Source organism: Lissotriton vulgaris, chromosome 3_1 (genome assembly GCF_964263255.1).
Source record: "Lissotriton vulgaris chromosome 3_1, aLisVul1.2, whole genome shotgun sequence".
In the NCBI taxonomy this organism is placed as follows: domain Eukaryota; kingdom Metazoa; phylum Chordata; class Amphibia; order Caudata; family Salamandridae; genus Lissotriton; species Lissotriton vulgaris.
Genome location: NC_141689.1, coordinates 1,702,905,309 through 1,702,977,397, shown reverse-complemented (window position 1 = coordinate 1,702,977,397; position 72,089 = coordinate 1,702,905,309).

The window sequence follows — 72,089 nt, the reverse complement described above, 5'->3', positions numbered from 1 at the left end:
CTCATTAGCGATAGTTGCGGGGTTACGCTGTGGCGATGTTTTTTGCGGCTGCTATCGCGGGAAAAGTGGTGCTGTGGGCTGTTAGCAGCAGCTTCTGAATAGTGGGCCAAATTTATCATGACTTAGGCTGTGATAAAGTGCAGTTAATTCCGCAATAGCTCCTTGTGAATATGCCCCTCATTGTTAACTCACCCGGCTTAAGGCAGAGACTGCAGGCCCACCTGAAAGGTGACGAGTACCCGGCATTATAGTGATTGTTGGGACACATATATGGCCCAATGCACACTAATCATTCTGGTGAGACTGCGGCTAATCAAGCACATTTACCTCCACCTAACTTATTTTACTCCCAAGCAACTGTGAAAGGTCAATAGGATCCCAGAACCCACATGCTTTTGCTGTCCCACTCACGCTGGAGATTTTTATCACATGGTCTATAAATGCTTGGTCACAGCAAGATATTGGTTGAGGTATCCAGGTTTTGAAAAGGCTGGTTGACCCCTCACCGCATATTACTCTGTTAGGTATTCTTGAAGATATGGGACGTGACTGGAGAGAACAAACTTTGGTGGGGATTTTAACAGTGCTTGCTAAAAGGGACATTGCTAAGCACTGAAACTCTGTAAACCCTCCCTCTTTGACTGAATGGCGAGCTGGTAGGACTTAGAGACAGAAAAAAGCTAGGGAATGCCCTGGAAAACATGCGAAAATATGGGGGAAATGGAAGGCCTATTATGGTCTGGGATGAGTTGCTTTGGACTTCATATGAAATATAAAATGTGCAAGCACGGCTTGTCATGTTAGCCGGTACCTAGTGCGTTTTTTTTTCTTCATGTTTTCTGAAAACAATATAATTTGATATCAAAATTTGCAAATTACTCAAAAGTGTAAGTATGTAAATCATGCCAAAAGTGTCTTCAAGCTCAGATTGAACTGATGGAAGGCATCAACAACTATTGAACACCTTCGGTGCTTTGATTCATATGCGCTCCAGAATGGTTTTTAACTCAGGATGCAACTTTCTGCTAGTAGCCCAATTAATTACACACAATAACCAGGTCCCTTTGTATATCTAGCTTGTGCCTGATCATAATGACACAAACAAATCACCTTTTCAGGCTTCATTTAGAGTGGACGGTAATGAAAGTTTTTTTTTATTTTGGATGAAGAATTACACCCTGCTTCCTTGATGAATTATGTACATGTTCTGCATAAAAAACATCACTACTTCTTCATTCCAGTCTACTTTCCACAAAAAAAGCATAGATTATCTGGCAATGGTGTTTGATAGTAATGCAGACAAAGTAAATATTAAATCAGAGACACGTTAGGGTTGGAGAACGACAACAACATTTAGTAAAATGTTATTGGCTTTAAGTCAGCAAAATGTAACTCTCCTAAATTACATGTTCAGTTGTCTTCAGTTTTTCTAATGTACAGAACTGTGCATTTAAGGGAACCAGCATTCATACTGTGTTCTCTAGTGCCTCTGTACTGCCAATCCTGTTCCCATCATACAAAGTTAGTTCCCGAAAACAAATGTTATTTTTAATGACCTGTGTAAGGGCTGTTTTTGTAAATGCACACATTTTGTGTAAAGAATTTGATCAAGAAAATGTAAAAAAAACTATTGATTAATGATAACATTTGCTCCATTTCGGGCAGGTAGGAGACAGAGCAGAATAGTCATGGGTTTGTTCCAAGGGAAATGTAATTATTAGACCAGGGCGAATTTCATTCCCACCGGGAGTAAAAGTGTAATTACTCCTGTTTGCGTAATATAAAGTAATTTGAGGGAAAAAAATCTTACTGCAAGAGCACTTTTCCTTTTCTGCTGCATTTAGCGCTATTAGTGCAAATGGATCCATGCTTCCATTTTGGATGTGAGGGTGCATTTTGCACTATGAAAATAGCGCTAAATGATGGGAAAATATTTGGTGAAAATCCTACCCAAGAACACATTTAGGACCTGATTATGAGTTTGGCAGTCCTTGGACTGCCAAACTCACATTGGTGCAGTAGTGGTGGTCCGACCACCACCACACTGGCGGCCCAACAGTCGTATTTCAACATTGGTGGTCAGACCGCCATTGGACTGCCGCAACTGCCAGGGAACTGTGTTCCATGGCGGTGGCACGGCTATAAAGGGCTCACAATATGCTGGTGGTACCACTGTCATGCATATTACGAGTTTTCTGAACACCAGGGGCCTCATTTATGAAAAGTGACGCATCGCTGCGTGAAAACAGCGATGCGTCACTTTTCACTGCACACTCCTTACGACATTCCTGATGCGTCATATTTAATGTATGACGCATCATGTCGCAAGTATTTCTGACGTATCTGTAAGCGCAAAAGTGACGCATTGCTGGAGTGTGTCACAAAAGTGACGCAACTCCAGCAATGCGTCCTTTCACATGGGGAAAGCCCCATGTGAAAGGGCTTGCGTCAGTCTTACGCCTGCTGTGAGGCAGGCGCAAGATTTTGACGCAACAGCGTCCTAAAAGTGACGCAGTGAAATCTCATAGAGTTCACTGCGTCACTATTTTGAGGCTTTATGCGGGGGAACGTCCCCTCTGCATACATTATACCTGACGCAGGTGTAATGTGGCGCAGGGGTTTAAAAAGTGACGCATCTACCTAGATGCGTCACTTTTTAAATATGGCGCAACAAGGCGCATTTTTTACACTGCTGGTGCGTCACAAAAAGTGACGCACCGGCGGCGCAAAAAGGTTGCAAGGCCTTCATTAATAAGGCCCCAGCAGTCTCATGGAGGTTCTTACTCCATGAAACTGCTGACAGTCAGGGAACAAAGCGGGCCCTACAGGGCCCCCCATGTATGTTGGTGCATTCAAAGGGGCACATGTTGTGACTCCTGTGTGCATTCACCCCGAGTTACAGCACAACATGACCTTCACAGTCAATGCCATGCTGGAACGTGCAGTGGCGGTCCCACGGCAATGCAGCATTAAGGCTCACATTTGAGCATTTTTACAGCACTGCCGCGGGACCACCACGCCGCCCGTTCACAAAACCACGATTTCACTTGTAATCTGGCAGGCAGGCAGTGGCCCTGTTTGGTGTGTGGTAGAGGGCCGGTGGCGTGGCGGCTCGCTCCCACACTGCAAAACTCGCAATTGGGCCCTTAGTGAGTGTGAGCAGCTGTTCGCACATCTGATTCAGGTTCAATTGCATTTAGCGCCAGTTCGTAGGGCAAAAAGCAATTTCCTGCCCATTTAAGATACGAAGATGCATTTTTCACCAATAAAATAGCGCTAAATACCGGGAGTACATTGGGGAAATTCTACCCCCAGAACACATTTAGCAAGCCCGAGAGGCTGTACATGCATGTTATTTGTGTTCTGCTGCATTTAGCACTATTTCCCAATGAAAAATGCATTCTTTCACCCATTTTAGATGCGAGGGGGAATTTTTGTGCTAAGAATTAGAGCTAAACACAAAATTACTCTTCCCACATACGTATACGTAATCTTCTTGGAATTCTTATGTGATTCCATTTTATTGTGCTACACTGCGTTACACATGTTATTCCCACCCCTAGTAATTATTATGTCAGTGGTATTAGTTTGTGGTATACTAACCAAGTCTTTGTAGCCTACATCACCTTGCATTCCAACATTTTCCTTCCAACACCTCCATTACTATATAACTACCAGTACCAGACCCTATAATGAACAAATGTAGACAACTTGCTAAATGTACAATATGTTTTCCCTTGTTGAAAGCTCAGATATCTAGGACGGCCTTACCCATTCACCAGCAACCACTGCTCCCTAAAGTGATTGGATTGCCAGCTAATTGCAGTTTAGCCATCATTCTAGCACACCCCATTAAAAGTTTTTCTGATGTTGTTGCCCTCACCATGTACGTTTTACTACACATGTGCTTCTATATAAAGGGACGAAGCACACTGTAATCAGTTACTCTGTTACAGAGTTTGATGTGGGAGCTATTGCACTAGGTAAATCTCTGTTATTGTATGAATGTTCATAAAATAGCCATGGCAAAAAAAATCAATTCGAATAACATTTCTCAAAATAAATTTAAAGGTGTAATATCATTACCTAATGGTTAGAAATATAGTAAATGAAAGAATGCGTTTGCTTGAATAAAAATAATTAATGTATAGTTGTAAATTCAGTTAATACCACATCATCATGGATTTATTCTTTTCCACTGTTCCACATTTAAACTATATATTGTAAACCAATTTACGATTGTATTTGTCTTTAAAATATATTTTCTTATTTGTTTTTAAATTCAATAAACCGTTAAACTTTTCCATGTAATCTAGCATATGGAGAGCTATACCCAGAGGTGGAGACTTCCACCTACCTGAGAAAAGTTACATATAATAACTTTCCACTCGTAAACGATGCTCATAACCCTGAATTCTAATGGGGAGGATATGTAAGTCTAAACATTTGAGTACCGTAATACTCATAAATGGTGAAGTTTCAAAAGTACTAAAATGACTGTGCTACATGAAAAGGAGAGAGGAGGAGAGGGCCCTTATTACTAAAATAAGGCACTCTCCTCCCCTCTCACTAGCGCTGGTGCTTACATCAGCTGCCGTGCGCCACAGAGACACCTTTGCGCCATGGTGCGAGTGTGTCTCCGTGAGTTTAGCATAGGTTTTGTACTAGAACACTTCTAGTAACAGAATACAATGCACAGACTCACGTTAACCATTTTCCCAATTTGTATAGGTGCTGTAGAGTGCAGCACACATGCAAAGTCGGAAAAGGAAGGAGAAATTAAAGCACTTCTCCATCCTTATGCCTTCTTGAAAAGGGATCAGTTTTCTCACACTAAATCCTATATACTTTATTTAGTAAATTGGGTTTACAATGAAAAACTGGCCGTTGCATGGGAATGCCCATGCACCACTCTTGGTATGCCCCCATTGCGCAAAGTAAGGCAAAGCATAGCTATGCGCTTCTTTGCGTTACTTGTCTTTTATTTACCCCACCAAACTTGAAATTGTTAAAAAAAGATTTTTCACCGATTTGCGTCACTTTTGTGCAACAAACACAAACAAAATCTTCATAAACCTCCCCCAAGATGTTGTATGTTCAAATATAAAAAACAAATAAAACACCTCTGCACAATTAGAGTTCCCTCTCCTGATGCCTACTATATGCTAATGTGTACCCCATGGTTGACAAGGCTCCCTTTGGAGCTTGTAAAAAGCGGCATGCCTCCAGCTACTGTTTTGAACTCTACCCTTGCCATCTAGGGAGTGGTGCTGATATTGTGCAAATATTAGTAGCTGGTAAGTTGTCCCTTACCAAGTATGACACTTTAACTTTTTAACTAGCATGTTACATTGCATTCAGGTTTAGGCTTGCATGCGTCCTGTGAAGGATAATTAATTGTGATCAGTAGCTCTTGTGAACCAGACACTCTGGCAAACAGTAGCAGAAAACACTACTGAAAGGTCGAGTGTGCCTCTATTTCCCTTAAAGGTTCCTAGCATAAAACACAAAGAAATTAAATGGTAAACGTCAGTCATATGCAATTCCATTGTGCCATTTTAATGAAGCGGTTTGATTTTGGACAAAACCCTCTCCATATGTTTGTGTTCATGGGTGTGCGAGCATGAGCAGATGCACACAAGTGTGAGACAATCAAAAAATTGAAGACCATATATTTTAAAGTGTTGCGTTGCTTTTGAATCACGTAACAGGCTGCTTGTGTGACATAACACTTAAGTGGGATTTTTCAAGCCATGCAAGTCCACCTTGTGTGGCCCTGAGTGGCTGGCTTGATACATCCAGAGAAATTCTCTGCTTTGCATTACTCTGCCCCAGTTAGTATTCCATGGGTGGTAAGAGGGTATTCCCACACAGCACCCATGGATTTTGACACATTACCAGATTTACGATAAGTGGTAAAGTCAAGTCAAGTCAAAAATTTATATAGCGCGCTACTCACCCAGAGGGTCTCAAGGCGCTTGAGGGAGAGGGGTTAGCTTTTGATCGAACAGCCAGGTCTTGAGTTGCTTTCTGAATGAGAGGTGGTTCTGTGTAAGACGGAGGTGGGTGGGGAGGGAGTTCCCAGTCTTGGCCACCAAGTAGGAGAAGGACCTTCCTCCCATGGTGGCTTTTCGGATGCGTGGAATCGCGGCGAGGCTTGGTTGGACGATCGTAGTTGGCGAGTGGGGGTGTAGAAGGATAGGCGAGTTTTGAGGTATCTGGGTCCTTGGTCGTGGAGGGCCTTGTGTGCGTGGGTGAGGAGACGGAATGTGATTCTTTTGTTGACGGGGAGCCAGTGTAGGTCTCTCAGGTGACCGGATATGTGGTTGTGGCGAGGATTGTCTAGGATGAGTCTAGCGGAGGCGTTCTGAATACGTTGAAGTCTTTTCTGTAGTTTGGCTGTGGTGCCGGCGTAGAGGGTGTTTCCGTAGTCCAGTCAGCTGGTGACGAGTGCTTGGGTGACCTTCTTCCTTGTTTTGGTGGGGATCCATCGGAAGATCTTTTGGAGCAAGCGTAGGATGTTAAAACATGATGATGAGACGACGTTGACTTGTCTGCTCATCGAGAGGGAGCAGTCTAGGATGAATCCCAGGTTGCAAGCATGATCCGTTGGTTTGGGTGCGCTGCCCAGGGCCGGAGGACACCATGAGTCATCCCAGGCGGAGGGGGATGATTCTAGGATGAGGACTTCCGTCTTGTCTGAGTTCAGTTTTAGACGGCTGTTCTTCATCCACTCGGCTACATCTTTCATCCCTTCGTTGGTTTTAGCTGTGGTTGGGTCCTTGGTGAGGGAGAGGATTAGTTGGGTGTCGTCTGCGTAGGAGATGATGTTGAGGTTGTGATGGCGTGCGATGGATGCGAGGGGACTCATGTAGACGTTGAAGAGGGTGGGGCTGAGCGATGATCCTTGTGGTATGCCGCTTATGACTTTGGTGGCCTCTGATCTGAAAGGGGGGAGGCAGACTCTCTGGGTTCTTCCGGTGAGGAACGAAATGATCCAATCTAAGGCCTTATCTTGTATCCTGACGTTCCTGAGGCGTTGTACTAGGGTGCGGTGGCAGACCGTATCGAACGCTGCGGAGAGGTCCAGGAGGATGAGGGCTACTGTTTCCCCGTTGTCGAGCAGTGCCCGGATGTCCTCTGTGGCTGCGATGAGGGCGGTCTCGGTGCTGTGATTGGCTCGGAAACTGGACTGTGAGGGGTCGAGGGAATTGTTGGATTCAAGGAAGGTGGCGAGCTGACTGTTGACGGTCTTTTCTATGACTTTGGCGGGGAATGGGAGGAGCGAGATGGGGCGGTAGTTCATAAAGTTGGCTGGAGTCTGCTGTAGGTTTTTTCAGGAGGGCGCTGAGTTCGGCATGTTTCCAACTCTCCGGGAAAGTAGCGGTGTTGAAGGAGCAATTGATGATGTCCCGTAGTTGGGGGGCGATGATGGAGTCGGCCTTGTTGAAGATGTGATGAGGGCAAGGGTCGGTTGGGGATCGAGAGTGGATGGAGTTCATCAAGCGGATGGTGTCTTCTGTGCTGATCGGGGACCAGGCGCGGAGGGTGGTGGTGGGGGGCTTCGGTTCAGTGGTGAGAGGAGTGGACTGGTCGCCGAAACTGTTATGAATGTCTGCGATCTTGCTGTGGAAGAACGAGGCTAGAGAGTCGCAGAGGTCTTGCGAGGGAGTGATGTTGTTGTTGCTGGCGTTGGGATTGGTGAGCTCTTTGACAATGCTGAAGAGTTCCTTGCTGTTGTGGGCGTTGTTCTCTAGTCGATCCTTGAATGCTGATTTTTTGGTGGTGCGGATCAGCTGGTGGTGTTTGCGGGTGGCGTCCTTGAGGGCGGTCATGTTGTCTGTCGTTGGGTTTCTTCTCCAGGCTTTCTCGAGGGTGCGGCAGTTCGTTTTAGAGTCCTTGAGGTCGTCGTTGAACCAAGAGGCTTTTTTGCTTCCTGGCTTGTTGGGAGGGTTTTTCAAGGGTGCTAGTTCGTCAGCGCAGTGGGTGATCCATTTTGCGAGATTGATGGCTGCTTGATTTGGGTCCGTTGGTCTGGCGGGAGGGTTTTGGTTCAGAGATGTGGTGAGCTGGTCGGTGGAGATTTTGTTCCAGCTTCTGCGAGAAACTTGTTTCGGGTGGTGGTGGGTCGTGTTCTTTCTGAAGTTGAAGTGGACGCAGCTGTGGTCTGTCCAGTGGAGACCTGTGGCGTGATTGAAGGAAATTTGCTTGCTTGAGGAGAAGATTGGGTCAAGTGTGTGTCCTGCATAGTGGGTGGGGGTGTTCACTAGTTGTTTGAGTCCGAGAGTGGCGGGGTTGTCCAGCAGGGTGGAGGTGTTGTTGTCGTTGTTATTCTCCAGGTGGAAGTTGAGGTCCCCAAGGAGAATGTAGTCATCGGAGGGGAGGGCGTGTGGGCTGATGAAGTCAGCGATGTCTTCACTGAATTGTGCGTGGGGTCCTGGGGGTCTGTAGATGAGGGTGCCTCTGAGTGTGGTTTTGGGATCGGTATGTATCTGGAAGTGAAGGTGTTCGGCGGCTGTGACGGTGTCGTCGGGGCTGGTCGTGATGCGAATGGTGTTCTTGTGAACGATGGCAATGCCTCCTCCTGTTTTGTTGGTGCGGTCTCTTCGAATGATTTTGTACCCATCCGGGATGGCTATGGCGAAGTCGGGTGCTGATGAGGTGTTCATCCAGGTTTCCGTGAGGAAGGCGACGTCCTGAGTTGTGGTGTCGAGTAGGGTCCATAGTTCAATGGCGTGTTTGTGGATCGAGCTGGTGTTGAGCAGGATGCATTTCAGGTGGTTGTTGTTTGAGCTCCGTTTGGTGTTATTGGTTGTAGTGTGGGTCCTGATGCAGCAGAACTTGCAGGATTGGCAGGTGAAGGGTCCATGGGTGCGTCTTGGGGCTGCTCGATAGCAGTCGGGGAGTCGGCCAGTGTCGAGTGCAGTGAGGGATGCGGCGTCGTATGATAGGCGGGTGGGTTGGTTTTTGCGGGGGCCAGGGGCTATGGCGCTGGGTGCGGTCCAGGCACAGACGGGCGTAGACGGGCTTACCTTTGGCGCGCCTTTGGCACGCATAGGGCGCGCCCGCTGCGCGTGAACGCAGCGCGCAAGTGCATCTGTCATAAATAGAGAGTGGAGGGGGGGCGGAGCGAGGGAGGAGCAGCTGGGAGGCGGGAGTGGGGTGGCGAGTGGGGACAGGTAGCGGTGAAGCTGGAGGGAGCGGGGGTAGGGCAGGAGGACGAGTCCAAAACAAAAGTATGCACAATGCTAACAGGGGCACGGAGGACGATGAGGCACAATAATAACAGGGGCACAGGCACAATCACTCGAGAGGCACGGAGGACGATGAGGCACAAAATAATTGCTAATGCAGGCACAATTAATATCAGCTCAAACAATGACTGGCACAATAATGCGGGCACAATAATTACAGGAGGACGATGGTCAATACTGGGCAATACTTATCAAAGGTAGCGGAGGCAGCGTCAGCGATGGGGCAGGAGGAGCGACCGACTCTGACCAGGTCAGGTCGTGTCACAGCTCCTCGCTACTAGGATCTCTCCTTTTGGTTCTAGTGGGAGGGAGGAGCAGCTGGGAGGCGGGAGCGGGGTGGCGAGTGGGGACCGGTAGCGGTGAACCTGGAGGGAGCGGGGGTGGGGCAAGAGGACGAGTCTAAAGCAAAAGTATGCACAATGCTACAGGGGCTCGGAGGACGATGAGGCACAATAATCACAGGAGCATAGGCACAATCACTCGAGGTGCACGGAGGACGATGAGGCACAAAATAATTACTAATGCAGGCACAATTAATATCAGCTCAAACAATGACTGGCACAATAATGCGGGCACAATAATTACAGGAGGACGATGGTCAATACTGGGCAATACTTATCAAAGGTAGCGGAGGCAGCGGCAGCGATGGGGCAGGAGGAGCGACCGACTCTGACCAGGTCAGGAATATGCCAAAACTGCTCTTCCTCCCCGGTAGAGGCGTAATGAGGAGAAATATATTTATTTCACCTAATTTCTTCCTATTTCTGCAGCACAAATAGAAAGAGGAAAATGCCTCAGGAGATTGTTTTTGTGCAGGAAGATGCCCCTTTCTGCTGAAAAACAATACTGCTTACAATGGAGGCACCTTCGCACATAATGCAAGAGTGCCTGCATTGGCACTAGGCAGCACATTGGGCACCAGCACGGGAAAACGGCAGAAATGTACCGTACTGTGTTAAACACTGTGCATTCCTGCTCTTTCCTTGTCACACAGCACAGCATAGCAAGGTGACTTGCTGCATGCCTTTTTGCTGAATAGGCCCCTAAGGATATTATCGTAACAAGAATAATAGAGTTTGCCTATGACTTCTTTCTCTCTTCAAGAAAACAAATTGCGTATTTGGTTGTACTATGGAACCAAGAATCTCTGCTTGACTACGAATGCTGTTTTTCTCTTTCCCTTTTTTTAATTTAATTGCGCCAAAAAACAAATTCTCAGCCAATGCCACGCGTATTGGCTTTGCCAGTGCTTGTCGGACTTTGGGTGAAAGGTGAAATCAAGAGCACAGACTCCTTTCCACTAAGCGGCTGCTATTGCTATGTAGTTATGTAAATAAGTCGTTATAGCTATGCGAGCAAGACAGCAAAGATTCAGCAAATTATTGAGAAATGCACTTTCAGGCTTTTACTGAAATTCCAATCCATCTCTGCCTTGATTACATGTAATATTCTGATGCTGTTCACTCGTATGAACCCACAAAAATAGCAAATATGTGTATTAACGATAGCTTTCTATTTGTCTGCGTCTGTGGCAAAACAAGTTAGTACAGAAACTTGAATGTCGAATCACTTAGAATGGGTTTGCATTCGAATCCATTTGTAACAAATTGTTGGGATGTGAAGCATTCAGCTTCTTCTCCTGCTTTAGCACAAGCACAAATCATTAAAGTACCCGAAGATGCTGCAGTTTAATAATGACATTGTTGAAATAAGCTGGAAAGGGTGGCTTGCATTGTGTGAATCACCTTGGTGAGAAGAAAAGCATGAGATGCGGTAAAGAATGCTATTGCTGTTGCATAGGGACACACACAATATCTGGAATATGTTAAGAAAATACCTCGCGGAAAAGGTAAACAGCAACCCCAGAAGTTCACAGGTGTACAGTCGGTTCGTTCCATTCTCCTCTCTGTACTCAGCTTGGACTTGGTTATTACATTTGTGGTGATATTTTTTTTGTTCATATGCGTTGATTCATCAAGGTTACCATGTTCAATGCCAGTGGTATGATGCGAATAGGCGCTTTCATGTTTCCGTATTGTTCTGTATTTCTAGTCACAACGTAACATATGCTTTAGTAGGCTTCGACTACAACGATAGTCCTCTATTAGATGTCTTCTCTTTACATAGGTTTTTAAAGGTGCACAGACATAATATTGATTCCAAAATATCGATTGGACATGATATCGAGTTGTAAATATAGACTGGACAAAATATCGACAAAATAGAATATTGATAACCAAAATATTGTTTTTAAGGTAAGTGATGTAATATCAACTGTTAAAAATATAGAAAGTTAAAATATCGAAGTATATAATATAGATAGTTAAAAATATCGATATTTTAATAATATCTAATTTTTTATAGTGTATTTTTATGTTATAATATGTGTGAAAAGTGTGTATTTATGTTATAATTAATTTTAATTAATGAATTTTGTTTTTATAATTATTGGGTAATTCAATTCTGTAGTGGGTTGTGGGTTTATAGGGGAATAGGGTGGGAAGTAATTAATTATAAATAATTAAATATGTAAATGTATTTATTGATAGTAATTTTTTAATAATTATTAATTCATTTATATTTGTTAATCAATTACATCTTAATTGGTAATTAATTTTTATTAATTGATTAATTGGTAAATATGTAATTTTTACAAATTTATTTTAAATTTATTTATTGGTATTTATTTAGAATTAATTATTAATTAAGTATTTATGGGTAATTTTAAACATTTTATTTGCCAATTATGTTAATTTTAATAATTTATTTTCTGTAGCGGGTTGTGGGTTTATAGGGGAATAGGGTGGGAAATAATTTATGAAACATTTATTACATAATAAAATGTGTTTACATTTATTTAATTAGAAATAATTGTTAAATAATTTTTAATTATTAAATAATGAATTGTTCATTTGTAATTAATTTGCATTAATAGGTGATCAATTGAAATAATTATTGTTAATTAGTAATTTTAATATATTAATTATTATATTATATACAGTTTTAAATTATTTTTAATTAATTATTAATCGATATTCATTTATACATTTTAAAATAATATATGAAGTATTAACTTTCACTAATGTTGTATTGTCTGGAGTGGGAATAGTAATTTTAACCCTTACGCTATCCAAAGCTTTCCCCACTGTTGCACTCTTTGGAATGGGAATAGTAATTTTAACCCCTACGCTATCCAACGCTTTCCCTACTGTTGCACACACTGGAGTGGGAATAGTAATTTTAACCCCAACGCGATCCAACGCTTTCCCTACTGTTGCACCCACTGGAGTGGGAATAGTAATTTTAACCCCTACGCTATCCAACGCTTTCCCTACTGTTGCATTCTTTGGAGTGGGAATAGTAATTTTAACCCTTACGCTATCCAACGCTTTCCCTAGTGTTGCACTCTTTGGAGTGGGAATAGTATTTTTAACCCCTACGCTATCCAACGCTTTCCCTACTGTTGCACCCACTCGAGTGGGAATAGTAAATTTTACCTCTACGCTATCCAACGCTTTCCCTACTGTTGCACCCACTGGAGTGGGAATAGTAATTTTAACCCCTACGCTATCCAACGCTTTCCCTACTGTTGCATCCACTGGAGTGGGAATAGTACATTTTTATCCCTACGCTATCCAACGCTTTCCCTACTGTTGCACCCACTGGAGTGGGAATAGTAAATTTTACCTCTATGCTATCCAACGTTTTCCCTACTGTTGCACCCACTGGAGTGTGAATAGTAATTTAACCCCTATGCTATCCAACGCTTTCCCTACTGTTGCACTCACTGGAGTGGGAATAGTAATTTTAACCCCTACGCTATCCAACGCTTTCCCTACTGTTGCACCCACTGGAGTGGGAATAGTAATTTTAACCCCTACGCTATCCAACGTTTCCCTACTGTTGCATTCTTTGGAGTGGGAATAGTAATTTTAACCCTTACGCTATCCAACGCTTTCCCTAGTGTTGCACTCTTTGGAGTGGGAATAGTAATTTTAACCCCTACGCTATCCAACGCTTTCCCTACTGTTGCACCCACTGGAGTGGGAATAGTAATTTTAACCCCTACGCTATCCAACGCTTTCCCTACTGTTGCATTCTTTGGAGTGGGAATAGTAATTTTAACCCTTACGCTATCCAACGCTTTCCCTAGTGTTGCACTCTTTGGAGTGGGAATAGTAATTTTAACCCCTACGCTATCCAACGCTTTCCCTACTGTTGCACACACTGGAGTGGGAATAGTAATTTTAACCCCTATGCTATCCAACGCTTTCCCTACTGTTGCATCCACTGGAGTGGGAATAGTAATTTTTACCCCTACGCTATCCAACGCTTTCCCTACTGTTGCACCCGCTGGAGTTGGAATAGCAAATTTTACCTCTACGCTATCCAACGTTTTCCCTACTGTTGCAACCACAGGAGTGGGAATAGTAAATTTTACCTCTATGCTATCCAACGTTTTCCCTACTGTTGCACCCACTGGAGTGTGAATAGCAATTTAACCCCTATGCTATCCAACGCTTTCCCTACTGTTGCACTCACTGGAGTGGGAATAGTAATTTTAACCCCTAAGCTATCCAACGCTTTCCCTACTGTTGCACCCACTGGAGTGGGAATAGTAATTTTAACCCCTACGCTATCCAACGCTTTCCCTACTGTTGCATTCTTTGGAGTGGGAATAGTAATTTTAACCCTTACGCTATCCAACGCTTTCCCTAGTGTTGCACTCTTTGGAGTGGGAATAGTAATTTTAACCCCTACGCTATCCAACGCTTTCCCTACTGTTGCACCCACTGGAGTGGGAATAGTAATTTTAACCCCTACGCTATCCAACGCTTTCCCTACTGTTGCATTCTTTGGAGTGGGAATAGTAATTTTAACCCTTACGCTATCCAACGCTTTCCCTAGTGTTGCACTCTTTGGAGTGGGAATAGTAATGTTAACCCCTACGCTATCCAACGCTTTCCCTACTGTTGCACACACTGGAGTGGGAATAGTAATTTTAACCCCTATGCTATCCAACGCTTTCCCTACTGTTGCATCCACTGGAGTGGGAATAGTAATTTTTACCCCTACGCTATCCAACGCTTTCCCTACTGTTGCACCCGCTGGAGTTGGAATAGTAAATTTTACCTCTACGCTATCCAACGTTTTCCCTACTGTTGCAACCACTGGAGTGGGAATAGTAATTTTAACCCCTACGCTATCCAACGCTTTCCCTATTGTTGCACCCACTGGAGTGGGAATAGTAAATTTTTTCCTCTACGCTATCCAACGTTTTCCCTACGCTTGCACTCTTTGGAGTGGGAATAGTAATTTTTACACTTTTGTTATTGTATGTTAATAATATTGGCTATTATTTAATTATATTTTGTTACTATATATATATATATATATGTTTTAACAAATATGAATTAAACAATTTTTCATTAATTATTATAAGTTAATTAAAGTATTTTTAAGTATATTTTAGTAATTAATTTTTATATTAATTTAACATTGTTTTTAGTAAAGTCGATTTTTTTGAAACCTATATTTTAGTAAACGATATTTTTAACTCAATATTTTTTTACTTACCTGTTTGTAGATAGAAACTCGATATTTTGTCTGTCGATATTTTTTCAACGATATTCTTGATGGTCGATATTCTGTCCCTCGATATTATGTCAGTGATCCGTTTTTAAAAGAGGCATGTTAATAAATATTTCATAGCATACCGCATCAACAACGTTTTATGGTAGATGTTTTCATGGTTTCTGACATTCGCTCTGTTGAGCTAGCACCCACAGGTGTCTTTGGGAAAGGCTTGTTTTGTCCTCTATTAAGCATGCTCCCTTCAGTCCTATTCTGTCCCTGGATGGAGATCTGAGCTTTGGCAAATAAAGGTGTTCAAGGCCTCAAAACCTACCAAATCGCGGGCTCGACCCTTTGAGACATCCCATTTGCTGGTCTACCATTAATGAGCATCTTCCTCCCAGAATTGACGTGCAGGCACAGGAGATCTTCCTGGGCTTTAATGCCAATGATACCGCCCTGGTAATACACTGCCTCTGACCTGCCTGTAAGTCGCAATACCACCATACCACCGATACATTATATAGACTATAAAAACCTCCATGCAAGTGGGAAAAGATATGTACCCTCAACTACCATATCCAGAATCAAGCAGGAGAAATAGGTTCATAACAAAAATCAAAGCCCTTCATATGGCAGGACAACTGAAGTCAACTAAGTTAGGAAACCCTTAGTATTTGTAGATATGTACCCATTTTGTGTTGCAACTCGTTAAGTGGCATAGGTTGAGAGAACCCACAGCCTTTGTGGTGCCTATCTGAGTATGGTACACAATATTGTTGCAGAATGCAATTAATAATGTGACAAAATATACCGCATTGAAATTAGTAAAATAAAACATCCAATGTGAAGATATGATATTTAAGACACAATAATTATGTCATGTCACATTTCTGTGATTTCTATTCACTCATACTGCTACCCATCCGGAAAGGTATGAGAACTAACACTTAGTATAGTACCAGATCAACGTGTAAGTGGCAGTGTACAGTAAAGAACAATTCATGTACCATATAACAACACTCCTGCAGATAGATTGTGGAAATCAAGGAGCAGAGATTGCCACATCAAGCCAATGGATGTTAGTACCGAAGGCATTGCGTTCATGCTTTTTTTACATCTCATCTAGAAAAGAATGTGATCTGAAACAGTTTGCAATACCTGATGGCAAACCGTTAATACATCTGGCCCTTAGTGCTGCACAACATGCAGGAAAGTACCCTTATTAACTGAGTTTTAGAAGAGGTGACATAAGGCAAGAGGTGTTCCTGAAAAATTGTTCAAGTTTGGAAGAAAAAAAAGAGTTTGAACGTCAATGTTTCAATGTCAATATTCCACATTCAGAATTATAAATGTGGGGATGCGTTTAATAATATCGAGAAAATAATATAGTTTATAATAAACGTGTGATCTTTAGTGAAATATAATTATGTGTTTAAATGCAAACATTGTAGTAGGCAGAGATATTTACTCATACTAGGCCTCCACTGGCTGAAGCAACATTGAGTGACAAGCTGACATAACTAAAAGCAAACTTAAGTAGTCTATTATTTATTTCTTTGAAAAGTTTTATATAGCGCTGGCTAGACCCGGAGGTATTAGAGTGCTTTACATGAGGATCAGCGAGTTGCGAGTTACAAGATACATAGTTATATCAGTTGAATCAGCGAGTTACAGGTACATATTTACATCAATTTGAATCAAAGAATCACAGGGGGAGGAGGAGGGGGAAGGAAGGAGACACGAACGGGGAGACAAGGAAAAACAATGTCAGATGACCAGCTGGGTAGGTGACGGCCAAGGGGCCAGACTCCTCGATAGCTGCATAGGTCAGCTCCACCGGGCATCGGCCAAGGATACAAATGGGGAGACGAAGGAGACACAAATGGGGAGACGAGGAAAAACAATGTCAGATGCCCGGCTGGGTAGGTGACGGCCAAGGAGCCAGACTCCTCTATAGCTGCATAGGACAGCTCCACCGGACATCGGCCAAGGTTGCTCGGGCTCCGCGGAAGGTAAAAACTGGTTTGGAGTCCGCCCAGGGGGCGTCGTCATAGTTCCATCGAAGGGGGAGGGAAAGAGGTCTTTCATAATGAATAATAGTTGCATAAATGATTTCATTTAATTCTGCAAATGTTTCTACATAGAAAATGTTCACGGCTAAAAAAATTACTAGGGCCCAAATGTACTAATGTTTTTTGCAGGCGCAAATAGGTTTTAGACCCATTTGCGACCACAAAAAACGTGTGGCCCATGTACTAATCCTATTTTGCGAGTCTCAAATCAATTTGCGAATTGCAAAATAGGATTCGCGACTCGCTATTAGGAAGGGGCGTTCGAAGGGCGTACCAAGGGCGTCCCTTCCTAATAGCGACTCCTGAAGCTATGTAGGACTGTTTTGCGACCGCAATTGTGGTCGCAAAACAGTCACAGTTTACCACCCTTCACAGAAGGGTGATGATCCATTTGTAAACAGGAAGGGGACCCCTTTCCCTCTGTGAGTGGCTCAGAAATATTTTTTAAGGGCAGACAGAGGTCCCAGGGACTCGCTGCTATGGGTTTAGATGTACAGGAAGAACAGGGCGCTCAAACAGTGCGGGTAAAGTATGATGATAGATGTTGATAATGTAAGACGGTGCAAACAGTGTAGAGGAAAACCCTATAACCTCTAACTAATGTTCAAGCAAAGGATGCTGAAACACTATAAACCGTACATACAAGAACTGTGCACACGTTAGATAAACAATTGTGTAAGTTTTGTATAACAGGACAAAAAGGAGATGAAGCTGTTTTCTTGAAGAAAGCTTTATATGGTTCTTTTTATAGAATGTAGACGCCAGCCGACACGTGTTTCATCAACAGGACAAAGCCTGTGACTCATCAGGGCTGAAAAATGGCGTGGCAGGTCATCAACTGAGGAATCAAGTGGTAAGATAAAACAGAAGCCGTGTTCTAGGCTTAATGCAGGATGAGATGTGGCGGGAGCAGTCGGGTACAACTGTCATCCGGATTCGCATGGACGTAGAGAACAGAGTCGTAACTGAAGTCGGGACTTCAGTTACGACTCTGTTCTCTACGTCCATGCGAATCCGGATGACAGTTGTACCCGACTGCTCCCGCCACATCTCATCCTGCATTAAGCCTAGAACACGGCTTCTGTTTTATCTTACCACTTGATTCCTCAGTTGATGACCTGCCACGCCATTTTTCAGCCCTGATGATTCACAGGCTTTGTCCTGTTGATGAAACACGTGTCGGCTGGCGTCTACATTCTATAAAAAGAACCATATAAAGCTTTCTTCAAGAAAACAGCTTCATCTCCTTTTTGTCCTGTTATACAAAACTTACACAATTGTTTATCTAACGTGTGCACAGTTCTTGTATGAGAGGTCCCAGGGACCCCTGCCTGCTCTTAAAAAATGAAACTGAAAAGTTTAATTTAGATTTTTTAAATACATCCCGCTTTCCATATAAGGAAAACCGGCTGCATTTAAAAAATTAAAAAATTCTCTAGTTAAAAGCAGTACCAGACATGGTGGTTTACTGACCCCAGCAGACCACCATCCATGGGAGTGCCAGCCATTCCCAAAAGAGGACGCAAATTGTGACAGACTCCTTAATATGCACGAGGCATGCAATTTGTGACCCCCGTGGGAATCGCAAACAGTGTCTCAGGCACTGTTGTGCATCCCAATTTGTGAGTCACAAACTGTGAGTCACAAATGTTACGCAATTTGCGACTCTCAAAATGGTGGGTCGTACATCTGGCCCTAGGTTTGTTGTTTAGAAAGATAGATATGACAATTCCCTTATGGGAAAGTAGTTTTGATCAAGAAATTGAATAACAAGTGGATTCGAAGAAACCGCTAAATGATAAGATACAGATGCAACATTGAAATTTGCCATGTAGAGTAATAATTTTACTGTGAGAAAACAAGTGGTGATCCTCTTCCTAAGAGCACATCAAAAGATAATTGACTAGCTGGAGAAAGAAGAAACTACAAGCTACAACAATTGATATTTTACCCATCTATATTAGTATGTCTTCCTTCAGCAAACTCAGCCAGAGACATATTCCATTTATTCACCGTCCCTACACTACAGTGCTTTGAGATTGTACGGAGATTCTTGAACTTCTTTTTATGAGTTCTGCTTTGATTGATACTTGATTTATTCAACAGTTTGTGGTGCTAAAGCTTCATGCTTGTACTCTAACTCTCTCTCTCGAACCAGAACTCTTTATGTCTTCTGACTGACACCTTGGGGCATATTTAAAAGGGGAATGCGCTACATGACCCTCACTTTGTTTGAGCTTCCAGTGGCACAATGCCCTGCACCATATTTGCAAAGTGGCGTTAAGCCAATTTTGTAGCTTAACCACACTTTGTAAATATGGGAACGTTTCACTCAGGTTTCTACATGAAAGCAGCATGCAATGGGTGCTACTTTGGGCATTCCATGCAACAGCCATTGCTTCTTTATGCTGCCCAAGATTTACAAGGAGGTGTAAACCTGAGGCCGCTCCAAAAATGGCATGCAAAAGCAGGCGTTAGAATGGTGCAACAAGGAGAAATCCTTTTATTTCTCCTCATTTTTGCTTTTTCTGTGTTCTTCTTTCTGAAGCACACATATAAAGAGCAAAATGCTAATTAATGATTGGTAATATGCAGGAAGGTGTTTCGTCTTGCACATAAACAGTTGTGAAATAATGGCAATTTGCTACGTCGGTGTGTGCTGCAGAATGCATCACACATAGCAGTAACAAATCACCATTATTGATTGTTTTTGCGCAGGAGGGGACACCTTCCTGCACATAAACAATCATTCCCTGCAACGCAGGCACCCTTGCACTATGGCTGGCACAAGGGTGTGAGTATTGATGCTAGGCAGCTATTTGAGACCATTGAGAACATGGACCCATATTGAGATATAAATGTTGATTGCGATAAATGTGCGAATAACAAACAATCCTAATACATAAGAAAGCGAGAGAAGAAAGAAAGGTAAGCAAATAAGCCAGAGAGAGAGGAAAATAAAGAGAAGAAGGGCAGAAAGAAAATAAGGAGGAAAGTGGCATGTTTTAAGAGGTAGTTTTTATCCCCCTGCCCTATTATATACTAGGGGCTTACAGAGGAGGTCATTCGAATCACAGGGGTACCCAAACGCATAGTGTTCCCTAGTGTATGTAGGTATTTTAACTGTATTCTACGTGTCCTTTAGCATAGCACTGGCTCTAGGACTGGTTATTCAGAGTCAGTTACCACCAATACCCATCTGAAAAAATTGCAAAAGCTGCACCAAAACCCAACGACTTATAAATTCACCCAGATACTCTTCTTGCAGTACTCTAATCATTCAGTCAGTACCAAAGTACTCATGCACTGAGCCAGGCCTTAGCACATGGACTGCTTCAAACACCTATCCACTACGCATGCAGTACTCTAACGACCTACACACTTGTCTTTCACACCTTCAGTTCCCTAATCAGTATCCATACACTCCAGCAAACGCCCTGTCACTCCTCTTGCACTCCTCTAGTGGCTCATTCAGCACCATGTACTAATCTATGCACTGCGCCGAAACCCAAACACTTATAAATTCACCCAGGTACTCTCCTTGCAGTACTCTAATCATTCAGTCAGTATCCAAGTAGTCATGCAGCGAGCCAGGCCTTAGCACATGGTCTGCTTCAAACCCATATCCACTGTGCATACAGTCCTCTAACCACCTACACACTTGTCTTTCACACCTTCAATTCCCTAGTCAGTATCCATACACTCCAGCAAATGCCCTGTCACTCCTCTAGTGGCCCGTTCAGCACCATGTACAAATCCATGCACTGCGCCAAAACCCAAAAACCTATAAATTCACTCAGGCACTCATCTTGCAGTACTCTATTCATTATGTCAGTATCCAAGTACTCATGCAGCGAGCTAGGCATTAGCACATGGACTGCTTCAAACCCCTATCCACTATGCATGCCGTCCTCTAACCAACTACACACTTGTCTTTCACACCTTCAATTCCCTAGTCAGTATCCATACACTTCCAGCAAACATCATGTCACTCCCCTTGCATTCCTCTAGTGACCCATTCAGCACCATGTACTAATCCTTTCACTGCGCGAAAAGGCAACCACTTATAATTTCACCCAGGCACTCTCCTTGCAGTACACTAATCATTCAGTCAGTACCCAGGTACTCATCCAGTGACCCAGGCCTTAGCACATGGACTGCTTCAAACCCCTATCCACTATGCATGCAGTCCTCTAACCACCTACACACTTATCTTTCACACCTGCAATGCAGATTTCTATATATATAATACATATTTAAATAACGAACCAAACCACATTCACTGGATTATGTCATCAGTGATGTCATCAGTGATGTCATTTGAGATGTCATCAGAGATGTCATCAGTGATGTCACTGACCATGTCATGAATGACGTAATATGTGACATCCTCAGCAGTGGATTGCTGGTGCGCGAGTTATAGTTAGAAGAACTAACTATAACGGAGGAATTTCAATGGTTTTGTACGAGTGAAATGTCCAGCTAACTATAAATGTCCAGCTAACTATGAATATATATATATATATATATATATATATATATATATATATATATACTAGCAGCCCGTCCCGACCTTGTCCGGGACCAATCAGGCTTCTCCAACCCCCGCCCGCCCCGACATTGTCCAGCAGCCCGGGACCCTGCCCGCCCCATTCCCCGCCTGCCCCGTCCCCCGCCTGCCCCGTCCCCTGCCTGCCCCGACTGCCGCCTGCCCCGACATTGTCCGTGGGTCCCCCGTAGCCTTACCTCAGCCGCCGCTCCTCTCCCCGCGCGCCTCAGTTCACCGCTCCGCCACTCCTTGCCACTCGTCGCCGCTCCTCCCGCCTGTCCGCCGGTCCTCACCGCCTGTCCGCCGCTGGTCACCGCTCCTCCCCCGCGCCATGTCCACTGCTCCTCCTCGGACTCCTGGATGCCGCTCCTCCCCGCCTGACGTCAGCACGCAGGTCGCGGCCGGCGCTACTTCAAAGGCACTACTTTTTTTAAGGTACATTTTTAAATAACGCATATTTTTAGAGTTTATATAGGCTATGCCCATCTGCACACCCTGACGATTACAATGATATATCGGGTGTGTGGATTGGCGCTGTGGTTCCCGAGTTTACCCGCCTCAAAGGTTCAAAGGTCTTGCTTTATAATAGTAGTATATATATATATATATATAGTGTCAGTGGGGACCTGACACTGCCACTGACCTGGGAGGTCACCACTTGGACTCCTGGACCACCGCAGCCCCAGCGCTGCGGCAGATCGGGGACTACATCCACCAGCACCGCTTGCGCCTAGGAAGGCGCGCATCCTGTCCCGCCCCCGGAGGTGCCCTTAAGGTCAGCGCGAGCCCCGGGGGAGCGGGGGACCTGATACTGCCACTGACCTGGGAGGTCACCACTTGGGCTCCTGGACCCCTGCAGCCCCAGCGCTGCTTTGCTGAAACAGACACCAGGCTCTCTGCTTCCCTGCTGCCTGCCGCTTCCCAACCATCGTGGCGAGGCGGCATATCGGGTACTACATCCCCCAGCACCGCCTGCGCCTAGGAAGGCGCGCATCCTATACCACCCCCGGAGGTGCGCTTAAGGTCAGTGCGAGCCCCGGGGGAGCGGGGGATCTGACACTGCCACTGACCTGGGAGGTCACCACTTGGGCTCCTGGACCCCTGCAGCCCCAGCGCTGCTTTGCTGAAACAGACACCAGGCTCTCTGCTTCCCTGCTGCCTGCCGCTTCCCAACCATCGCGGCGAGGCGGCAGATCGGGGACTACATCCCCCAGCACCGCTTGCGCCTAGGAAGGCGCGCATCCTGTCCCCGCCCCCAGAGGTACGCTTAAGGTCAGCGCAAGCCCCCGCGTTGTGGGATCGCGCGCGGGTCGGCGCCCGGGGCTAAGCCCGGGCACAGGGCGGGCCCTCTGTGGCCCTCAGAGGCCCAAGGAGGACGGGACGGGCCACACCCCGACATTTCCTTCTAAGAGGTACTGAGACTCCCATTATCATTTCTATTGACTAACTTTGGCGTACCGCATTATAATATGTCCATCTGGGAGGAGCTGAACGCCCTGTGTGGATACAAATATGTTCCGGACATATACCCACTATAAGCATGGCCACCAATCCAGATGATGTAAACGTCACCCTGCAGGATTCACCCCTTCACTCTAATAAACACAAATCCCTAGCCAATGCACCTCCGGGGGGGGGGGCCCAACATTAAGAGGAAGCACGATGGCGATATTGTAAACGAGAAGCAAGCCAAAATTCAAAAATTACGCACCAGTCCCTCTCATCCCCCCTCCAACTCAATCACATCGATGGGGGATATGGCGTATGGAAAATAGAAAACCATGCATTACCCCTCCAACCAACTTTATTGGCCCAGCTTGAGCATTTATTAACATCTCTCATATCACCACTGGTGACCAAAATTAACGATCTGGAGGACAGGTTATCCAGTATCGAATTAATAATCAAAACGCATATTCCATCAAGTATTAAACCGGTATTATCCAACTGTCCCATTCCCCTCACTATTCCGGAAAAACCTAAGCCCAATTCCCGCAAGAACGCCCATTCGCACACATTACCTTTTGCAACAGGCTTTAAACCGGCCATAAAGCACCCGTTAATAAACCATACTGAGGCCAAACCCGAACCTGTCAGAATGCCACAAATTAACTTGCCCCCTGAAGCCGCCCCTTATGTGTCTGTTGTTTCTGGGGTTCCACCATCAAAATCAGGAAAAATATGAAACACGTCAAGACCTGTTAAATAAGGTTATGTTCTGGTTACAGACCAATAGACCTCTGCCACCTGACTTAGATGGTGGAATTTTAAGCGTCAGGAGGGTGGGGTGGTTGGGTGCGCTGCCAAAAGCCATCCCTGGTAACTTGGTGCTAATTAAATTCAAGCACAGGAACATAGTCCCATTCTTACGATCCTGCAAGCACAAAGAGGGGGATGGCCCAATCCGCATCTGGGACTTACACGACTTCTATCCGAGCATCCCACCTATTCAGTCACCAAGAACAGCAGTAAAGAAATATAATGTCTGGGGTGGGGGACCCTGTGCACCTAGTGCCCCTAGTTTCCTAGCTCCTAACAGATTTGAACATCTGTTCAAAAACTGTGCTTCCTGAGCACTACTTACAAGAGCCCACCTATAATCATCCAATCTAATCAGAAAACTGCTGACAGAGCCCTGCTTGATGATTCTCCCTTGATCCCTATTCCACTAAATAGCACTGTATGTACGATCCTTCCTTATTTTTTTTAGAGGTGCTCCACCTGACAGGGAATTGTTTTATACTGTTTTATACCGATTAGCTGATCCGTTTTATCAATTTAATCGTGTTTTAACAATTGATATGTAATGAAATATTGTTGTATTTATCTATAATCTGTTGTTGCTTTTATGATTTTAAATCAAAAATCGAATAAAGCTAATTATTATTATTATTATTATCGATTTGTTGAGCGCGATTGCTGCCCAGAGGCGTCCAAGCGCTGATTCTGAATCTGATTCTGATTCTATATTACAAATCCTGCACAGCCGCCGTGTCTTGATTCACGCGATGCAGTAAAAGCAGGACACGGACCCAGGTTTCGTGCTCGTTAATTTTTTATTTGCCCAAGTGTCTGAGACGCGTTTCGCAGCGCGAACGCCGCTTGTTCACTCGACAGTTTGTGTTTACCCAGAAGGCATTTTTAATGTGACAGTGCATGAATTAGTGAATCACGTGAGTTCATCTCACTATAGAAATAGACAAAACACTCTGTATACATTTCTATACTACGTTTTGTGCAAGTTGGGCTATCAGTTGATATACAAATATTGGTAAAATACATTTTTGTATTTAAATCAACCATTTTTATAACAAAATAAATAATCATTATTTGTTTAAGAAAAATCCATGTAAAATACGTTAGCCCTGAAACAGTTGCATATATATAATATGATACTGTAAACGTTCTGTCTTATTTTCTAGTGAAAACATGTTTAAAGTGCTTAAATGTGCAAGTGCTTTTAAAATCATTGCAGTGGATCTCATTATGCTTTCCAAAACCAAATGGATCTTGATTCGCTACTGTTGTCTCTGTTATATATATAAACCAACTCATATTCCAACTGTTCATTATTATTGATTGTTCTAAATTGTTTCATTTCTTAAATCTCACATAGCAGCATTCAACATTGATATCATGAGATTAACCATCAACCTGTACCACATCAGTGACTGAATTTTCATCAAAATAGATGCTTATTATAAAAATACCAGTGTTGTTCTCTCCCTTTAATACAAAACATTATACTTAATCTGATCTATAAATAATACTAAAAAACATCCTAAGATATTTACAAATATTTAAAATTGTTAGTATAAAAGATTCTTCATATAAATATGTAAAATATTATCAACACAAACACATTTTTAAAATAGTATATGTATCTTTTATGTTTTGAAAAAAGTGCAAAATAGTGTATATATATTTGATTGTTAACTGGTTATCTTATTAATAAGTAAGGGCCAATTTCCTCAGTAATCCCTATTCTAGACAAGTATATAAGTCTTCCATTAGGTTCAATCCATTCGGAGGTTTCGAATCGAACAATAAAATGTATCTGGTCTCCAGCTTTCTTAAGTTGTTCTCCCTATCACCTCCTCGTCTGTTAGGAGGGATTGCATCAATGAGATAGTATGACAACCCTTTATTGTTCGATCCGTGGCATGCCTTGAAATGTCGGGCCATCGGATATGTATTGTCTGTATTCGTTAGGGCTCGGAGATGCTGGAGTATTCTGGCGTGTGCTTGTAGTTTAGTAGAGCCTACGTAGATTAATCCACATGGGCAAGTTAGCACATATACAGAATATTCACTTTACAATTCAACATTTTATTTATTGTATAAGATTTTGTCTTGAATGGACTGAGGTATGTTTTAGTGTTGGTCCCATGTGTACAGGCTTTGCATGATGTACATTTCTTAAAGCCTTTCAGATTTTGATACCAAACTGGTTTATTTATAATTTCAGGGTCAGATACAGCCAAGCAATCCCTCATTGAGGGAGCCCTTCTGTATGTAATGGACACCCTCTGCGGTAGCAGGGGTCTTAATACAGGGTCACTAAGCAGTACGGGCCATTCATCCTGAATGATTTTATGGATTGCTTTATGTTGTTTGCTGTATCCTAATATGAGGCGAAAGTTTTTGTCCTCTTCATTTGTTAGAAATGTATGCTGTTCCCTGTCTTTCTTACTGACCAATAAAGTATCCCTGGCTATTGATGTTGTTTTGGCAATGGCATTGTCAATCGTTTGTCTGGAGTAGCCTCTGGCTAAGAAGCGTTGTTTTCTCAGTGTTTGGGCCTTTTGTAATTCTCCCTGTGTGCTGCATACCCTTTTTATCCTAAGCATTTCTCCATAGGGAATGCTGTTCACTAAGTGGCAAGGATGTGAGCTAGAGGCATGCAACACTGAGTTTCCTGCAGTTGTTTTATGGTATAAAGTCGTTTGTAAGGTATTGTTGTCAATATACACTTCGGTATCTAGGAGATTAACCCTGGAGTTGCTAATATCTGCAGTAAATCTTAAATTGAGATCATTGTTATTAAGTTTGACCAAAAACATTTCTGCTTCCACTTTAGTTCCATGCCAAATTACAAACAGGTCATCTATAAACCTCAGCCACAACTTGACATTGGTCGACATTATATCCCCATGTGTTTCACCGAGGACCAGCTTCTCCCATTTGCCCATATGCAGGCAAGCATAACTCGGGAGAAGCTGGCCCCCATTGCTACTCCCTGTGTTTGACAATATAGAAGGTGATTGAACATGAATATGTTATTATGTAGACAAAATTGTATCATTGCCAACAGTATCTCATTATGTTGTTTATAAATTGGCTCTCTGTCCTTTAAGAAGTATTCCACCACTTGAATGCCATCCTCATGTACTATACTAGTGTATAACGAAGATACATCTATTGCCATCATAGTATATTCAGAGTTCCATTCAAAGTTCTTTATTTTGTTTAGGAAGTCGCTTGTATCCCTTACGTGAGATGGTAATGATTTTACGTAATCCTGGTGGAAAAAGTCCACATATACTGAAGTTTTTTCTAGGATGCTGTTCCTAGCACTGAATATAGGACGTCCTGGAGGTTTTTTTTGTCCTTATGTATTTTTGGTATGAAATATATTGTGGGTACAGTTGGATTATCATTTTTTAAGTACTGATACTCGTTCTCACTTATAAGTTGCTTTTTGCGCCAGCCTGATAGTTTTGTATATTAGGCTCGATACATTTCTTTCAGTTTACCAACATCAGTTTGTGTATAACATTGTCTATCGTTCAATTGGCTCATGGCCACCTTCATGTGTTCGTCATGTGCCCAAAGGACTATATTTCCTCCCTTGTCACTGTTTCGGATTACGTCTTCTTTATTGTTACTTAATTTTTTCATCAATTGGAAATACTTGTGATCCTGATTACGATGTTTTTGAATTCTTGTACTTGTTCCTATTTTTTTGTTCAAATTTTTAAATTTTTTCGGTAATGACTTTGTGAAAAGTGTCTATGGCATCATGAAGCATGATAGGGCAATATTTTGATTTGGGTTTGAAATATGTCAAACCTGCCCCTTTGTTTGAAGTGTTGGTAATTAAGGGATTTTGTGTTCCAGCCGGAGCATTGTCTTGATTTCAAAGTTCCTCTAGCTCGAGTTCCGTGTTGGATCCCGATATTGTTGCTGCCATGAGAGGGTCATCAGAGTCTTCACTTAACAGTTGTTTTTGTTTCATTGTGTACAATTTCTTGAGTTTTAAATTTCTCACTCCTTTATATATATCCATCCGGATATTGGGGTAATCAAAGTTGTTTGGTGGACAGTATGATAATCCAAGACTTAAAGTATTTTCTTCTTTGGTGGTTAATTTTAAGTTGGATAGGTTAATTACTGTTTGCATTACTTCTTTCTCCAGTAATTTCGTTTCCGTCTTGGTTGATTTGGATTTACGTTTTGCTGCGTTGCGTCTCTGTTTCCGCTTGTTGTTTGCCTGCTTCCGTGCGTTTGCGAACGGGTCATTGGCCTCAAAGTTGCCATTCTTTGGGCGGCTAATTTCTTCATTTCTTCCCCCGGCGATGGTCTAGACCCAGCTGGCCCACTCGGGGTGTTCCTTAGCTCAGAATCGTCTTCGCTGTTCGATGTAAACTGATCGCTAGATGTTGTGGCAGCATCCTCATCTGTTCTCCTTTGTCGACTGCCAATCTTGCTAGTATTACCGTGGCCTTGTTTTTGATGTGTTTTGCGTACTGCATGATATTTGCGAGCAAAGGTGAAAATCTGTCCTACTTCATAATCAACTTTGTCGCGTTGAAACTTGTGGGTCTTTCTATTCTTTATTTTATCTTCTTCTTTCTTTAACCCGTTTGTCATCTCTCTCCGTAATTTGGCAATTTCATCATCTTGACCCATGGAGGCCAACTCTTCATTGAGGGCATCTATTTCTGTTAACAAGCGTGCCCTATCTATGTCAGCGTACTTGCTTAATAGTAAGGTCAGTCTTCGTGATGAGTCTAAGTTGACTTTTGCCCACTCACGCATTAATTCAGAAAGTGGTTCTTCGTAATTGGGTGCGGTTAAAATCCGGAGCCCCCGTGGGATTCTACCCACCTCAATATAACTTTGTAGGGACCTTGACTCCCACCACTTAGATATTTCCATTTTCATTTTCTTTTCCAGTATTTTTATTTTGTATGCCACAGAGTCAGGTTTAGGTATTGTAGCAGCTTAGTTTGGTTTTGAAGTAGAGCTCACTGAAAGGACATCTTTAAATATCCCCGTGGCTGCTGCCTCCCTTTCCTTAACAATGTCGCTCGACATCTTGGGTTTGTTTAATTGGATATGGCTGTGTCTTAAGAAGCGGGTCTCTGATGTTCTGTTTCCCGTGTATCTTTAAACAGCCTCGCACACTCCTCCACCCTGCAATACCGATTAGCACAGTACCTGTTGCTTGAGCCCTCGAACTCCTTGCCTTGTATGCGAGCGGGAACACTCACCGCCAGCCGGTGTCTTCGTGCTGTAGCTATTCAGGTACACAATGGATATACTTCGGTGCTGGGGGACCGCGGTATCTCCTTCCAGGACTTGCAATTGTCCCCGAGTAAACCTGGAAGACTGTTCTGTTTTTCACCGCCGGCCCAGTATCAGAGGAGGGGTCCCGTGTTGGACGGGTTTCGGAACAGCCAGTCAATTATATTACAAATCCTGCACAGCCGCCACGTTTTGATTCACGCGATGCAGTAAAAGCAGGTCACGGACCCAGGTTTCGTGCTCGTTAATTTTTTATTTGCCCAAGTGTCTGAGACGCGTTTCGCAGCGCGAATGCCGCTTGTTCACTCAACAGTTTGTGTTTACCCAGAAGGCATTTTTAAAGTGGCAGTGCATGAATTAGGGAATCATGTGAGTTCATCTCACTATAGAAATAGACAAAACACTCTGCATACATTGCTATACTACGTTTTGTGCAAGTTGGGCTATCAGTTGATATACAAATATTGGTAAAATATATTTTTGTATTTAAATCAACCATTTTTATAACAATATAAATAATCAATATTTGTTTAAGAATATATATATATATATATATATATATATATATATATATATATATATATATATTCTTAAACAAATATATATATATATATATATATATATATATATATATATATATATATATATTCTTAAACAAATATTGATTATTTATTTTGTTATAAAAATGGTTGATTTAAATACAAAAATGTATTTTACCAATATGTCACTGACCATGTCATGAGTGTTGTAATATGTGATGTCATCAGCAGTGCATTTCACGCGCAAGTTATAGTGAGTCCAACTAACTATAACGTGGGAATTTTATTGGTTTTATGTCAGTAAAATTTCCAGCTAACCATAACTGGTGTGAAACCTATGGTTTTTTCAGTGAATTTAATAGGTTTTTTAAATGTTAATTCCTAACTATAACTGGTATGAAACCTATGGTTTTTTCAGTGAATTTCATAGGTTTTTTAACTGCTAATTCTTAACTTTTTATAGGGTTTCATACCTATGTGTTTTTTTGTGAATTTCTAAGGTTAATATTTCGCAAATATCTATAGCTTAAAAAGGTATGTTTTTCTAAAAATGAATCCTATGTTGTATAATAATATAATATTTTGTTTTTTAAAAGTATATTCTTTTTTTTATATTTCCCTCTTGAACGCTCCAGGTGCGCGTACCGGTGAGTGCCCCGGTGCACCTACCGGGGCGCGTCCCGTCAGCGCACCAACAAAAAAAAAAGAAAAAAAAAACAATGAAGGAGTGAGCATGAGGAATGGGGATAAAGAGAGTGGTGTAAAGAGAAAGAGAGCTAGAGGGAGGAACACAGAGGAACTGTGTAATAGATAGTAAAACAGAGAAAAGGTATAAGAGGAAGTAACTGAGAAAAAGAAAATGAATAAGGGAGCAAAAGAAGAGAAGAAAGAGGAAGAAGACTAAAGCAGATTTTCTGGGAGAATGTGAATGTGTGATGAGAGTAAAAGGAAGGAGAGTAAAGGATGAGGAATGAAAGGTAGTGACGGAACCAGAGAAAAGGAACAGTGGTGATGGAGGGAAAGAAAATAGCAGTGAGTGTAAGTAAAAAGGGTGGATAAAAGTGAATAAGGGTAAGACATGGGGAGTGACAGAGAGAAAGAACAGAGAGAGTAAAGGAAGGAGTGTCAGAAAGGGACTAAGTAAAGCAGAAAAAAAGAAAAGAGAGGGAGTGTGGGTGAGCAGGGGCACTGAAAGAAGTTGAATGTGGTAGGAAAGTAAGGAAAAGAGAAGTAAATATGGAGGATAAGAATAAGTGAGGGAAGCAGAGCAAGAAAACAGGTGAGTTAGGGTGAGAGAAAAGTAGTGAGGTTAAAACAAGGGGTGATGATAAACTACATTTTGTAGTCACACTTACCATATAATTAATGAAAACTTACTTACGTCTTTGAACTACACTTTGTATCTGTGAGTAGTCACACTTACCATATAATTAATGAAAACATACTTGCGTCTTTGAACTACACTTTGTATCTGTGAAAAAAAAAAAGAAAAAACAAGTTATAATTAGTAAAATATATTTTTTAAAATAGAAGAAACAGGTCAAGAGGTAAAAAATCAAAAAAAAGTGTACTAAGAAATAAAGCAATAGTGAAGGATACAAAAACAGAAATAAAGTAATGTAGAAAGAGAAAAAAGAGAGAAAAAGAAATAGAAAGAGAACAAATTACTGAAGATAATTAAGATACTAAAAGAATGCGAGATACCAAAACAAAATCAGGAAAGAGAAGAAAGTAAAAGGAAAATGAATGAAAAGGAGAGGAGTCTAAATGAGGAACTATTAATAAGAAAGTGGAATGGAAGATGACTGAGAGTGAGTGAAGGGGAGTCACAGAGTGAAGGAATGTAAGGAATGAGGTTAATATAGAACGATAGAGGAAAAAGGAGAGAGAGAGTAAGTACACAGAAAGACAAAGGGAAGGACTGAGTGAACTGCAGTACAATGAGTGAGAAAGGAAAAAGAGTAAAGGAGCAAAAGAAGGAAAGAGAGGGGAAGAGAACTAAAGCAGTGGTACTGAGAGAATGTGACAAAGATGAAAAGTGGTGGAAGGGAGAGAGGAAATGCAGACAGTTGAAATTGGATTGAGGAGTTGTGAATAAAGTGGAGTAAAGGAACAGCGATGAAACAAAGTGAAAAAAGGCAGTGTAAGTGAGTAAAGAGAGCTAAATGAGGGTGGAGAAAGGGAAATGAGTGTGAGACAATGGGAATACAACATAAATTACACAATGCAAACTATAGAATGATTTATACAATATGTTACATTGTTTATTTTTGCTGTTCTCTTAAATTAGTGAGTTCAAACTCTTCATTATATAACAGCGGGGAAAAAAAACACAATCTAAAAGATTGTGTTTAAAAAAAACCATAAAAACTTACAACTCATACATGTACACTAATCTTTGATTCACTTACTTTTCCTTGAGGCCAAATAGAAGATAGTGAAGGTCCTTTTGGTGGAAAAAAAGTCTGCTTCCATTTCATCGACTTCCTATGAAAAAAGATCTAAGAACATCATACCTTACACTTTCCTTACGGCCAAATCGTGTCAGATTGTCAGATATATGAGTATTTTTTACTATGAGATCCACTTACCACAAACATTGGACTAACTAACTAACTAACTTTTATTAACTACTCCCGTCTTCAAAGGCCAATTACCTTTACTAAAACTTTGGTTTTAAAAACACTAGGTAAGAATTTTTAAAGTCATAAGGCAAACGTTGTTTATAAGTCAAATGAGAATCATTGCAGTAACTCCAACCTTTTTCACATTTTAAATAGCATGTATAATGTCCTGATGTTGTCGAAGAACTGTCATGATAAATAATAGCTACAGTTATAAACGTTCCTCCTGAAATTGATAACTGAGAAGCCACAAAACTTTTGATACAAGTTGTCAATTTAGTTCCATCAGGTCTACATCGTTGAAAAACTAAAATGATATACTGACCATAACTTTGTATAAATAATGTGGATAGCATTGGACACTTACATTGGGTACACACCATATTATGATCTGCTGCTTTAATTAGATTTTTAAAGGACACTGATTTACAGTCTGGTAAAGTCAAATATATAAATCTTTCAGTGTCTATTCTAGTAGTACTTGATGAACTACAGTTGTGGCAGTGTAATGGCAGAGTTTTTGGCTTTATTTAGCAGTGATATAGATCATTAGTCTTGCTCGCATCTAGTATAGGTATTCTTAGCCTGTGTTGGCCCTTTTAAGCCCTTTTTCCAGACCTAGAAGAGGATAGCTGCTTAATATGCCTTTATTCTTGACTTTAACCTGTCTATTGCCTATTGGCTTTGACATATTAGACACATTGGTATGGTTTATGTAGGCATTCTGACAGAGCTAAGGAGCATTTCACCCCTTTCAGGCCTACAGGCCTAGAGCTAGAGGGACTCCATCTTGATGAAGCTGAGAGGCTTTTCAGGGCAAAGGCAATGTTTATAGTTAAGGCTGTTGTGTGCTAGAGGGAAATCCAGTTAGGACTGCTTCTTATCCGAGAAATGTGTTTTTCTCTTGGGCCCAGACGTAACAAGCAGATGGCCACTGCGGTTGCGTGGAAGCCTGGGAGCTGGCACAGGAGACAGCCCTCCGGTGGAAATTTCCATGAGGGGAGAGGAATCCATATTAGCGAGCTACAGGAGAGGAGGAGTGGTCAGTTCAGTTTGGAGTGCAGCTCAGCATGGTGTGCAGTTCAGCGTGGTGCTCAGAACAGCTTGGAGCTCAGAACAGCTTGCAGAGAGAGAGAGAATGTCTGCTGGAGCTGCAGAATAGAGTGCAGTTCTTGAATGGAGAAAGAAGGCAGACGATTGCTGAAGATGAGGAGAGAGAAAGCAGTGCAGAGAGCATCAAAGAAGGCTGTCAGCTGGAGCAACTGAACCAGAGGCGTGGTGATGTGGTGAAGGAGGGAGAGACAGAGAGAGCCCTAATCCCACCAGAGGCAGAGAGAGAGCCCTAATCCCACCAGAGGCAGAGAGAGAAATCTTCCTTCTAATAGGTGAGGTAGTCTGAATTAGTTACACTTAAACTTTATGTCTAATCTTTTCCCTTTCAGCGGAGTGTTCCTGTTATGTTTAATCCTTCTCTTTCAGCGGTGTGTTCTACTTATAGTCTTTGTCAGTTCTGTGTAAAGGTTTATATTGTACTAATAATAAATGACCCCATTAATTGGTGAATTAGTGTGCATGAGTTCTTTTATGATAAAGTTATCCTGGCTTCAAGCCAGTTGCTGTTGAGCCACTGATGGATCAAAAGGGAGTAGGAGCGCTTAAATCAAGAAATAACTCAATCACATAGTGTGTATATCTTTGTCCCTATACAGTGAGGGTAATCTTTCCTGGTAGGTATTGCTGTTTGAACAGATGCTACCCCTGATCAGGTAAGTAATAGTGAGGGAGAGAGGAGACTTGCAACCAAGGGACTAAGTTAGTACACATCCCATAATATTATTGTAGTAGCAGACCCTTAGTGAAGAGACTTCCCAATATATATATATATATATATATATATATATATGTATAGGTGTTCATAGGAATGTGGTCGTCGTTGATATGCGGCGTTAATGAGAGCACTGAGTAGGAGATCAGTGTGTATACCCACTAGATTGTGGCTTGAATAAATGAGAGCGCTAGGAGGTCGAACTAGCGTGTAGTTTTGCAGGATTGCAAACAGTTTGGAAAAGGGAGCATTGGGTTCTGCAGGCCCGTGTGTAGACGCACCGGATTGTGTGTCATATCTGCCCTAGGGTAGAACGGTCTGGGTCAGGGTGGCCGCGAGACCAACTGATGTGAATAAGTGTGGTGTAGGGTATGGATATCCCTAGTAATCAGTGAGTATTCTTAGTATCCCTATAGATTTAGTGGTGTTTTTAATAATATGAGCTTGTATATTGCGAGTTCCCCATCCTCAGGTAGGTACCAGGTGCCTGGATAGTTAGTCCTGAGGAGGGAAGGTGAGTACGTTCTGGCTGGGTTGGAGGGGCCCCTGGGGGCTGATCCCACCTACTCAGAAAATCCAGCCATTACATTTGGCGTAGTCGTCATCTTACGAATCCTGTGTGATCTGGCCATGTGCTTAGAGAGTTTCCCATGTGTTCTGAGGGAGTGCCCTGAACGCTGGTTCCATCTGGCGTAATGTTGCAGTTTATGTAGCCTGTTAGACCTATGGGCTTGAACAGTTGCAGCGTGAGGAGATTGCATTACATCATGGCATTTGGCTTATTCAGTGTGGAAGGAATGGTTTTCATCTTGGTGTTTAAAATGTCAGGGTTGAAGGATGGCATTACATGAGGAAGCCAGTTACATCTTTGTGATGGTCCAATTGTATAAATGTGTGTAAAAAATGCTTTTGAATTGCCCATTAAATTGCTTCCTGCATCTGCTTATGCTGTGCAATGTGAAATGTGTTCATTGTAATATGATCTGTGGAGTTCTTTGAATATAGCTCCTTGTAAATATGACTTGTGAATAGCGCCATGTGGTCATGGCTTGGACAGGGCATGTTATCATTACGTTAGGCAGGAGAGAGCTGGATCTCTCTCGGGTGCTTGGGGATAACGTTTTGAAAATATGTGTACGTGTCATCTGTAAACGTGAAGAGATGTGCTCATGACTTTCCCATGTATCCATGGACATTGGGGAATGATTGTGCTTGAGCTGCCAAAGGGTTAATATCTTGAGTTGAGATGGCAGTCTTTATTTTTTACATGCTGTCAACATGCATGGTTATCTGACCTGACTATAAAAGTCAGTGGATTATTTTAAGGATTATTTGATGGTTTGATTTTGACTTTTTTTTTTTTTGGTTCCTTGGTCTGCCTATGTGCTTTGTCAACTTCTTGACGGGAAGGTAACATCTTGTGCTTTGCAAAGGGTTTTGTTCATTTCACATTCTTTTTGAAATGCGTCTACGAATTTTTGTGTGGGTTTGCCTTGGAACTGATGTGGTTATAAATCAACCAGTCGGATTACGGAGAGAGCTGTGTTCTTTTAAAATGAGTGAAATGTTAAAAAGATGGCCCGTTAGAATGCATGCTACGGGCTGTTTTCATTAATTATTTCTTTGAGGGGTTTCCATCTAGATAGGAATGTGCTGGTTGCAATGATCACAGGTTGAGAATAATCAATCTTGCCCGACAGTGCATGGTAACATGTGCTTTTAATTAGTGAAAGGCAACCATGTGCCTTTGAAAACAAATATTAAATGTAACATTATTATTTTCCCAAATGTAAATTAAAAGGTATTCTTTTATAAATGTGTCAGCAAAACCTTTTTTAATAAATTCACCAACTCAGTTAGAAAATAATTAGTTGTTTATTAGTGTATGAATGTGGCTCTTTTATTACTTTGGATTACATAGCTTGCATGTTAAATTACACTGTAATGTAAAATGATATGATGCCCCTGGTTAAATTAAATACAATGTTGAAATGTATCTGCATTTTATGTTGTTTTAAAATTATTTCTCTTTCAGCAGCTGACAATGGACCATATTAATTCGTTTTTTTTTTCAAATTCAGAATGTATAATCTTGTGTGCAAAACTTAGTTGCCACTTTCTAAATAAGTGCCCATATTTTAATTGTCTTGCCTTTAGCTGAATTGGTTAGACAAAAGTCTTTTTAGAAACTGGAGCTTTTAATTATCAGTACACTGTAACAGAATTGTTTTTTTTTTAAATGCTAGCTTTCGTTGGTTAGCACAATCAGGCCTGGGAACAGGCAAGGTATTTGTTTGTCGACCTTGGCAGACCAGCTGGTTTGTGCAGACGAGTTTTTTTTCCTTCATTCTGCAGGTTCCGATCACGTCCCTGTTCGTTATGATTGGCTACAATCCAATTTTCTTCCGCGAACGGCTTGTTTATTTAAGGGCGGGGTGACCTGGCTCTTTTCTTGGAGTTAGTTAGTCGTAGTGGGCCTGGGCGGGCTTCTCTGACCAGGGAAAGGGGAGGCTTGCAGTGCCCTGCTGATGCTGTGAGCTCATCATTTGGCGGTAATCCAAATTACTTCATACTGTAGCCTGGCTCCTGCTTTGAAGGGAGGGGCTGGCTTAGAGAGGATTAGGGTATGTTAGGCCCTGCGAAATGTTATTAAAAGTTAAATTTTGAATGTTTTTAATTAATTAGGATATTTTCTTTTCAATAATGAAAGGCACCCGGGGTGCTTTTTAACCCCTTCCATGCGGCGCGAATTCCCCGCCCATGCTGACTCCGCCTTGCGCGGGCGGAGTCATGACGGAACGGTTCCGTCATCCGCACAGCTCACCCGACGTGCATGACGGAACCGTTCCGTCAGCAGCATGGAAGGGGTTAAATGGAAAATTTTATTTTGCAAGATTAATGATACTTGTTTTCTTGTTCCTAGGATTGCTGAGTTGTGGTTGTGCGTGGGTCCCTCCCCCTTCCACTTCCTTTCTTGTTTTAGTTTTTTACTTTCATGTTTTTATTTTAGTTTATTATTTTTGGATGATGGAATCAGACCAGACCAGACCAGACCGGAAGGGTGATGGATGGCCGCATCGGAGGAAGTGTCCGGATACCGAAGATGCAGGGTGGTGGCCTACACTGATCAACAACATTAACTTTGAACTGTTTAAAGAAAACAATTTCTTCCATAATTCCTTGGCCTGCATTTTTTGTTGACATCACTACGAGCAGGCCCCACTTTTAAAAAAAAAAAAACACAAACATGTTTTATTTGTGACAGAATGATACAAGGATTTGATGCATAATCCCTTGGACAAGCAGGCCCCACTTTTAAAGCAAAAAACATGTCCCCTATTATAGTTTTCCTGTTTTCTTCAAAACAGTTTTTGCCAATGAAGGACTTTTTTTTTGAATGGTGGTGCACACATGTGTTCCACCGTGTGATTTAAAATGGTTGTTTTGTTGTTCTAAGCTTGATGTTACACCAGCTATCTTGTAGAAATGGGGTTGTTTTTTTACTGTTCTTACATTTTCACCTTGATTGATCAAAGGGTGGTTACCTTAGACTTTGGATTGTTCTGGGTGGTGTGTCTTTTAGTATGATTATGTATTAATGTTTGCCCAGACCTTGAAACAGTTTGTCATGTCTACTTCTCAGATTTCACTTTAAATTGACAAATGTCAGTAGGTAGGCCTCATTTAGGCCCATTGTTATTTTCATCCCACAAACAAGCCCCTACACCAATAGTTTCATGAGTCATCATTAGCTTAAGTTGCCTATAGTAGGTAGGGCTCATTTAGGCCCTTTCTTGTTTTCTCATTAGGAGTTGAAACACATTTAATTCTTAAGTTGACAATAGTAGGTAGGCCTCATTTAGGCTTAAGTTGTCCGAAGTAGGCCCCATTTAGGCCCCTTGCTGTTTTCATTCAACACATAAGTCCCTACATCACTAGATTTCACCAGTTATCACTAGAAGTTGAGGCACATTTAGTTTGAGGATGCTTTGGTTAGTTTCTGTTGTTATCTGATCCAATCTCGGATATGTTTCGGCATTCAAGTCAAGGGTGCTTTGATTTGTTTTCAGTTGGTTGTTAGGTTTGTATTTCCTATCATTGAGTTTCAGGTGGAATTTCTTTAAGTTGTCATTGTTTTTAGGGAGTTTTTTAGGTTTTGATTTGTTGATAGATTGTGTTGATGTTTGTTTATCTGGATGTTATTGTTTATAAGATGTTCGCAAGATAAGGATCTAAGGGTGGATGGCAGAGTTTTGGGCTCTATTTAGCAGTGATATAGATCTTAATCTTGCTCACATCTAGGATAGGTATTCTTAGCCTATGTTGGATAGATTATGTTGATGTTTGTTTAGATGGTTGTTGTTGTTTACTAATGCTCGCAAGATAAGGATCTAAGGGTGGAATGTAATGGCAGAGTTTTTGGCTTTATTTAGCAGTGATATAGATCATTAGTCTTGCTCGCATCTAGTATAGGTATTCTTAGCCTGTGTTGGCCCTTTTAAGCCCTTTTTCCAGACCTAGAAGAGGATAGCTGCTTAATATGCCTTTATTCTTGACTTTAACCTGTCTATTGCCTATTGGCTTTGACATATTAGACACATTGGTATGGTTTATGTAGGTATTCTGACAGAGCTAAGGAGCATTTCACCCCTTTCAGGCCTACAGGCCTAGAGCTAGAGGGACTCCATCTTGATGAAGCTGAGAGGCTTTTCAGGGCAAAGGCAATGTTTATAGTTAAGGCTGTTGTGTGCTAGAGGGAAATCCAGTTAGGACTGCTTCTTATCCGAGAAATGTGTTTTTCTCTTGGGCCCAGACGTAACAAGCAGATGGCCACTGCGGTTGCGTGGAAGCCTGGGAGCTGGCACAGGAATTCGGTAGGAGACAGCCCTCCGGTGGAAATTTCCATGAGGGGAGAGGAATCCATATTAGCGAGCTACAGGAGAGGAGGAGTGGTCAGTTCAGTTTGGAGTGCAGCTCAGCATGGTGTGCAGTTCAGCGTGGTGCTCAGAACAGCTTGGAGCACAGAACAGCTGGGAACTCAGAACAGCTTGGAGCTCAGAACAGCTTGCAGATAGAGAGAGAATGTCTGCTGGAGCTGCAGAATAGAGTGCAGTTCTTGAATGGAGAAAGAAGGCAGACGATTGCTGAAGATGAGGAGAGAGAAAGCAGTGCAGAGAGCATCAAAGAAGGCTGTCAGCTGGAGCAACTGAACCAGAGGCGTGGTGATGTGGTGAAGGAGGGAGAGACAGAGAGAGCCCTAATCCCACCAGAGGCAGAGAGAGAGCCCTAATCCCACCAGAGGCAGAGAGAGAAATCTTCCTTCTAATAGGTGAGGTAGTCTGAATTAGTTACACTTACACTTTATGTCTAATCTTTTCCCTTTCAGCGGAGTGTTCCTGTTATGTTTAATCCTTCTCTTTCAGCGGTGTGTTCTACCTATAGTCTTTGTCAGTTCTGTGTAAAGGTTTATATTGTACTAATAATAAATGACCCCATTAATTAGTGAATTAGTGTGCATGAGTTCTTTTATGATAAAGTTATCCTGGCTTCAAGCCAGTTGCTGTTGAGCCACTGATGGATCAAAAGGGAGTAGGAGCGCTTAAATCAAGAAATAACTCAATCACATAGTGTGTATATCTTTGTCCCTATACAGTGAGGGTAATCTTTCCTGGTAGGTATTGCTGTTTGAACAGATGCTACCCCTGATCAGGTAAGTAATAGTGAGGGAGAGAGGAGACTTGCAACCAAGGGACTAAGTTAGTACACCATCCCATAATATTATTGTAGTAGCAGACCCTTAGTGAAGAGACTTCCCAATATATATATATATATATATGTATAGGTGTTCATAGGAATGTGGTCGTCGTTGATATGCGGCGTTAATGAGAGCACTGAGTAGGAGATCAGTGTGTATACCCACTAGATTGTGGCTTGAATAAATGAGAGCGCTAGGAGGTCGAACTAGCGTGTAGTTTTGCAGGATTGCAAACAGTTTGGAAAAGGGAGCATTGGGTTCTGCAGGCCCGTGTGTAGACGCACCGGATTGTGTGTCATATCTGCCCTAGGGTAGAACGGTCTGGGTCAGGGTGGCCGCGAGACCAACTGATGTGAATAAGTGTGGTGTAGGGTATGGATATCCCTAGTAATCAGTGAGTATTCTTAGTATCCCTATAGATTTAGTGGTGTTTTTAATAATATGAGCTTGTATATTGCGAGTTCCCCATCCTCAGGTAGGTACCAGGTGCCTGGATAGTTAGTCCTGAGGAGGGAAGGTGAGTACGTTCTGGCTGGGTTGGAGGGGCCCCTGGGGGCTGATCTCACCTACTCAGAAAATCCAGCCATTACAGGCAGTCATGCTGCTATTGATAAGAAAGGCTAAAAAGATTATCTACATCTACACCTTCATCTTCCAAAACACCAAACATATACATTAAAAATTCCTGACAATCCTGCTGAATGTTCTGTGAAAATTTATCTTGACCAGATCACATATCTAAAATATTTCGAATTTGTTATACTTTCTATTTTTGTTCTATCACCGCTACATTTCTCAAACACAGAATTCAATAAACCACTCAATCTTTGATCCCAATTTTCAACAATCTGTTCTTGTAAACTTTGAAGAAAAAAAACATTAACCACTACATTAGCAGAGCAGTTGACACCAGAACTGTTTTCAAACTGAAATCCAACAACATTTTCATCAGAATCCTTTTTCTTTCTGTTTTGAATTACAGTTTCATCTACTTTTTGTCTTTTTGCTACTACCTCACTGCTATTATCCTCATTTCTTCTTTTTCGGCCTACCACACGTTTTTCAAACAGAGAATATTGAGGCAAAATTGGAGCATACTCTATTCTTAACCTATTGTATTCTTTAACACAATCTAGATCTGTTCAAATCTTTGTCTCATCACACTCAATCAAGTACAATCCTGATAAAGTTCTGACTCGTGATAATGCCACATATGCCATACCCTCTTTAAACACAGATCTTCCAATGTTCACCAAAGCACTATCTACACTTAAACCTTGAGATTTATGAATTGTCACTGCATATACCAAACAAATAGGAAACTGTTTTCGGCGAACATATAGGTCTTTTACAAGCAAAAATCTAGCAGAACAACAACTGATTTGTTGTACTTGCTCAATGCCATCAAATTTTATTTTTAAAAATTCAATTCCATCTCTATTTCTATAATTCATAAAATCAACAACATAACCCATAATCCAGAACATAATCCATTTACCAGACCTCTTTCAACATTTAAATTCCTCCTCAAAATGATACGACAATTTAAACACACATTCAGAGTCTTTTCAAAATCAGCTGTTTTAGAAATACTCTTCTCTAATGAATCCAATTTTGTTTTCAAATTTTCTGACAAAACAATTGTTGCACCCATATGCTCTATTTTATCTATTGCTTCCAGTTTCACAATCTCTTCATTTTCTAACTTTAACATTTTGTTGTTGAAGATTAAACATTCTTGCAGAGTTGGCATCAAACATATCCCAGATTTCTTCTCAGTCATTTTTTTAAATATATTCTCTGGAAGAATGTTTTCATTTGGATACAAATTTGAAATTAATCGAGCATGTAAAGCTTCTTTCCCAAGCTCACTTACTTTTCCGATTCTTAAATCTTGTAAAATATTTTTATATTCTTCATCCTTTGCCTGTCGCATATTTTGAAGCAGTTCAGCATATTTAAAATGTAACCATATATTTTAGTTTCCAATGCTTTCAAGGGACTTTCTGGTATCTTCATGCGTAAGCATTTTAAACACTGGTTGTCCTTTTACTGGAGTCAACTGCAGTAGATCTCCAAAAACAATAATGTGTTTTCCTCCAAATAACACATCATACTCTGTTCTAAGAATTTCTTGCATTCTCAAATGCACAAAAGCAAGCATTAGATTTGAGTCCATGCTTACTTCATCAATGATAAGAAGTTTAATTTTCTTCAAGACTCTGGAAACTTCAGAACACGCATCACCAGATAGCTTGTTGTAATGCAATTTATTATCATGCTCAACCGGCAGCATCAGTAAACGATGTAGAGTAATCCCTTTAATGTTATGTGCTGCCAGTCCAGTTGGAGCTGTTACAACACAAGACAACGGTGATTCAGTCCTTTTCTGCAAAATAAGTTGCAATGGCTTTAATCAGAAAACTTTTTCCTGTTCCCGCTTCTCCACTTATGTACAGTCGAACAGGCTTAAATGATGTACATGAGCACACTTTTTTCTCATGTCTGAATCCATGTTCAATCTGTTCTGTAACTTCGTCATATATCTTTTTCTGCTCAACGTTTAGTTGCTTTACCAAATCTTCTAAGTTAACTCCATCCTTTTGAGCTTGTTCCATAGCTCTTTCCACCTCATCCATGGCAGTTGCAGCTTCATTTTGAATAATTGGTCCTCCTAGTGGATCCTGACTCAATGAAGTAGAACTCTGACTGTCTTGAGATCTATCTCTAGCAATCTCTTCAGCAATTGTGGTTTCTTGCTCTATTTCTTCGTTCAACATTTGCAGATAATTTTGAAAAACAGGACATTCTATGGAATCCTTAGTTGCATTAAAAGAGTCTTCATAACAGAGAAAATCTCCAAGTAGTTCCTCTTCTGTACGCCATGGCTTAAAGAGTTGCAAAAGAGCTAAATAGTAAAATTGTCTTTTGTCTGGAGCTTCCCAACTCAATTTTCGATGATTAATCAAATGGCCTTTTCTCTGCTTCACTAGACATCCTTCATACCCAATGACAGCATATTTTCCATTATTGATATCTTCTGTGATGTTCCTCTTATAACTGTAGTTTTGCAGAACTTCATAAAAACAAGTGTTCTCAAGGTGAGTACTTCTATGTGGATAGTATGTATCCAACATATTTGTCTTCAAAATATCTGTACTGTTTGGTTTTTTCTCCGCCAAATATTCAATTTCTTGTACAGATTTCAAAACTCGGTTTCGAGTTGCAGCAAGACCTAGACTCACCCAAATGATTGTTCTTGATTTGGCATAGAGTCTTGCTGATGATAACCGATCAGAACATTCATATGCTCCAATTTCTCGATGCGACAACATCTTTAGACTGAAACTGTATAATTTCTTGCTTAGACTCTTTTCATGTGAAATGTCCTCCCACATTTCCTTCAGTTCTGTTTTTTCTTTTTTTTGTGATGTAAGATGTCACATATCGAGCCACAGCAATAGAGTTGTCAGCAACGAACTGAATATTCATGTTAGCATTCCACATTAACAAAATCACTGGGTTGTAGTCGTTGATGTACTTGGACTCTTCGTTTCTTTTTAAATTATATGTATTTTTGGGTGATTTCCTCGTCACAGTATGTCGTAGAGATGACATCAAATTATTTACTCTTCCCTTAGAAATCACTGGTCGTGGAAACGCGAAACGACATTTTGTGTAGTACTTTTCCTTGTTTTTGAATTTTCGACGACAGTACTTTCCACAACGATGAGATTGAAAACGTAAAACTTGTTGCCTTAAACTGTTTTCTTCAGTAGTTTTCGGACCAGCACATGTTGAATACTCTTCAATGAAACTGATCACTGTTTCATCCGAATCTGATCCAAATTTGGGTGCATCTTTAATCCATAACAACGTATGTATCTGTGGAGCACCTCTCGCTTGATATTCCTTCCTCCAAAAGAAATCCAAAACCTCTCCAAGGGGAGGATTTATTTTGTTGGTAATAAAAGACATCATAGCTTCAAATCTATGATTAAAATATCTGCAAACATTCACTGGATGTTAAGAACACAGTTCTCCAGGTGTTTTCAATTCTATATTTTGTATGTTTCCATTTGCCACTCGTAGAAATTGAAGTAAGTCGTCCCATGCATACTCAGCACAGCTAAGAGTGAGGAACCATGTAGGAGTTCCTAAGTTTCTTAGGATACATTTCAATTCCCCATGATGACGGAACCAATACTCGTTTGTTCCACGCTGACATGCCGTGAGATTGATTAGCTGAGATTCCAAAATACTGTCTTGCAGATTGACTTTCTCCATAAAGTCCCTTGCTGAAACATTTTGCAGATGAGCTCCACTTTTCAATATATGATTAACTGCATAAGAAAGCCCAGACAAATCACTTTCATACAGTAGATGAAACAAATACGGAATGCATTGACAAAACCTTGGATCTTCAGCATATAATCTTAAAGTCCGGTATTCAGCTGCAGGAATTTGAACTAGTCGATCATCATATCGTCCACCTTGACCTGTTGGAAATAACTGTGGAAAACAACGAGCTTCCAAACTTTCTTCCCATACACTAATAGGACTTCCTTTTGCTGCTTTCATTTGAAACAAGTCAATTGCATTCCCCATTACTTCTTTGGAATGCAAAGGATGAACAGAATAATGTTGATGTATTTCTTCACTTCTAGACACATCAACTTTTTCAATTTGGCCAACTGAACAATCACTGTCTTCTTCTGTAGCTGTTTCCTCTGCTCCAACACTTACATCTTTATAGTACTCATTGCTTTTGACTAAATACAACGTTGCCTTTTTGACTTTCCTAACATCCACTAAATCTTGCCAGATTTTCTTACTCTATGTCGGAACCCCATTAACTAGAATAACCAGAGGATCCTCTTCTACTCTTTCTACACCAATTGTATCAATATTTTTCTTGACATCTAGAGGCAAATAAACAACTCTTCCCTTTAATCCTCTTTGTAAATCTGTAGGAGGCAATTTCCCTATCTTAGGCTCCATGCGAACAATAGCCTGAAAAGGATGGACACATTGAATCAAAATAGATTCATAAGTATTTAAATCCATCAATTCAGAAGGAATATCTATCAACTGAAGATTATTATGAACAGCTCTAGCAGGCATTCTATATTCATTTAATTTTTTAAAACAATAATTACAAATACGCTGATCAAAACTCAAATCAAAAGAATTCTCCACCAACAAATAACTTACAAAATCCTTCTATTCACTATTGTTTTCCATTTCACTTTTTGCATATAAATCAACTAACCTAGTCTGAATCTTATAATGAGTCCATCGACAACACACACAAGTTAAATTAGGCCTTTCACTTGATTTCACCTTAAACTCTGTAATTTCCTCGTCAAACTTTTCTGTACTTGAAATCTGTACATTGTCTTCTACATTACCATCCATTACTATATCCATTTCTACACTGTCCTCTTTGTTCCCAAAATAAAAAAACTCAATTTCTTGATAAATAGTCTTCATATTTACTTCAGATCCATGCAAAAGAGCACTGTTTAACTGTTTAAGCTTAAGTGCTGGACTTTTTGCATAATACAACCTTCTCACTAATTTCCTCACCTTATTATGATGCACTGCTAACATCCTAAAATGATGAAAAACACTCTGACATACTTTTCTAGAAAGACAAGCCAGTGAATGCCCATGCAAACCTGTGTTTTCTCTAACTCTGCAAGGATCTAACTCTTGCAATATCTTCATTTTTTGTTTTAGGCTTTTCTTACTATATGTACGTAAGAAATTTCGAAGCAAATCAATTGAATCCTGTCGCACACTACAAATACTACTGCACTTCCATGTGTACACTGGACCCTTAGTACGTCTCCCTAAAACTTCATCACTTAACATCTCTTCTGCATCTCTAGACATAAGTTTCTCTTTTTCCATCACACAACCATCTTTCACCTCATATGCTCGACCACTGGTGTCAACTGCATGCATCAAATCATTTTCCTGAAAGTAACTTTCCTCATTAAAAAATGGCTCAGAACTTGAACTATGCATCCATTCTCCAGAAAATACTTCACAAAAATTAGTCCGATTAATAATTCTTTTCCATCTACTGTTCGATTTGAAAACATCAATTGCCTTATTAAGTATCCTAATTCTATTGATCATTTTTTCTTAACTTCAAAAGCCTGATCAACAATCTTCTCTACACTTTTCTTTTTCTTGTAAAAAGCAGCTCTCTGTTTACCTTTCTTTTCATTTTTTAGCAAATTTAAAACTACCCTATTGCGAAACATTCGTCTACGAATGTCCCTAAATTGATTTAACCTTCTATTGCTATCCATACTCTTCTCTCCTACTCCAATAGAGACATTTTTTGAGGGTCTCTCCTTCCTTTTTAGATCTGCTCTCTGCTTCGGGATCTTCACATTACTGTTTACATTTCTTTTTGATCTACATAAATTGGGAAGAAAAGACTTAATTGTCTTACCAGGAGCTTTTCTGGTGTTTTTTAAAGTACTTGTTGTAGAGGATTCCTTTAATTCCTTTGATGATTTTGTTCTTTTACATATGGTATATTTTCTACTCCTTTGCCTTGACAACATTTTTGCTTGCTTTTAAAATGTTGATTTCAATCTGTAGTTCTGAAAAAAATAACACATTAAAGACCACTATTAGCAAACAACAAAATAATGACAAAAAGCAAACAATATAAACACTATTTTGCAACTCAGGGCTTTATTTATGAAGGCCTTGCGCCACCAGGGCGTCCCATGTTAAAAGAGACGCACCGGTGGCACAAAGCAATCATAAATAAGGGCCAAATGTAAATACCATTGATTTGCCCCCAAAAATCGTTTTTTGAATAACATTTAAGAAACACTGCACAGAACCTATGTACAACCACTCAATATCACTTTTGAAACCTCACTGTTTCCCAAAATACAAATCCTCTATCTTGGAAATGTTCATAGCAAGCATTATCAAAAAGCAAAAAACAAACCAACAGCAAACAAACTCAGGGCCTTATTTATGAAGGCCTTGCGCCACCAGTGCGTCCCATGTTAAAAGAGACGCACCAGTGCCACAAGGCAATCATAAATAAGATCCTATGCACAACCACTCAATATCACTTTTGAAACCTCACTGTTTCCCAAAATACAAATCCTCTATCTTGCAAATGTTCATAGCAAGCATTATCAAAAAGCAAAAAACAAACCAACAGCAAAAAAACTCAGGGCCTTATTTATGGGGGTCACTTTTTTCCCATGTTTAAATGAAAATACCATTGATTTACCACCAAAATCGTTTTTTGAATAACATTTTAGAAACACAGCGAAAATCCTATGTACAAGCACTCAATTTCACTAGTAAATCCTCACTATTTCACAAAATACGAATCCTCTATCTTGCAAATGTTGATATCAAGCATTATCAAAAAGCAAGACACAAACCAACAACAACAAAAACTCAGGGCCTTATTTATGAAAGCCTTGTGTCACCAGTGCATCACTTTCTTCCCATGTTAAAAGTGACATACCGGCACCACAAGGCAATCATAAATAAGGGCTAAATGTAAATACCATTGATTTGCCCCCAAAATCGTTTTTTGAATAACATTTAAAAAACACTTCGCAGAACTTATGTACAACCACTCAATTTCACTTTTGAAACCTCACTGTTTCCCAAACTACAAATCCTCTATCTTGCAAATGTTCAGAACAAGCATTATCAAAAAGCAAGACACAAACCAACTGCAAAGAAACTCAGGGCCTTATTTATGAAGGCCTTGCGCCACCAGAGCGTCACTTTTTTCCCCATGTTTAAAGTGATGCACCAGCAGCACAAGGCAATCATAAATAAGGGCCAAATGAAAATACCATTGATTTCCCCCAAAATCGTTTTTTAATAACATTTATGACACACAGCGCAGAACCTATGTACAAGCACTCAATTTCACTTTTGAAACCTCACTGTTTCCCAAAGTATAAATCCTCTATCTTGCAAATGTTCATAGCAAGCATTATCAAAAAGCAAGACACAAACCAACAGCAAAGAAACTTCGGGGCATATTACCAACAACTAGCGATAATTTTTGTCTCTAACTTGTTTAGAGACAAAAATTATCGCCACACATCGGCGATTTTTATCGCAGATAAACCTTGCTATTAACAAGGTTTATCGCAAATGCGATAAAAAACGGCCGAAATGCATGAATATCGCTGAAAAGTCAGCGATATTCATGCATTATCGAGCAAATGCTCTTAGCCATGTTATCCACCTCCCATTGGATAACATGGCTAAGAACTGCTCAGGGCAGGTGTTAGCTTTTGGAGATATTCCCGCTTAGCGCGAATATCTCCAAAAGTTGGTAATAGGAGATAGCGATGTTAGCGACTGTTTTCAGTCTCTAACATCTTGGCACGCCCACTTTGCATCTCATTAGTGATAAATATCAATGACATGCAAAGTGGGGCCCAGGATGGTCGCTATCTCCTACTAGCTGTCGCTAACTGGTGTTAGCGACAGCTTGGTAATAGGGAGATAATTTTATCTCCGCTTTCTTGGCTTTTAAAGCCAAAAAAGCGGAGATAAACCCCCTTGATAATATGCCCCTCAGGGCCTTATTTATGAAGGCCTTGGCGTCACTTTTTTCCCATGTTTAAAGAGATGCACTGGCAGCACAAAGCAATCATAAATGAAGCCCAAATGTAAATACCATTGATTTGCCCCCAAAATCGTTTTTGGAATAACATTTTAGAATCACAACACAGGACCTATGTACAAGCATTCCATTTCACTACTGAAACCTCACTGTTTCACAAAATACAAATCTCCTATCTTGTAAATGTTCATAGCAAGCATTTCCCAAAAACATGCCACAAACCAATAAAAAAGAATCTCAATATGCTTCTAAATCTGAGGTAATGCAAGTGACATCATGCTAAAAGATTCAAATATATTTATTTAATGTGGCAAACACTACTTCTCAAAAATATAAAAGCCATTCTTTTACCCCAAAATCGTTTTTTAAATAACTTTTTACAAACACAGCACAAGTCCTATGTACAAGCAATCAATTTCACTACTGAAACTTCACTATCTGCTTCCAAATATTCTCCATAGAGCAAACAAATCTCTATTTAAATTAAATGAATCATTACTTACCTTTACAGATGCTTTGGGAGATTGAGAACAGTGTCAGACACACACCAATATTTCTTTAGCAGAGCAAAAGGTGTGCACTCAATACACTGAAACCAAGACTGGCATAGAAAATCTCTAATTCTACACACATAGGCCTTATTTCAACCAATCAAAAGTCTTCCCTCACTATTTTCAAACCAACACCCTTCCCCCTCTCAGACCTTTCTATCTGTTACCATAGCAACTCCCTCCTACCTGAACTCTCAGGTTCAAAAGTTTATTCTACAATGTTGCAAATTAAGTCAGCAAGGATGTTTGACCTCTCAATACGCCAGCTTATCCAGGGCATTATTGCTTTTAGTGACTTTTTCTTAACCATTCAAATTGCTTCTTTCACACAACACAACCATGCACCCTAACTTTCAGTTTCCTACTATCTGAATCCACCAATCATTGCTTGTGATTCAACAGCAGGGAAACTCCACATTTTTTTTTGTAAACTCCTACTGTTCCAACTGCCATTTCATTCCCACACTTCATCAGACTGCACCAGAACCTTCTCACATCGTGTATTCTGTATGGATTATTGGACAAAGCTACATCCACTGGGCTCAAAGGTATGCAACAAGCAGAAATCATCACAACCTTGATTTATCAAATGTGGAAATTAAGTGGATTGGCCAGAGAGGATTGAGATGTCACCAATTGATACCATTGGTGAAAACCTTTTTGCATCTGCCAAACCCTGACCTCCTAATAGTGCACTGTGGTGGAAATGATTTGGGCACTATGACAGGGGTTGGTCTGGAAATGCTTTTAAAGGACATCTTTGATCAATTGATGACACTTTTACCACAAACTGCCTTGGTATATTCCAATATATGCCAAAGACAGAAATGGAACCGGTCCAACCAATTTTGTCCACAATTTGAGAAAGCACGGAAACATGTGAATAAATCTGTTTCTGCTTACATGAGAGACTATGGAATGGGTTCAATATACAACAACAACTTGCGTTACAACATGCAAGACATATACAGGGGAGATGGTGTGCACTTCTCAGATGAGGGGAATAGAATATTCCTCCTGAATTTAAGACTGGGCATTGGAACCTACTTGTAGGTCCTTAAATCAGCCACAGAACCCAAAAGCTCTTTACAGGGCTACCCTACCTCTGATCACTCATAATGATTTTCTTTTTCTAACTTTTTTCACTATTTTTCACCAAAGTACGCTCCCCGGTACGCTTCCCGGTGCGCGTACCGGGCGCTCCCCCGCGAATTTGTTTAAAAAAAAAAAAAAATTGGCCTATATGAGCCTCCTAAGCTCCTCTCAGAAAACCTAGAGGGTCAGGAAGTGTCTACCGTGCCCCCTTCTACCCATTCCCAACGTTGTTTGTCCTCCATCTTGTGTCTCGATTGTACCGAAACACAAAATGGAGGACTCCCGTAACGCTGCCGGTGCGCGTACCGGGGCGCGCACCGGTAAGCACTCCCAAAAAAAAGGCGGGAAAGTAATTAACAGAAAAACCACTGGAGACACTCACACCAAATATAGAATACGCCCTACTACATAGCAGTCCCTACCATTTACCCAAATTTGGTGGTATTCCATTGAGCCATTTGGGCTGTAGCCCTGTCTAAATATCCTGAGGTAAATTACATGACAAAAACACATATGAAACTGTTTGAATTTTGAACCAATTAAAATGTTACTTACATTTTGTACTTTTATGTGCTGACATTTGATTGGTTAAGTACATGAATATATATGAAAAATGAGAGGGAAACACAGCCATTTTGACTAACACTACCTAAGGTACATTTGGAAAAAGTTTGACCGAAAACTTCAACTAATTTGAAAAAGGTAAGTTGTTAATTTAAAAGGAGAACTATGTAATTATGTAATTTGGGAAAACGTTTTCAGATAGTTATATACTGTCCCTCTGTAAGACTTAGACATTCAGATAGGCTTGACTATTATAATTATGGATTGAGATAGGCTTCTCTGGTATAATTATGAATTTACTTAGGCTTCATCACAGACACTTTTTAATAGTTCTACTTCCTGCCTGAAACCATACACTGGTTTCACTGGTTACTTCACTGTTAAAAACTCAGAAGTACCTGTCTGAACTTAAACCCAACAATGCCCTATCTCTACTGATATATTTATTTTTTATGCAATTTACAGCAAGAAAATGGAAGGACAACAAAATGAAAGTAATATTTCGTTTGAAATGAATATGGAAAACAATCCTAAGGAAGACAAAGATGAAATCGACTTTATGGATAACTCTCTGGGCCAAGACTTAATTGATTGTGTAGAAGAAATTGAATCATGGAATGAAAAGGAGGACATACCTGATGAATTAATGTTGCAAATTCTTTTAGATTTTGAAAAATCACAACAATAAATTTTTATTTAAAAATTAAAAATTGTTTGAGACATTATTCTTTTTTATAAGTAAATTATGAAATAGTACCAAAAAAGATATAATGTAAAGTGAGACTTAAAATATACTATACAACTTTGTGTTACATAGTAAGTTTGCTCATAGTTACTTCCTTTCTCCCACTATATTATCTCCAATGTGTATTTAACATCTCTGTATCATCTCCTGCCTCCATGTTGTTTCTGCTTTCCTGACAGACTATGGTATGAATTCCATATACCACAACAACTTCTGTAACAACATGCAAGATATCTACAAAGGAGACGGTGTATATTAAATTTTAAACTCTACATTGATACCTACATGTTGGTACTTAAATAAAAACAAACAAAACAAAAAAAAACAACAAAAAGAACAATTATTAAACATACAATTAGTAAAAGTCTGTCATTCTTTTTTCCCCATAGTACGCTTCCCCGTCTGCTCCCCGGTGCGCGTACCGGGCGCTTCCCCCGCAGAAATAAAGAAAAATTACTTTTTTTTTGCCCCGCGGGGCCCTTTTAAAGCCCCCACATCAAACCTAGGGGGTCAGGGAGGGTCTACTCTGCCCCCTTATGGTCAATTCCCCCTTTGTTTTGGCCACCTCTTGTGTCTCGATCCTACAGAGACACAAGATGGCGGCCGCTCCGGACTGTTTAGAATGTTTACAGACACCCAACAGCCAATCAGCTTTCCGTGCGCAAGTCGCGTGGCGCGCCCGGTATGCGACCAGGTGCGCGTACCGGGGCGCTGCTATAGATATATATATTTTTTTTAACCTAAATTACTCAAAATCACCCGGAGCACATATCTTGAGACATAGCAAAGGCACATCGGGCTACCAGTCCCTACAATTTTGCCAAGTTTGGTGGAAATCCATTCAGCCGTTCGGGCTAAAAGTGAGGTAGACCGCCTATGGAAATTAACATGGGAAAAACGCATTTTGGGACCCCCTTTTATCTTGGCCCCCGTTTGACAATTCCCCCCCGAAACTTTCAGGGAAGGACCGGGGCGCCGCAACGCCATTTTGAGGAACTTTTCAGGCAGATTCGTCAACCGGCGCCAAAGTTATTCCAAATAGAATTTTGAGATTTAACATTGAAAAAAAATCCTAACTATAACTACCTACTGGCTTGCCCAAACTTTGGTTGAATGTTTGGGACCATCTCCCTTGTCTCTGGTCCCGATGGAGTGGGTTGCTTTGGTTTGGAGGTGCTGGGTGAAGATTGGGGAGGGTTGCTGGCCAGTTCTCTCACCTCTGCCGCAGCATAGTTGTTGGGATGCCTGCGCTGCATGTGCCGAATCATGGCGTTATTGCCAAATGAGTATTTTTTATTAGGGTTACCCCTTGAAAGTTCCATCTTACAGATTAGGCAAGTCACCTTTGGCGCATTCACTTTCTTCTTGCCCTCTGGGATGGAAAAAAACTCCCATACAATGTGCTGCTTTGGCCTATATGGGGTATTGTCTTCTGGTAGGAATCTCCTACTCCCCTCTTCCTCCTCCTCTTCTTCATCTCCACCACTGTGGTGTTGTGGTAGTCCTCTTGGTGGTGGTGGCGGTGGTGGTGGTGCAGATGCTCCAGCTGCTGCTGCTACTGTGTGAATCAGTGGATGTGTATATAGATGGTGGAATTACTGAATTGGTTGTTGTAACTGGTATGGGTATCTCCATTTTTTTGAAAATGTTAGTTTCTATTTTTGAATATGTGTTTCAAGGGTTACATTACACTAAAAGGAGGTCTGTCACTCTGTCACAAGGATGGTGTCATCAGTGATGTAATGAGTGATGTCACTGACGATGTCATGAGTGATGTAATATGTGACGTCATCAGCAGTGCATTGCAGGCGCGCTTGTTATAGTGAGTCCAACTAACAATAACGTTGGAATTTCTATGGTTTTATGTCAGTAAAATTTCCAGCTAACTATAACTGGTGTGAAACCTATGGTTTTTTTCAGTGAATTTAATAGGTTTTTTAAATACTAATTCCTAAATATAACTGGTGTGAAACCTATGTTTTTTTCTGTGAATATATATGTATATATATATATTATTTCACTTACTGCCCAATTTCGCGTTTTTGGCGCGGCTTACGGCTGTGCGGTATCCCGCGGGCGAGCCACCAGCTCAAAATTCTCCACACTTTCCTTTATGAAAAGCAAAGGGTCGCACCACAGCAAAATCCTTGTAAATTTCAGAGTTTTATTTCTTTTAAACAAACAAACACCAACGCATTTCGTTCCATCTTAGAACTTGATCACGGTGCTGCCCTCACAGTACTTCCTGTATTTAACAGTTCATTATATCATGTGGTCATGTGATTTAGTTACTGGGGACAATGTCTTTGAAAAAGCTGTCAACCTCCAGCTAACCAGATATCTGGAAAACCACAACCTTCTGGACCCCTCCCAAGCTGAATTCAGAGAATACCACAGCACTGTGACAGCTCTAGTTAGAGCCACGACCAACATCAGAATGCTGCCTGACCATGGAGAAACAACAGCCCTTATCCTCGATGACCTCTCAGCAACATTTGAGACTGTATCCCACCACACACTGATCAACAGACTCCACCTGAAGAAACTCAAAATCTTCATTCTCAGGGGTCTCACTAATAGAAAGAAGAACTTGACACAGAAGCTGGAATATAAAAGGAACATTTTTATTAAACTCAAATGAGTGAGGCTAAGTCACACAGAAGCCTTAGCAACTGAATGAGGCAGTCTGAGGAGTACTGAAAACAGAGGCCTTATATATGCTTAGGGTTACAAACTCAGCATAAAAGTAAGGGGCAGTCCTAGCTTTTGCAAGCATGCAAAATGCCTAACATGGACATGCAAGATCTGCCAAATATTAGCCAATAGGAAAACACTCAAAACAAGGCATCATGTAACAAGAACATCCCCCTTGAGTCGTGTCTTTGCCCTATCCCATAAGTGAATCAATGACAGCACCTATAGGTCAATCAGTAATGGCAGAACATGTTTGCGTGCTTCAAAGGAAAGGTTTGTGGAATAGGAAAACACAGGGAGAGAATAGCGAAGGCCAAAAGATAAGATACGGCATGAAAAGAATACTAAAGGTTAACCGATAGTTGATACAGGGATTAGCTGGTCCATTAGTTTAAGCCGGCTGGTGTCTGAGATGGGTTTCAAGACAAGGATGGAGGGGGTTTTCAACACATTGCAGTTCAAAGGGCAGAGACACTTCGTGAATCATGCAGCCTGTGTAAAGGCAACACAAAATGGAGTTGAATGTAAAATGGAGTCAAAATTAAAGAACCTCACATCAGAATGGAATCCAAGGAGCAGGTCTCAAGTGGATTGAAAGCAGAAGATCATCCTCCCTCCTTAATCCTCGCTCACTAAGAATATCACCTGCAGAAAACCTAAATACTCATTCCTCAGGCTAACCCTCTTGAATGTATCCTTGACACCCCTGGCCAACATCGTCAGGAGTCACAGACTAAACATCTTCTCCTACGCCGATGACACCCAACTCATCCTCTCCCTGACAAACAACCCAACAACCATAAAAAATAATTTCCAAGGACGCATGAAAGATGTGGCCATCTGGATGAACAACAACTGTCTCAAAATCAACTCAGACAAGACAGAAGTACTCATCTTCGGGGAAGGCAAGAACACCATATGGTACAACCAATGGTGGCCACCTGAGTTGAGCCCCACCCCCAAACCTTGCTAAAAAGTCCCACAACCTTGTCACGGTCCTCAATAGCCAGCTATCCATGAAGAAGCAGGTCCAAGCCATCTCTTCCACTTGCTTACTTACCCTCCGAATGCTCAGGAAGGTTTTGGGTCGGCTGCCACCCAACACTGAGCGAAATGTCACACAAGCTCTTGTCACCAGCAGGCTCGACTACAACATCTCCCTCTATGTAGGCATTTTTGCCCAACTCATGAGGAAACAACAGACCATCAAGAACATAGCCGCCAGACTGTTCCTTGACCTACCCAGAGAGATGCACTTCACCCTTCACCTCAGAAAACTCAATAGGCTACCAGTCACAAAGAGATGCCAGGTCAAACTGCTCACCCACACTTACAAGGCACTACACAACAAAGGACCGGTGTACTTCAACAAATGAGTGGATTTCCACCACCCTACCAGGGAATTCTGTTCCAGATCCCTCTCCCTAACAGTCAGCCAACTCATCCTCCAGACAAACAGCAAAGGCCGCTCCTTCTCCCACTTGGCAACTAGGACCTGGAACATTCTCCTTCTGTACTGCAGAGCCCCAGCATTGACCCAGCAGTTCAGAAAGACCTGGGTATTCAACCAATAAATATAAGCAGCATAATTCAGGAGCAGGACCCCACAGTGCCTTGAAACTCTCATGGGTGAAGTATTCATACTCTACGAATCCTGATTGATTGATGATTGATTTGCCAGGATCCCCCAGAAGATCTTGTGGAGCATGCATAGGGTGTGGAAGCAGGCTGATGAGACTGCATTGACTTGCTTCTCCATGGATAGCTTGCTATCCAGGATGATGCAGAGGGTGCGGATGTGGTCTGCTGGGACGGGAGTGCCAAGCTCCACGGGCCACCATGTGTCGGTCCATGGGGAGGTGTTGTTCCCAAAGATGAGGACTTGCATTTTTTTGGTGTTGAGTTGGAGACAGTTGTCCTTAATCAAGTCTATGATGTTCATTATGCATCTCTGGAAGATAACTTTTGTGGTAGAGGGATTTCAGAATAGTGAGAGGATGAGCTGTGTGTGATCATTGTAGGATGATGTTGAGTCCTTGTGATCTGATGGCGGAGGCCTGGGTGGTCACGTAGGTTCGAGTTGAGGGACGATCCTTGAGGTATTCAGCAGATGATCATCTTGCACTCTGAGGTGAACAGTGGGAGGTGAATCCTTTGGGTTCTGCCAGTGAGGTAAGAGGTGATCCATTTGAGGGCTTTTCCTTAAATTCTGATATGGTTTAGTCTGTTAATCAGGATGTGGTGGGAGACGCTGTCAAATACGGTGGGCAGGTCTAAGAGGATGAGGCTCTGCCATTTCCCCTGGTGTAGGAGGGCTCTGATGTCATCTGTGACTGCAACAGGGCTGGCTCAGTACTCTGATTAGTTTGAAATACAGATTGTAAGTGGTCCAGGAGGTTGTGGTCTTCTTGGTGTTGGGTGAGTTGCTGGTTGTTTGCTTTCTCAAGGACTTCTGATGGACAGGGGAGCAGAGAGATGAGCCTGTAGTTCTTCAATTCAACAGGTACAGCTCATGTTTTTTTCAGGTGGGGCCTCACTTCAGCACGTTCCCAGTCACCACAGAAGGAGCCTGCAGTGATGGAAATGTTCAGGACCTTCCTAAGCTCATTGCCGATTGTCGTTCTTCCGAGGTTGAAGATGTGGAGGGGACATGGGCCTTGGGTTCTCCAGAATGCACAAAGTTTATGATGGAGCTAGTGTCTTGCGTGGTGAAGAATTTCCAATGGGTGAGTAGGTGTTTGGCATTTATGTTCATGGATGTGAGCTGAGTGATGCTGTCTGTGGGGGAGGGATGGTGCTTGAAATATTCATAGATGGCAGAGATCTTGCCTTGGAAGAAGTCTGCAAGGTTGTAGCACAGTTCCTGTAAGGGAGCTATGTCGTAATTGGTGGCTGTGGGATTGGTGAACTCCTTCACGATGGATGAAAGGCTCTGTGGTTTGCGTTAGCCTAGATGTGGCCTGCTATGGCATTCTTCTTGGTTTCTCTCATGAGGAGGTGATACTGGTTGAGAGTGGACCTGAAGGCTGTGCGGTCTACTGTTTGTTTGCTTGTGCCACACTTCCATACAAGTTGTCAGCAATTGTATTTGGTAGAGTAGTTCTTCGGTGAGCCAGCTTGCTCCTTTGCTTTGCTCTTTGACCTTGGCTGTCCTGGTGGGGGCGATGGCGTTTGCGCATCTATGATCCACTGGAAGCAGCTCTTACCTGCTTGTTCAGGGTTGTAGGTAGAGTCTGGAAGTTAGGAACTGAGAGTGTCATTCCAATGACCTTCTGATACATTTTTCAAGTCACATCACTTGTATCTGGGAGGTCTGTTGCCTAGGCGGGTGAGTCCTGAGATGGTGAAGTATATGCTGCGGTGGTTGAACCAGGTGAGTGGTGTCGTGTGGATGTACATTGATCTGTTGCTGTCAGTGAAGTTGGAGGGTTGAGCATGTGTCCTGCAATGTGGGTAGGGTCATCAACGAGCTGCTTGAGGCCGAGGTTTCTCATGCTTTCCAGGAGGTCTGTGGAGTTGAAGTCACTGGGGTCATCTAGGTAGATCTTGAGGACCCCTAGGAAGATGTAGTGCTCTGAGTCTCTTGTGAGCAGGGTTTTGTATTTCAGGATGGGGTTACAGAAGCTGAGGCATTGTCCTAGTGGTCTGTGGGCAAAAGTGCCTCTGATAACACTTTCTCTGTCTGTGTGAAGTTGAAAGTTGAGGTGTTCATTTTCTGGTGTTGGGTCATCAGCTGACCCCTAATATGATGGCTATTCTGCCTACTTGCCTGTTGATTCTGTCCTACTATGGTATCTTGTAACCTTTGGGGATGGTAGTGGTGATGTCTGGTGTGGAGGTGGGCTTTAGCCAGGTTTCATTAAGGAAGATGAAAATTGAAATAAGGGAGAAGATAGTGTCCCAGACCTCCATGGTGCGCGCACCAAGTAAATGTGTGTTGAGTAGGATGCACTGGACTTATAGGGCCCGATTCACAGAATGAACTTACTACTTTTGGCATTCACAGAATGCACGTACTACTTTTGGTATTCACAGAATGAACTTACTCATTTCGGTATTCACAGAAGTTAGGACTACTAACTTTAGGACTTCTAAATGCCTTCTGTGAATACCGAAAGCCTTAAAATTAGGATTTTTCTCTATTTAGTAGTAGTAAAGTTAGGACTACTAACTTTACTACTACTAAATAGAGAAAAATCCTAATTTTAAGACTTTCGGTATTCACAGAAGGCATTTAGGAGTCCTAAAGTTAGTAGTCCTAACTTTACTACTACTAAATAGAGAAGAATCCTAATTTTAAGACTTTCGGTATTCACAGAAGGCATTTAGGCATCCTAAAGTTAGTAGTCCTAACTTTACTACTACTAAATAGAGAAGAATCCTAATTTTAAGACTTTCGGTATTCACAGAAGGCATTTAGGAGTCCTAAAGTTAGTAGTCCTAACTTTACTACTACTAAATAGAGAAGAATCCTAATTTTAAGACTTTCGGTATTCACAGAAGGCATTTAGGAGTCCTAAAGTTAGTAGTCCTAACTTCTGTGAATACCGAAATGAGTAAGTTCATTCTGTGAATACCAAAAGTAGTAAGTGCATTCTGTGAATGCCAAAAGTAGTAAGTTCATTCTGTGAATCGGGGCCGTGATGTGGTGGTCCCAGTCAATGAAGCGGGTGGGTCTGCATTTGCGTGTCGCTGGTCTCATTGGCGTCTTCAGTGCTAAAGATGAAGCAGCAGTGTTGGCAGGAGAATGGTCCTCTGGTAGTTCCTGGGTATGTGTGGCAGCAGTGGTTATTGATATGTCTTGGGTCCAAAACTCGGAGGTCTGTGATGGTGTATCTTTGTGGGGTGGAATAGCCAGGGGTTCAGGTGCTGGGCATGCCAGGGGCATGTCCGCTGTGGGCAGCAGTGTTGTGGCCTCCATTAAGTAGGTTCTGGGAGGAGGGAGGGTTATAGGAAGGCTGTGGATAGGGCTAGGTGGAGGTAGAAAACAGGAATCAGGTGGGCGTTGCAATTGGTACAACAAGGAAAAAGCAGTGAATAAATGAGGGAAGAGCAGGGAAAAGCACTCAGAAAAACAGGTGAAAGGCGGGAGAAAGCAGTAACAATTAGGCAGAAAGAAGGGAAAAGCCCTCAGAAAAACTGGTGAAAGGGAAGGAGAAAGTAGTCAAAATGAGACAGAAAGCACTCAGAAAAATAGGGGGAAGGAAAGAGTAAAAATGAGGCAAAAGCAGGAGAGAGTGATGCAGCAGCATGGAAGAGCAGGGCTTGGGACATATACAAAACGTTATGGTTAGTTATAGTTAGGACCTAGTTTCCATAGGTAAAGCACAAAGTACAATGCTCAGTTCTGCTTTTGTGTTGAATGTTTCGGCATGACTTGCCAAGCTGATGCCGAGAAAAAGGGGGGGCCCTAAATGCTTTTTTACGACATTAATTCCCATGGAGATTTAACCACGACTATAGCCTGAACCACTAGATGGAATTACACCAAAGTTGACAGACACCTAGCTGTTGGTCCAGAAAGCATGGTGTAAACCCATTCAGTAGTTTTCAAGATATTAACTGAAAACCAAATTTGCATAACTAGGCATCCACTCAGAGGGAATCTGCTGATCCATGTGTCAAAGAAGGGTCCTGATTGGCTGGTGGCACCTTCACAGAAAAGTTGTGACCACCATTTATATCTCCGGAAAGGTACCAGGGTCTGAAAAGTTGTTGGCATACTAATTGAAAGGGTCATGTGAGAGCTTTCCTGACCCATTGTGTATGGTCTAAATGAGGGGAAAGCATGTCGAATGGGCAGTAAAAATACCAGAAAACATTATTTTGAGTCACTCCTACATCCACAGAGCTGTTGTGGCCCCAGCGTGGTCCCCTGCGAAATTCCACGAACCTCGATGCAAAGTTATATAGGGCCCCACTAAGCATCACTGTGGATCCATGGATTCATGAAAAAAACAACTAAATTGGGCTTCTGGAGAGTCTAAATAAAAACAAAAACTGAGAGAACAGCTTGTTAAGTAGGTTGTAGTTGACAAAAGATATTTAGAAAGAAATTAGTGAGTGTATGTAAGGTGAAAAAAAATCTACACAGTATACTGGAAGGGAAAATAGAAGGCTGCTAAGATGAGAATGTTAATTAAAAATACAGTGAGCAGGAAAAGAGAAAGAGGAGTTGCTTTACTGACTATATATTAATTGTATTATACTAGTATGAATTAATGCATTTGAAATTAGAGGTGGGGACATGCTCATACTGTGTAATTTGCACAAGCTCACATAGTCAATGAGGCACTAACAGACCCAATTACACTCTCACAAAATCGGTTACGTACCTATCACTCATGTAGCCAGGCAATGACTGCCAAACTCACTCACACACTCATAAGAACATTCCCACACCTATTTACTCATGTGTACATCCAAGTTTGAGCACTAGTTTTCTCGTAGCTACTGGGGTACATCTGCAGAATGCAACTTGCACCACAAAAAGAGTTTGAAGAGAACTACTTTATCACCCTTGAAAAGGGAGAGCCCTGCTAGTAATTGACCTCAGAATCACAGTCCCAAAGGGTAGTGGGTTTCAGAAGGATGAAGAGGAGTAGAGAAATGAGAGGGTAAAGTCTCCAGAGGAGCAAGTGATTACCATATAGAGTGATTCTCTATTGGATATGATGCGGAAGAGGTCTCTTCCCAAACCCAGTCCCCTGAGGACCTCAAGGACAGACAAGCTGAATGGAGCTTGAGGCTATAGCTGGCCAGCTGTGTGCTGGGAAGAGAAAAGGTGATGATAAGGGTGAGGAGAAAAGGGTCTTGCTGGCTGGCGTGTCAAGGAGGTGCATACGAAGAACAAATAGATGTTAGAGTCTAGCAAAATCGTTTTGAGCACCACTACTGTGTCCAGTGCAAACCAAGGAGTTCAGACTTGGTGTCTGATTTAAGGAGGAGGTTCATGTAGACAGGTTATTTCTGGCATAATAAATACCTGTAGAGCTACTGAGAACGTCAGAGGAGGATTGCAGAGGTGCTTTTGGAGTCATGTTTGTGGTGATAGGAGGGACAATGTACTGGATGTAGAGAAGGAGAAGAAGTTGAGGTATCCCTCTATAAATGAGGCCCTTGTCAGTAATTATGACATAACACCAGAGGATTGATTTTCAGGGTTAGTCAGAAACTGTGTCACTACTGTGGGTTTTGTGGGGTACTTTTAAAAGGTTTGTTAAAAATACTAATGTTTTTGAAGAAGGTGTTTTTAACTGTTTTATACATTTTCTTTTCTCCAAAGAGAACTGAGAGGAAGCAGCTTATTTCAAACAACAGATAGAATATGAATTCTAGGGTCCTCAGAATATAATCTTGATGACTTGTACTGGAGTTCTTATAGCTAGTTTCATCTGATACAATAACCTCTTTTGAATGTACTGGAAGGAAAACCTGGTATGCCCATATATTCTTTCAGATCTACTTCTATGCAGTTGTTCAAACTGTTCACTTGAAGGTCATATTTCTACATCCATGCAACATTTATGTTAGACAAGATCTACATCTTTATAATACACGGTATTGTTTTAAAGTTATAATGCAGGTATCTTCACCTAAACCATATTTAAATCCACTAGTTCCTTCCATAAATTTGCTTTTTAAGGGCACACTAGAACAACAAGTGATTCTTCCAAATCTCTATCTACACCCACAGTTTCAATATTGTGTTTGACATCTAAAGGAAAATACACAACTGTGCCTTTAAGCCCATTCTGAAGGTCAGTGGATGATACCTTGAATGTTAGAGTTTGCTTCTCTCAGAAAGTCATGTAAGTGATCCCTTGTATATTCTGCACAACTCGGGCTTAGAAACCAAGTTGGTGTTCCTAAATGTCACAACATGCATTTAAGCTCAACATGATGATGATACCCAGGTGTGTTATTATATTAGTAATTGTATTAGTAAGTGTGTTTGGATTGTGAGTATACACATTACTGTGTGTCTGAGTGTGTTAGTGTATGCATAGGAGTGCTCTTGTGTGTGCCAGTGTCTGCTTTATTATGTTTGGGTGTGTTAGCGTTTGCATCAGTTTGTGTCTGGATATCTCAATGAAGGCATCAGTGTGTGCCTGGGTGTCTCATTGTATGTATCAGTGTATACGTGACGGAGTGCCTGGGTGTGTTATTGGATGCATTAGTGTTTGAATGGTTGTGTCACCGTCTGCACTAGTGTATGTCTGGGTTTTGTTACTTTTTACAAATTGGTAATCCTCCTTTCGTTATCCCAATACTTTTCCTTTAATCATCTCGTGCCCTCCCTTTATATTTCATTTTACGTTTTGTAAACATCCTACTCACTTTTATTTACCTTACATAAGCTTATGCCTTTTCCAACAATTTCTTTTTTTAACTGCACATTAATTCACATACCTGTTAAATGTGTTTGTGGGTCTGTGTATTTGTTTATCAGTATCAGTTAGAACCTCTTCTCACTGAAAATGTGCCAAAAACAAGGAAAAGAAAGGTACGCCACTCTCATATAAGGAAATCATTAATGACAAGTTTTCAACATTGCTTTCAAGATTATCCAGTCAGAAAATAACTCAAAACATCCCTTTCATAATTAACTTATGATATAGACCTTCAACATTGTTAACCATTTCTAATGCTCGTCTAAAGAAGGTACAATTTGGTAGGGGGTCTGGGAGGATTTATGAATTCTTTGGGGCGATCAGCACAATCGCCCATGTAACTTTGCAACGAATTTGCAAATCTGTACGGGAGTTCGTTACACCTTTTAACATTCTAGTACTATGACTTTGCATTTATATTTTTAATTTTTTTAAGTAGTAGTCATTTAGAAAATACTTTTTTATACATAATAAACTATCTAAATCACTCTCCTTTAAACTTTAAAATTGCAGTCATATTATAACCCTTTCCCCTAGTCTGTTTTAGATCAGTTTCCATAAACACCTCATTTGTAACACTCTGTTGTACCAGTTGGGTAAAAGTTCACAACATTTTGTATAAGCAGCATACTAGCTTCTAATTCAACTGTATCAGGTGTGGTTGACTGGTTGCAAATATAGGCATATGCAAAATAGCAGTACAGTTTTTCTTAAAAATCACAACCTAATTTTAGCTACCTGGGTATTTACACGATCCAATGAAATATGTAAATTTTTATAAACAGGTCCTGACCTCCATTTTAACTACCATTAATTTTGAAAACTGTCTCATTCAGCACCAACCTTCTCCTGTGTACTAGTCATTGTTACCTTCAAAATGGTTACAGTGTGGATTGTGACTCATAGCTTTGTGTTTTGTCGCAGAGTGTGTGCTAGACAGAGTGGCAAAAACAGGGACTTGAGTCTGCCTAATGTGGACATTATATGAATTTGCCAGAGAAGCTTAATTCAAAATCAAGTGCTGCCTTTTGTTGAAAGCTTTGCGGATTGCCAACATCCAGACCACATGATAGTGCAATGGGTGTCAATGACCTTGGCACGCTTACTAGGGTAGGGCTGGAAATCCTAATGAAGGATATCTTCAGTCAATTAATCACACTTTTCCTTCACACTGCCTTGGTGTACTCTAACATTTGCCAAAGGCAGGAATTGGTGTGGTCAAATTAATTCTGTCCATAGATAGACAAACTAATAATCAGGAGGGGGGATGAATCACATGCGCAAATGGAACAGAGTGTTAAAGAGATTGTTTTAGAGACCCTCAAAAACACTTTCACAGTTTTCGTTATATACATTATCTCCGCTTATGTGGCTTTGTGGATATTTTCATCTTTGGGTCAGTCACTTGAGTCTTCCATTCTCCAAGTAAATCCATTGTCCTCCACAAGGAGGGAGATTCTGTGGGTGATGGCAGCAGTGAAGAGTTTAAATTATTTCCTATCCTGTACCGGAAACATTATTGAGCACAATCAGCCAGGTAATTGATAAGATTAAAAGAAGGAAAATGGTGTTCAGTGGGTAAGTAACTGGTCCACAACACCAAGTAGTCAGGGGCACATTTTTCAGCCATACAGGTTGTCCCTACTCATCTTTTGGCCTTCATCAGGCAGGCCAAAACATTTTTTCAGCACTACACGAGTAATGTGTGTCAGTACATTCACTTACCCTTTTTTGTCAGTGTGTAGAAAAAGGTAGGGCTAGGACCTTTCTCAAGATTTGCCCGGCGCTAACCGCCCTTGTACCATTCAAATTACCAAGCAATGAGGCAGGCGCCGGAGACCAGAAGGCAGGAAACAGAAGTTTATTCCGACGGAGCAGAACACATCAGATCAGACAACAAGGTATCGTCTCGAGGTGCTCTAACAACTGAGCTGAGACTCAGCCTTTTATACCTTACAAAACACTTGGCATTACAGTCACAGCATTGTGAAACAAAGAAAAGATAACCCCATAATCCTCGTGTCCATCCTACCCCACATGTGTTCATAGTAGGGACCCTTGACCTGCTGATAAGAGAGGGGGCAATGACGCAGCTGAATGTTCCGCTGATTATTTGGATGTGTGCGCCTGATCGTAGCCCAGGGGGTGGGGAGACCAGGATCAATAGTGGGTCCTTTGAAGAGGAGTGACTTCATACAATAAAGTGCAGTAAATGGTATCCTCTGGCTTAGGCGATGGCCTCGGACATGTGTGGTCAGTCGGACTCGGGGGAAGGGGTCATCAAAGGAGTGGTATTCATGCCGCGTGGACAATCGAGCGTGGAGGGAAGGCTTGTCAACAGAGGGGCATTCATGGAAGGAAAGGAGGTGTTGGTCAGGCGCGGCCGTGACTCCCAAGGACAGGGTCTTGCAGAAGGAGAAGGTTTATGACTTGTCCATGTGAGGGAGAAGGAGGGGGTCAGGGTGCGCGCAGGGTCAGAGTCGCACAGAGAGAGAGAGAGGTCTTATGACCCGTACATGAGAGAACAGGGGCAGTCAGATACAGCTGGGGGGCTATGTCAGCTGAGGCGAAGGATGCCTCTTCAAGAGGGAAATGGGGGGGGTGCCTGGGTCAAGCAGGAGGGTTGCCTTTCATAGCAGGGTCGCGCAGAGTGCTGGGTTTCATGGTCTATGCATGTGAGAGTGGGAGGGGGGTGCTCAAATGCACGCAGGAGGGAAGCCAGTGATTCTAATGAGTGGGCAAGAGGCCAAGGTGCCTAAAATGTGCTGTCATGTACATATGGGCACGGGCTTTTACTGGCGGAGTGATACGGTCAATATTTTATGGTATTCATGGTGCATACAGGGAGAGGAGTGGGAAAAAGGGAAATGAACGCTGCTTATGTACATCAATTTGTCTATTTTCCACAGTCGCCCCTTTTTACATAACAGAGTTCATTTTTGTAGTTGATGGGGGTACATATAAACAATGAAGTTCATTTTCCTATCCTTCCTAGTTAAGGGGCGTACATATAAACATGTGGTTGATGAAATAGCATTTGTCAATACTAACATATTGCATAGAAATCATGAACAGTTGGTGCGATTGGCAAAATGCAGTACATAGGAAATTGCATTTGTAAACGTACTACATAGCGTAAATGCTTCTGACTTTCAAAAACGAATGTGACCAATGAACATTTTGACCAAGTAGTTGAGGGAGGAATTCAGTCCAATAAGATCTCTTCGTCACAGTGTCTTTTTAGTAGTGAGCCATCACTGGTAGGCTCTAGTCCGTGTCCTTTCGTTGGCGCTGTTGAGCACCGGCGGTGGAGCTATAGGTCCAGCTCGGTTCTATCCTTACGCGTTGCAGGGTGCGGTCAGTCCTCTGCTGTTAGACCACAGTCCTGTTCCCTAACCAATCCTTTTAGTGGCGCCTTAAGTTTGGCACCTATATTTCCATGGCGTAACCCCATTTCCATCTAGATGCTGTTCTTCCTTTCAGCAGAGAGTCGCATGGAAAAGAGGGTGTGTTGTTTCGATAGTCGATGGGAGTGAGAGGGCGGAGTGGGGGCAGATTTCCTGGGACACACCAAAGGGACCAAGGGAGCAATGGATAACAAGCAAGCAGGCCCATCACTCGGGCTTGAAAAGAGGGACGGAGGCTCCAGGCACACGTGGGTTGGCGGACAGAGAGCTTCAGGACAGCCCTTCATCCTTTCTTTTACCGCCTTTGAGAGTGCTGCCTCGTCCCGTTTCTTGTTGTGCTGCGGCTCCACCTTTGGTCGAGGTCGCATGTGTCTCATGATCTGCAGCCACGCTGTGCGTCACGTCCGGCCCTTCTCCTCCGGTGATTGAGTATCTTTAAATGGGTAAAAACAAGTTTTAGAGACCTGGCAGGAGAAGAGATTTTTACATTTGAATTCCACTCGCAATCCTAGCACCTGGCGTTATGCTCATTGGTCATAGTCAGAAGTCTATTACCATGAAGTAAGTAGGTGGGTATTTCTACTGCGTTCGCACCAAGTCTAATCGGCGTTCGTTCATGACATATATGGACAGAGGTCAGACTCTTATCACCTGCGTATTTCAACAAAAACCCCAAGATTGACAACATTCAGGGGAGACTCGTCCTTCTAACCCGAGCCTTAACAGTCTTACATTTCCCTTTAGAGCTGGCTAACTCTTTCAAACAGAGCGGGGGTGCAATCATTGAAAGACAGGGTCAAACAGGTTTTTCTCGAGGGGCGGCAGTTACTCATGGTCATCTGATATATATATCGGGGACAGTAGCTGGGGTCAACCAAGTGGGGCGGGGACGCTTCGGGCATTCGCGCTTGGGTGCAAAGGGGGTGGGGCAATCTGGGCATTGGGGGTCAATCTGGACCTTGGCGCTTGTTTCTAACAATAAAAATTAGGATGCCATTGACATATAGTCCCCTTTTTAAGAGGGCCAGATTAGGGGACCTTAGTCGTCTCACCTGTCCTTTCCTTCTCAGCCAATTCGAGTTCATTCATTTTGTAGAAAGGAGAGGTAGTAATATGGCGAGATACAATCATTTTAGTTTCGGTCAATTTCGCTGAACACCTTCGCGTTCAATAAGTATCCAATCAGACTGGTGCCGACGGGGCACAATATTACCATACAAAAAGGATGGGACAGGGGGACTCTCGTAGGGAGTGAGAGTCGTCCGCAACCTAAACGAGCCATTCGGTACACGTATGACATGTAGAGAGAGGGAGAGAGAGAGAGAGAGAGAGAGAGAGACGTGTACGAAAATAGGTCATTTAGTGTGCTCACAACACAGAACGACAGAGGTCAGGTAACACGCAAACGCAGACAGAGAGAAGACATAAACCCGTACATTACATACACACAAACTCAGACAAGGGAAGACAGTACATGTGTTACATAAAAAAGAGTTCACAACAAAACATAAAACAGTTATTGGCCAAACAGAACTTCTGCATGCTGCGCATCTTTAGTATCCTATTTATCTACGTGCTGAGCTCTTTTTACCTTTTTCCTCCTTTTCCTCTCATTTCCCTTTTCGTTTGTTATTTCTTCGAGCCTTCTCATTTGCCAATACTTACACCTCGATTAGTTGATCAGAAATTAACCTGGTCGCGCTATTTACCCATGGTTGGATCTTAAATCATTTTTCAGTTTCTTCCTTTGGTGGGAAGTTCTCCAGGCTGAGGAAACGGCAAGTATTGATCGGGAGAACAGTCGGACAGCTTGGCTAGATCTATAATGTGAGAAGGGGGGGGGGGGGAGCAGTATTTTTGAACATCAGCAACATTTCTAACTTCCCAGACGGCAGCAGCCTTGGTAACCCTAACTCTTGCATTTTTCTTCTGTCCTTTCCCTACCTAGGCAAACGTCTAGTTACGTTCTTTAACGTGTAATCTCAAGTCAATTTTCGTCATACAGTACCCGTCAAGTCTCTATGTCAGTCCATCCTTCCAGCCGTTCTAACATGCTAATTTCCAGTCAATTTCCGTCATACAGTACCCGTCGAGTTTCTATGTCAGTCCATTTTCTCAGTCGCTATGCTCTAATGGAGGAACAGTCATATTTAAGTCTATGTCTCTAAAAACTTATCGTTATAACGACTAAGCACATATTCCCTCTTTCCCTTTTTCGTCGGTGGTCCAACCGTCGCTCTTCCACACTTCAGCCGACGTTCTGACGTGACCTGCAGAAGGGAGGAAAAGAAGGGGTGGGGGGGGCAGCATTCAAAGCACATCATCATGCAGTAGTTCGAAAATGTTTTTACCTACCACATACTCGCCCTATCTCCTCGTACTGCATTCCCTTGCCATCTCGGCGTTTAAGCCCAGAGGGACCAGTGATGTCAGATAGATAATCATTGACGATCTGAGTATCTACATGAGCTACTTGGTCGTAACCCTCTTTATCGGGTGCAAGGGTGACAGTCAGGTGGCATTTCTGTGATGTCATTTTAAGGGTGTCTGAAACACTTTTCCGGCTGCTTGTGGCACATAATGTAGCTGCTAAATATCTGATCCCTTTTGATCTACATCCTTCATCATACTTACTCTTCGCTCACAGTAGTAAGGCATCCAAAACTCATTAATACAACTGCTACGACCATGCTTTCTTCTTCAAAATACTTTTAATAAACGAAATTGGTGGCAGTTCGTTGCATAAAGTGCAGCAGTGCAATAAAATCGTATTAAAATTTCCTTACAGAGCAAGCATGATGCATGTCAAGAATTCATTTTTAATTAATTCATAAATTCATTATCCAATACTCATTCGTTATCTAAGTTACACCAATTCATTTTCCAAATCATAATCAGTACCCACCCTAAGTCAATTCATTATCCAAGCACATACTCAACGCCCTTCATATCTACTTTCATTATCCAAAAAACTGCACATAGATCTCGGGGCAACAAGCTGTGCAATCAGGGTGCAACAAAGTTTATTCAAATACGTTTCATTTTGTGACGGCGCCATTTTGGGTGGGGTCAGGCAAGTTCCAGCACAGTCAGAAAGTCTCTAGTCTCGCGTGGTTGGCCCAGAACTTTCCGTTGGTAGTTCAAAAAGTTTTGTGCTATGTGGTTAACAGTTTAGCAAATATGGACCATGAGTCAAAGAGTGGGAAGGGCGGCAACAATTTTCCTACCGGGTCATCCTGGCGTTCCTCCGGAACTGAACAAGTCCGTGCCGTGGCTTCATTTTAGCCATTTCCAATCCGAGGCTGGTGCCGGCAGGAGTTGCACCGGTGTCGTGGTTCCCAGTGAAGGGGGCGGGGGCACTCATGCGGAGGGATCGGGGTGCCCCCCCGGCTCTTATAGAATCTTCAAGGTTGAGGGGAGAAGGCATGGAGCGTGTGCCCGTCCTGGGCAGAAGACCGCTTTATGATGTTGACCCTCTTTAAGTAAGAGCATTGGGGTGTCGCTGGAAGCCTCCACCTGGAGGGAGGTGGGGGAGGCTCGTTCGCGTCACCTCCCCCTTCCAGCGACCCCGCGCCGTTACTCGGCTCCGTCGTTTCGATATTGGCCGTGCTGGCTATTGAAGATGGGGGGGGTGGTCGGCGGCTGAGGCAAGACAGCCCCCCCTCTTCTCTTGACATGTGGCGGGACTATCTGGAACTGTCCAGGCGTCGACATGTGGCGGCACTACCTGTAACTATCCAGGAATTTGACGTGTGGCGGGACTACTTGATTTGCCGCCATTATCGCCCCCGGCTTCGGCCTTCTTCGTGGATCGGACCAGGCGAGAGACAGAGGGGGGGGTGGTCGGTGGCTGAGGCAAGACAGCCCCCCCCCCGTGGCCTGCAGGGCAGCGGAAGAGGAGAGAAGGAGAGGACTCTGCCATTCTTTGGACCGCCTGCCCAACATCATCTCCTCCCGACCGTGGTCAGGCGAGCCCCTCGTGCCTCGAGGCCTCGCCTTCCGGATGGGCGTAACCGCGGACCTGTTGCACTTTGGGAGCTTCCGGAATGGGGGTAGGTACCTATTGGATTGTTTCTATTTCATGTGACCGTTATTTGGGCGTGGCGGGCAATGAGGCGGACATGTTGGGAGCAGGAACAGGCAGTAGAGCCTAGCTACCTCGTGGCTTGCCTGCTGTCAAACTTGTCTTCCCTCGCCATTTGTATGTTTCTTATTACGGGTTGTTTCTAGCGTTTCTTATTTTATTTTTAGCGAAGTTGATAACTCCTCAGTGGCCTACTGATTTCGCTCAACTCCTTTTCTTGTATTTTTATGCCATAACCTATTATAAGCTATAGCGACTAGTCCATGCTTAGTGAACATGTCCTTATTAGGGGTGCCCTCCAGTGGAGCTGGATGGTTCATCTCTAATAAGCGGTCCGGGCTAAACAGGCTACCAACCAGTGGGGAGAAGATAGGCATGACGGTTTACACCGGGGACAAAAGTCTGCACTACCTATCTTATCACGGCGGGCAAAGACTAGACAGAATATTTCTATTCTCCGTTGTTTGCCGGCGGTGAATACCTCAAACGAACCAATACCGAATAATCGGCCAATCAAACAATTCAGTGGGGAGAATAAGTGGGCACGAAAAGTTATCGCTACCCACTCTTTCTCTACCTGCAAAGAGAGACCTTGTTCTTCCCTGTTTGCAGACAAAGAATCTCCAGACAATAATCCACGAACGATAGTTCGGGAAACAGTGGGGGAGGAAAATAGGCACGACGGATTACAATAGGTACAAAAGTCCGCGTTACCTATCCTTCACTGTTTGCAAAGAGAGAGCCTGTTTGTTTTTCCCCGTTTGCAGACAGCGAATCTCCAGAGGTTTCAACAAAGCGTAATACTAGTATTATCCAAACAAACAATTTTCCTCAATTCGTCGTGTTTACACGACCTTACCCGGACCGCATGGACGGTTTCCTGTCCTCTGGATCCAGCGCCCGATCGTCCTCTCTCCTTCGTGATGTTCGCGGCACTCCTGATGGTTCCCAGTCAGGACCGTAGATCACTCGAGAGAGGTCTGTTCAGAACTAGTGAAGGTCGGATGATCGGCTGTCAGACGAGGGTCTATCGGACATGAGCTCTTCCCGATCGTTGCAGTCGTTCACTCTGTCATCGGGACCTCTCCCACTGGATCCACGTGTCGCTGATGGGCCCCACGCTTTGGGACGCCAATTTGTAGAAAAAGGTAGGGCTAGGACCTTTCTCAAGATTTGCCCGGCGCTAACCGCCCTTGTACCATTCAAATTACCAAGCAATGAGGCAGGCGCCGGAGACCAGAAGGCAGGAAACAGAAGTTTATTCCGACGGAGCAGAACACATCAGATCAGACAACATGGTATCGTCTCGAGGTGCTCTAACAACTGAGCTGAGACTCAGCCTTTTATACCTTACAAAACACTTGGCATTACAGTCACAGCATTGTGAAACAAAGAAAAGATAACCCCATAATCCTCGTGTCCATCCTACCCCACATGTGTTCATAGTAGGGACCCTTGACCTGCTGATAAGAGAGGGGGCAATGACGCAGCTGAATGTTCCGCTGATTATTTGGATGTGTGCGCCTGATCGTAGCCCAGGGGGTGGGGAGACCAGGATCAATAGTGGGTCCTTTGAAGAGGAGTGACTTCATACAATAAAGTGCAGTAAATGGTATCCTCTGGCTTAGGCGATGGCCTCGGACATGTGTGGTCAGTCGGACTCGGGGGAAGGGGTCATCAAAGGAGTGGTATTCATGCCGCGTGGACAATCGAGCGTGGAGGGAAGGCTTGTCAACAGAGGGGCATTCATGGAAGGAAAGGAGGTGTTGGTCAGGCGCGGCCGTGACTCCCAAGGACAGGGTCTTGCAGAAGGAGAAGGTTTATGACTTGTCCATGTGAGGGAGAAGGAGGGGGTCAGGGTGCGCGCAGGGTCAGAGTCGCACAGAGAGAGAGAGAGGTCGTATGACCCGTACATGAGAGAACAGGGGCAGTCAGATACAGCTGGGGGGCTATGTCAGCTGAGGCGAAGGATGCCTCTTCAAGAGGGAAATGGGGGGGTGCCTGGGTCAAGCAGGAGGGTTGCCTTTCATAGCAGGGTCGCGCAGAGTGCTGGGTTTCATGGTCTATGCATGTGAGAGTGGGAGGGGGGTGCTCAAATGCGCGCAGGAGGGAAGCCAGTGATTCTAATGAGTGGGCAAGAGGCCAAGGTGCCTAAAATGGCTGTCATGTACATATGGGCACGGGCTT